This window comes from Mus caroli, unplaced genomic scaffold, assembly GCF_978045245.1.
Source record: "Mus caroli unplaced genomic scaffold, Mus_caroli_1 scaffold_15, whole genome shotgun sequence".
NCBI lineage: Eukaryota > Metazoa > Chordata > Mammalia > Rodentia > Muridae > Mus > Mus caroli.
In genome coordinates, this window is record NW_028227270.1 from 109,973,641 (window position 1) to 110,045,729 (window position 72,089).

The following is a 72,089-nucleotide window of genomic DNA, read 5'->3' on the forward strand; positions in this document are numbered from 1 at the left end:
AGACAGAGACAAAGAGAGACAGACAAACACACACACATCCCACAATGCAAAAATATAATAAAATACTTTAGCAGCTTATATGGGCAGGGATAGCGACCTCTGCTGTTTCGGAATATAAAATTGACAAATCGTTATGACAAGTATGACTAGCCTGGGGCAAGGTGCAATGTTGAAAAAGCACTGAGCTGGGACTTGAATATTCTCTGAAGTTCAAGAAAACTCCAGGTGCCTACAGCCAAGTTATAAACACCACAGACAAATGAAAGATTAAGCAAGACCATTGTTCTGCACCACTAAAGGGAAAGAAACCCAAAGTCTGAGAATGCAAGAAACCGCAAAGTAAATACAACTCATTCCCACCAATCTCATCAAAATATAAAACTAGAACACACAGAGAAACTCTCTGGAAAAAAAGCCATCCTTTCCTTTATAAACAACTTCATTACCTTTCACAAATGATAACTCTATAACTAATCCAATTTGCAAAGAGTGAAATCTAGTTTCCAAAGATAATTGAATTTGTGCTGTTATGGCCACAGCACTAGTCTTCTTTTTCTTAGAGGTGTGATTAGCAGTAGGGAAATGAGGAGACAAAATTGAATTTTGGCTCAGGGAATATATAAAAAGTTGAGTCATAAAATTGTGGTTGTGCTGTCCAGCTTCACCCAGCACAGGAAACTTTACAAAGCTGTGACAAGTTCTCTTAGACTGACACCTATCATGTCTTGGGAAAGTTCCAGGCAGGAGTATAATATTGTTATTGGTGGAAAACTTAGCTTTTGCTTTTTCGTTCTTTCCTGGTGACTGAACCTAGGGCCTTACATTGCTGGGAGAGTTCTACACAACAGACCCAACCGCCTGGCCCTCCTCTCCCTTTAGACACAGGTTCTCATCAAGTTGCCCAGGCTGGCCTTGGACTGTCTACAACCCAGCTAAGTCTTGGCTTTGTGACCATCTGGTTCAGGCACTTGAGGAACTAGAAATATAGTCCTGCATCCCAGATCCACCTTGAAAAGTTCAGTTTTCAAATCAGAAACAAACCTATTAAGTAAATATAATTTATATTGATAAAGAAACACTATTTTATAATATCCTTTAGTTTACTCTAGACATAAAGTGAAGCTGTATCTGAAAATAAAAGTGATCTATTTCAGATTGTTCAAATGTGTTTTAAAAAGAAGATTGTGTTATTATGTAATGGATCTCTTCTCACTGGAGATCACACTACAGGCATTTCAAGATGATACCACTTGAGATTAATTATTTTATTTCTCATACTTAATACATGGGATTTTTAATGGAGTCCACAAAATATATAGTTGAAGCTATAATCATTTGCAATATATTAAATGCATTAGTGACAATTTTGTTATAGAGGATAGAGAAATGTCTCCGTGGTTAAGAGCACTAGGAGCTCCTGCAGAGTACTCAGGTTTAGTTCCCAGAACTCAGCAAAGTAGCTCTCAAAAAACTATAACTCTAGGTCTAAGGGATTCAATGCCATTCAAAACCCAGGCATATAGAGGTGGCAGACATGAATTCATACATATGTAAAATGTGTTATGTGTGTGTATATGTATATATATATATGTGTGTGTGTGTGTGTGTGTGTGTGTGTGTGTGTGTGTGTGTATACATATAGAACCTATGGGAAGCTTTGCAGTATGCTGTCACTTTTGAGTAAACATTATTCATTCAGCCGGTGATACTTAAAGGATAATGCAGAAAAATACAGGCACTGTAGTTTTTTAAAGTGCACTTCAAGGAGGACCTCCTGTCCTCTGGATATCCCACTGTGAGAATACCACAGAGCACAGTGTTTTCTCTGATCCTTTGGGAACATCCTCTATGGAGCAGCTGCCCTCCTTCCCTACTTCCTTTCTCTTTGTCACAGTTTGTGTCGTTAACACAATGCATCACATCTCCCCATCACTCACAACCAGCCTTCCCCTCAGGAACAGAGCCTGGGATTCCCAGGATTCTCTCAAGCTTGAGAAGAACACGGGAGAGCCTGGCACTTCCCAGTAACCCTTTCTCCGTTCTCATCCCCCATATATGTTTACATGAAGAGATTTACAAACAATAATCCTGAGGTCAACTAGAAAGACGTCTGTCTTAGGGTTTCTAATATTGTGAAGAGACATCATAACTAGGACAATTCTTATAAAGAAAAATATTTAATTGGGGCTGACTTACAGTTTCAGAGGCTTAGTTTATTATTGTCATGATGGGAAACATGGCAGCCTGCAAGGCAGACATGATACTGGAAGAGCTAAGAGTTCTTCATCTAGGATTGGCAGGCAACAGGAACCCTATTCTCTAGAGATACACTTCCTCCAACAAAGCCACACCTACTTCAACAGGACCATACCTCCTAATAGTGCCACTCCCTATGGGTGTCATTTTCATTCAAACCACTACATCTTAGTTGGTTAAGATGCCTGTTGTCAAAGGCGACCATCTGAGTTCTACAAGTTGTTCTCTGGCCTATATAGTTATGCCGGGGTATGTATGTACATATGTATGTATGTATATACATGGGAGCCCATGTGTACATGTATACATGCACACAATTAAAAGGTTATAAAAATTATTTAAAAGTAAAAAGAATGCTGTGGTATTTAGGAGACCCCTGTGGTGGGGAAGTGGTGGTCTTGGCATGGGGGCACTATCAATACTCCTAGGGTCTCTTCTTCCCTATCTCCCACCACAAACCTCCCCATCTGTTTAGAGATACCTGTTCTGTAAATGTGACAACTTAGTAGACTGACTTCCTGTAAACTGGCTAGCAACAGTATGTAAACACCTCAGGGGCTTCTGGGAGCTTTCTTTTAAAGAAATGCAATTCAACTCAGGTGTGCTTCTGCTCTGTTAAGCTCATCTGCCCCAACCTCACTAGAAGTGAGTGTGAGGTTCCAAGCAAAGGGACAAAAGTCACCTGAGGATAAACTCTCAGGAAGTCTTCAGGCAACCCAGCAGATCTGGGCAGCAAACCACAGAAAAGACCAATCAACCAACCCATGCTTCTTGTGGAAGGACATACATGTGCATCTGTGCACAGAGGCCGGGGGCCACTTCAGGTGTCTTTCTTACTAGCCCTTCACTTTATCTTTTGAGACATCTCTCCCTGAACCAACTGCTCACTGACTGACTAGGATAATGGTCAGTGAATTGGAGGTCTGCCTGTGTCTGCTCTTCCCACCCTCACCAAAGGGACAGGATTATGGATGCGTGTAATTGGGACAAGCATTTTATAGTGCCTGGGAAAAGCCTCAGGTCCTCAGCCCCACAGCTGATATTTTTCCCTCTGAGCCCTCTTCCCAGAACCAAAATTATTTTTTATAAACAATTTTTATTTAGTTTTTGTTTCCTGTAGCTGAAGTCAGCCTTTGCTATGGAGATTCCAGTCTATCCTATTTTTATACAGTTATGAGTGCCCACTTTAATTGAGCATAGTAATTATGAACATGGTGACTTAGAATGGGATGCAAGTGCTAGATTTTTATCACTATTTTAAGCTTTTATTTTTATAGCTACACTTATAACAGTACATTTATCAGGGCTATAAACAGGAGTGTTAGGGGGAAATTAGGTAAAATTGAAAAACTTACCTTTTACTATCTGCTGCTTATTGCTTTACATTTTAATGGCTAGTAAAATTATATAATGTATAGATTTTTTTACCATACGTTACCCTAAAAGAATAAAGTATGAGACATTTGAACAATAAAAGTAAACACAATTTAAAACACTGAAATCCAGAAACTTGCCAGAGAGCACTTTAATGCAGAAATTAAGGAGGAAACACTGTTAACGAGTAGTATATAGCTTTCTACAAATATAGTGTTTATATAATGTATAAAACAAAAATTTCAATTCTATATTCATTGCGATCAAAATAGAGACTGAGTGGTAGATAAATGAAATAAGTTGATAGATATACAAATAGATGGATGGAGAGGTTATAACAGAAGATAGTAAGAAGATAGATGGATTGATAAATAAATGAGTGATAGATGAGAGATGATAAAAAGTAATGGATAGGTGGTAGATAGATTGATGATAGATATAGATAGATAGATAGATAGATAGATAGATAGATAGATAGGGATAGATATACAGTCAGACATATAGATAATAGATATAGATAGATAGATAGATAGATAGATAGATAGATAGATAGATAGATAGTAGATAGATAACAGATAGATGATACATAGGTAGATAGAAGGTACTACATGATACATAATAAAAAATAAATTGACAAATAGGTGACATATACATTGACACCTGATAGAAAGATGATACTTTTCAGCTAGATGATAGAATGATTGATCTCTAGTAAATATGATAGAACATATTTTGGTAGGTGTTAAATGATAGAAAGATAATAGGTGATAGATAATAGATAGGAAAAAGAAGGTTGATGAATGGATAGGTAGACAGACAGACAGATAATAGGGAATGCTTTCATTTTGGCATACAGTCATCATGTCACTGAGGAAAGTATCCCTGGCAGCACTTTCCAGCTCCCCTGTGACCTTCCAAAGTTCCCCTCATAGATCAATGAGTAATATGCAAGCTGCAGGTATGAGATCCACTCTCAGTCCCCTCAGCCCCCCAAAATGCCAGGAAAGTGTTAGACACACCAGGTCTTCACTGTGTGCACCATCACAAAACATATGTAAAAGGAAAATTATAAATGTAGTGTTTGGGCACATGCAATAACAAAACTACGCTTACCCTTTTGTCTTCGAGAACCCCAACTGCTTCATTTCTTCTACAGGGTATCTGTGCCTATGGTTCAGCCATAGTAGTGCCTGGCTGACGTGTTACTGGCGGATGCTTCCAATGTCACATGGGATCCTCTATTCTTCCTAATACCTAGGGCCAGAGCCCTTCTAATTTTTTCAGGTTATATATTCTGTTCATTTTATTCACTCTGCATATTAACTCTTCAGCAGAAACCTGATAAAAACATGATGTATGAAGTTAGTAATTTGGAACCTTCATCAAAGCAAGTATGCTATGGTGGTGTGCATTTGCAAACCCCAGAGTTTGGGAGAAAGAGATAGATCCCTGTGAGTCACTCGATAATTTCCCTGACTGGAAATCAAGAATTCTAAGCCAATGAGAAAGACTATCAAATAATAATAATTAATAATAATAATAATAATAATGATGATGATGATGTATAAAAAGCAAGATGCAAAGAACAGAAGAAAATCAAGGTGGATATAAAAATGAGGAATACCATACAAAGCTGACCTTTGGTTTCCACATATTCATATATTTGCACACAAATAAAATAATCAGTACAAAAAAATAATGAGTATTGCTTCAATCCAGAAATATTATGAGTTAATATTGAATTCTCATCTCAGATGACAAAGCTATGAAGAATGAATATCACTGAGCATGGTTAAATTGAAGACAAATACACATAAATAAATCATATAGTTCTATAACCAAACCACAAGTTGATTTAGGTTTTGTTCACCATCAATCAAACAGAACAAGTGAAAATATAATGACTTCCATTAAATCTATATGCATGTGCTTGGATCTTCAGTAATATGATATTTAATAAATGTATACGGTTGCTAACTAACAACAGAAAGCCAAGCCCAGTTCACATCAAAGATACTCAACACTGGATTGATACCAGTAGTTTAAAAATAAAATGTGTTTAATGTTATAGGGTATTCATCTTTTGGCTCAGTTGTTGTTGTTGTTGTTGTTGTGAAAATTCATTTGTATTTTTATTTGTGTGTCTGTTTGCGGATATGCCCATGTATGAGTGCAGTACCCCAGGAGGCCAGAGCAGGCACCTGGAACTGCTGTTACAGGTGGTGATGACCCGCCTCACATGGAAGCTCAACCCTCTGCTAGAGCAGCAAACACTCTCAGCTATGGAATCTCTCTAGCCCAAAATTTTTGGATTTTGAATTGTATTATGATTAGAAAATTAATTTTTTTCCTTTTCTGGTTCTTCTTGCTCAATATCGCACTACGTCTTATATTAATCTTTCTCTTACATGGACCCCCACAAATATGTACACACATTCACACAGAAATACACATATAAAAATAATAAAATACTTCTTTCTGCATTCAATGTGAATTTTTTTCTGCTTTCTGTTACATGCAGAATCTTTGGGGCTTAGAATATTAGTGCCACAAAACTCAGCTCCATTGTTCAGAAACATTCCAACACCATACTTAGAACAAGGCCTCTTTGATTCAACAAGTCTCTTCACTAAATTCCTTACCTGTTTAGGGAGGTATATTTATACTGTGCCTTTAAAAGCCATAAATCTCACAAAGACATGTTTCATATTGGAAAAAAATTGTTTGGAAAAGCCACCACTTAAGGGAAGATTATAATAAGTACACTCTCACACTGACCCGGACCTACTCTGAGCTAGAGATAATTCTGCATCTCCTCGTAAATCAATAGCTCAAATACTTTTGGTGCTCTGTGGGCCCTGCAGACCTTGGTCAAACAGATGAACAATTACCATATTTACAGTAGAGAACAAAGAACTCTGCATGAGGGGAGTGCAGTAGCTTTTAGCATGTTTGTTTGCTCTGTAGAGAATACTTATGTCAAATAAGGCTCTGTCCTGGAGGGAATGCACCTGGACATTTTGTTTTGATTTCCTCCTATTTGTAATCTTTAGTTTTGTATGAAGTTAGATTTTTTTGTTTATTTATGCATTATGAATTTTAACGGAATGGGAAAGAATGTTTGTTATACAGGAACATGCTTTCATTCTATCATGAAACAGAAAGACCTGAAAGCCTGTCTTGTTTTAAAACATGAGTTGAGAGCCTTTCTCCACTGAACATGTCTCTCCTTGCCTTCACCTAGGAACATAGGATACAACTGCTGTGTGAAGCCTGGGGTTTAAGTTTACTCTTACTCTCATTGTCTTGACTTAACCTACATATTTTAGGGGTGGTTAACTCAGACACAAAGAGCAAGATTTTCCATGGTGCCCAGAGTACTAAAGAATGTTAAATGATGCATTCTAATGAAATAGCTTAACCCTTCCCTGATTCTAGCGAACTGTTAGGAAATAAATGTTAGGAGATAAAATGTGGCATATTTAAACCATGTATCTCTATCTATATATGTGTGTGTGTGTGTGTGTGTGTGTATGCACACACACACACACAATAATACATTATAACCTCTCTCTCCTGCCCACTGAATGTTAGCTCACCAATCAGTAGTAGCTTCTCAATCTCCAAATCTTGTGGGCAGCACCTCTTCCCCTCCCCAGGCTTTTGCATAGATTTATCCTTTCCTTGATATGCCCACTAACATTCTATAAGACTTCTCTACCCTGTCGATTGATCAATTTTTCTCCTGATGTCACTAGGCAACAGTTCTTTATAACTTACATTTTCTTGGGTCTTCCCTCCCTAAGGGACTTTCCTTCCAGGAAGTGCTAACTGCCTCCTCTTTGCAGATGACTCCTGGATCATCAAGCCCAGTGTGATGCCCCTGTGCTCTGCATGTCCCCTGTGTTTACCATCTGCCCTCAGGACACTGTTCTTGATGTCCTATCAACTACATTTCAAATGTTATCTCCTTTCGGGGGGGGGGGGGGGAGGGGGAGCTCCCCTTCCAAAAAAAAAAAAACCCTATCCCATTCCCCTTCCCCCTGACTGCAAATGCCTTCTAATGTCTGTTCCCCACATTTCTTCCACAATACAGACACATAAAAATAAAATAAAATAAAATAAACCTCTGATAGGCAGATATATTCCTTAACCTAACCCTTTGTCCATTCTTCTCTTGCTAACTAAAACATCTCACAATTTCTTAAACCATAACTTAGTTTTCACAGTTTTCCCTAAGTACTACCTTGTAATTATCTTGTTTTACCTTTAACAATTCCAAGCCTTCCTCCTTTTTTTAAATGATGGGTATATTTTAATGACGTAATTAAAACTTCTTACATTTATGGTGTCTATATGTAAATGTAACCATGCTCATGCGGATGTCAGGAACTCTGTGCCTGTGTCAACTGTCCCCTTATGTTATGTGGCTTCTAGGACAGAACTCAGGTCATCAAGTTTGGCTGCAATTGACAGTGTGTAGTGAACACTCACCAGCCCCTAACCTTAGGTTTTTTGTGAGTGATAAACCCAAGACACCATCATTCCATTTCTGTACTGTGTTTTGTACGTGGTCGTGCAAATTGTATATAGTGCTGTGACACAGGGACAGGGCACACTCTGTGCCTCAGCATAAGTGGGTGCCACCTCTGAGAAGGAAAGCTGAGTGAGATGCAGAACTGCTTCAAAGTGAGAAATCCAACATTCAAGTCCAGGGGCAAATTTGCTTCCAAGCATCTCTGACAACTCACCAAAGAGAGGAGGATAACTTAGTTATTTACTTAAAGCCAAAAGTCTTTTTAGTTTTGGTTTTATAATAGCTAAATTACTGTGCAATTGCATATTTGTGTGTGTAAATTTTTTTATTTTTTTAATTAGATATTTTCTTCATTTACATTTCAAATGCTACCCCAAAAGTCCCCCAGACCCTCTCCCCTCCCCTTCCCACCCACTCCTACTTCTTGGCCCTAGCGTTCTCCTGTACTGAGGTATATAAAGTTGGCAAGACCAAGGGGCCTCTCTTCCCAATGATGGCCGAAAACTGCTTTCATAAAAATCAAGGCAAAAAATTTCTAAAGCTATGCTTCTCTTATGTTATGTTTACTCATAACCAATACAGTGCCATTTAAGACAGCTTGCTGATCATTGTCCAAAGGCCTGAATATGTGGGTTTACTTTTGATATTGAAGACAGAGGGGTGGAGAGTGTTGAAAGGGAGAAAACTTCTGCTGCACAAACCAGAGAACTTGACTCAGATCCCCAGAGCCCACTTAGAAAGCCAGCTACAGTGGTGTACCTATGTAATCCTAGCTCCCCTACAGCAAAATGGGAGACAGAAACAGGAAAGCCAGCATAAACTGGCTCTCAGAGAGCAGTAAAGCAGAAAGCAGAGAGAGCAGGCTGCCAACGAGGTGGAAGGAGGGAACAGCTCTAGAACATTGTCCTCTGACTTCATGTACAGCTTGGCATATAGGTGTCTGCACTTGCATATATGTATACACACACACACACACACACACACACACACACCGTCTCTTTCTCTCTCTTTCTCTCTCTCTCTCTCTCTCTCTCTCTCTCTCATACACACATATACATACACACCCTCTCTCATACACATACACACACATTTACAATACACACGTAGAGAAACACAGATATAATAAAATAATAATAAAGAACTAATTTTAAAAATTAAGAGTTAAAATGCTGAAAGTATTTATAAGGCAATAATTCTCATCACTTTTTATACATTTCTAAAAGTTTGTTTTCCAGACAACTATTGCAGAATATTCAGTTGGACACAGGGTTACATTCCTTCATTGTGTGGCATACAAAATTCAAACACCTCTGAAATAACATAATATCCAAAACATTTGTTTCAAGTTTCAGTAGAGACATAGTATCTAAAAAGTTAAACTAGTGGTCTAGTTCTTCAGAGAACAGTACTAGATGGTTACATTTATCATCAAAAATTTCGTTCCATATAATGTAGTCTATTAATCCCTAGTTCCTACAACCTACTGCATGATGCTGATTGCTAGTCAGAGTTCTGCTTTAAGAGTCATACATTTATTTGATATTTCAAGTAATTTTTTATAACTGAGGTTTTTCCAAAATTTTGTCACAATGTATTTTCAGGTTTTTTGGTTTTTGTTTTCAAAAACAGTGGTCAATTTCTGTCCTTGTTGAAGGAGAATCTAAAAGAACTGGTGACATGTTATTGCTATCTCTTGATTTAAAGAAAAGCAAGACAAACACAAGATTAGAAGTAACAGTGGGAGATAAAAGGGGACTGCATACTTCAACAAAGAGCTATGGGCCACTAACAGGAGGAGAATTAGCCTTATTCAGAAAGGCTACCCTGACTGGTTATCCAATACCAAGTGCGCAGGCAGCACTAATCAGACATAGCAGGTTATATTTATATAGTTATGTGAATATATATGCAAGAAAGAGAGAACATGATGTGGGAAAGTCACAGGGAAAAAAAAAACAGGACTTAAAAAGATGGGCATTAAAAAGCAAGCTCCTAGCTCTAGAGGGAGCTCAAGAGTCTCCACCCACGTTCACATTTCTTCCCTCTCTGAGCAAAACATTCCCTGATTTGAACCAAAACCAAAGGTGTTCTGAGAGAGCTCCTCTGGAGAGAGATTAATATCTGTGGTGTGATTAATATCCAATAGATGGAAATCTCCTCGAGGCACTTCTTATGGTAACTCTTATGGTACCACCGTGTCTGAAGTTTACCTCCTTTATAATTCTTTGTTCTTTTGGATAGCTGCTATTTCTTCTTCAGTGGGTAGAACTCACTCTGCTTGACAGCCACATTTCTTTTGTTTTTTTAGAAGAGAACATGGGGACTGTGATGAGAGCTAAGAAATAATACCCAAACAGGAAACAGGTTTAGCTCCAGTACAGGCAGTGGACTTACATGGGGATAGTCCACCCCCATAAAGTAAATACTATAAAAATTGGAAACCTGAGGTCCAGACTGTTAATTTAATTTTAATCTGCATCATTTTCTCTATCGAATTCCACCAACAACTCCAGGTAAAATCAGCTGGCTGGACAAACACTTGGTCTCCTAGTCTCTCCTAAGATGAAGTAGAGGGTTCTCTAATTCTACCTCATCAGCTCACCTCTCCTACATCTCTTCACTCAGATGCCAGTGGAGGGGTTCTAGTTCCCATGGCTTTAGTTTCCCTGAATTCCATAACTAGTCACCTACTGAAGAGAGGCACCTTGGCAAAGTGCTCACCACCCCTGCCTTGCAGTCCTTCTTAGGATCCTTCACAGGTAGGGTACCATGTAGTGCTGACATCAGAATTTGTGGTGAATTTTACCCCAAGAGTTAACAGAAGACACACTCAAGGTTTTGACTACTGAATAGCCAACCACTTCTTGGCTAAAATCCTGTTTGTGAGTTATTTACTCCTTTCCACTCATCCATTAGAGCCTCTGGTTCTTTTGAGGACAAGGAGGAGAGATTTTTCCCTTAACAGATAGATGCCTCTGTGTTACTGGCCCCAAAGAACAGTCCTCACTGAGTCTAAACATTCACACACACACACACACACACACACACACACACACACACACGTGAAGTGGTGGAGGCCCTGTGCTTATTCCTCTCAAGGGCATGTGAGACCATTGCCCAAGGGAATAGTGTAGCATTCCTATCAGCATCCTGCCATGCTCTGTATTGGTATTGTGTTCTACAGGGTTGCTAGTAAACCACAACAAAGGAGGGGGTGGCATTTCAATTCAACTTGAACCTCACCCTTGCCTTGCCCTTTGGACCTTCAGTTATCTCTCCACTTACATTAGTGTGTGAACAGTAGAGTTATTTTAATTATCACAGCCAAGTATTATGCTGATCACGGCCCAATATGTTTCAGAAAAGACAGAGTTAGAACACATAGGTTTCTCTGATTACATCATGGAGTCTCAGTGGTAAATCCATTATGACTAGAAATCAAATCAATGTTCGCGTGTGTAAGACATGTATCTGAATTAATCACCAACAACACACAGTGAACAATTGTCACTAGTAGAAACTAGGAAGGAGCCATTTGATAGCTTTTGTATACAATCCATGACTACCTGTCAAAGGAACAGTGCTTCCCCAGGTGGGGCTGAACTCCTCTACATTAATAATCAAGAAAACCCTTCACAGACATGCCCACAGGCCAATCTAATCCAGGCAACAATTCTTAAGACTCCTTTTTTAGGCTGTTCTAGTGTATGTCAAGATGACAGTGAAAACTACCCAGAATAACAATTTCAGTCAAACATATCTATTGAATTGTATATGTGGAGGGAGAAATAATATATAATTTTGATCCACACAGGTTTTAAATGTTTATGGCACTTTGTATATTAATAGGGTAGTTGTTTTTTTTTAATTTGTTTGGCTGTTTTGGGGGTTGTTTTGTTTGGGTTTTTGTTTTTTTTTCTGTTGTTTGTTTAGTTTGGTTTTGTTTTGTTGTTTGTTCTTGATTTTGGTGTTTTGTTTGGTGTTTTTTGTTGTTTCTGTTTTTTTGTTGTTGTTGTTGTTTTTTGTTTGGGGGGAATTTGTTTTGTTTTTTGTTTTTGGTGGATATACATCCCTACAAGTGCACCAGATAATAAAGAATATGGAAGGATACTTCCCAGCCTTGAATTGGAGAGTATTTTTGAGCTCCCTAAATCTCATACATCAATTGAGCACAGAACAAATATATGAATTCCTTTATGCTACTAACAATACTCAAGTAGCTAGAATAAAGATCCATAAACTTTGTTTATAAGGGGAAAAGTTCCTTTAAGATTTTATTCAACTTACCTACACAGCAGAACAAGCCTGTCCATAGTCTGGATTTAGGCAGCTTGTGGTGTGGAGCCAATGTTAACATAAGGGTGCCTAGCGGTCCCTCCCGAAATAGAGTTGAGAACAGCATGCAAACAGCAGCCAGCAGTCGTCATTTTAGCGTCAGTTCTTCCTCAGTCAATTTTTGCACAAACATGGCAGTTCATAATCTATAACTGTAGTTCCTGTAATTCCAGGGATCCAAAGCACCCTCTTAGCCTCTGCAGGCTTCAAGTATGCATGTGGTACACATACATGTATGTTGCAAAACACTCACACACATAAATCTTTAAATAACAAAGTACATTAATTCAAAAACTTGCCTACTCAAAACAAAGTCTATAGAAGTAATGCATAGCTCCATATCTGAAAGAGAAACTCCTCCCCAGACATGCACATGTGACTATTAAGCTATGAATAGGTCCAGTATCAGTCTATGCATTTACAGCTTGGTCCCCTAGGTCGTGCTATTGGGAAATAGTGGAAGCTTAAAGAAGTGGCACTTTATGAGTGGTCTTTAGGTCATTGGAAATGGAACTTTGTCTTTTCTTTTAACTATCTGTCCCTGCTTCATGGATCATGGTACAGTCAGTTAGCTCTACTATGTACTCTGACCTTCATGTGTTTCTCTTGGCAGAGACCCAATACATCAGAGCCAGTGGATCATAGCCTGGAACTTCCCTAACCATGAGCCAATATCTTTTTTTCTTTATAGGTAATTTGCTCAGATACTCTGTTATAATGACAGAATGTTAACTAATACAGTAACTAAAACCTTATTTAAAATCCTCTCCAATATTTCATGAAAAGACCAAGAAGGATATTTAATAGAATCAGGTGGCAAGTGATCATGGAGGAAACAAGATCTGTGCCGTCTGTATAGGCCTTGGATTTCAAATGTTAAAAAGATGAGAGAAAGCAAGAAGGAGTGCCACTGAATTTTTTTAATTGGAAATACATCTTTTAAATGGAGTATTTCATAATTGGAGATCTCCTCGGCAGTGCCCTTGGATTTTACTGACACTAAACTTCACATGTACACAGACTGTAAGATCTTTGTCAGGTCACGTGAGCTATAGGGAATGAATGGAAAAGCCTTAAACAGTCCTACTTTTGAGAATCTGTGACCTTGCATTTTTTTTTGTTTTGTTTTGCTTTGTTTTTGTTTTTTGTTTGTTTGTTTTATTTTGTTTTGTGTTGTTTTGTTTAGTTCTAGCACATTCCATACCTGCGCAGAGACTCACATCCAAATTTCTAAATTCTCTTAGCTAAACTTTAAAGGTTTTCTTCGTATTATTTCAGTAAGACCAATTTAGTCTCTGGTAAATCTAGAGATCCAAATTATCTCCAGAATCCCCCACAAACAATTGCTAATGAGCACTTGATATTGGTGAGTCTCTGTCAAGGGTAACATCTGTCTGTCCTGGAAGATCCATAAAGGAATCCCAAAAAGAATGAATTAAAAATGTTCAAAACTTAGGATGAGTTTTGTGTTAAAATAATATCCATCTTTTATGGAGTTCGTGTTCTTACTTTCAAAGAAATGTCTGCTGATTTTATAAATGTATTTTTAGTAAAAAAAAAAAAAAGATCCATATATATCTGTAAAGATAATTCTACCCTTGTATAGTAGACAATGACCAATGTAAAAACAACAACAACAACAACGAGTTCTCATGCTGTTTCCTGAAAGAGATCATCCTTCAGGCATGCGTCTGGAGACAGGAAATGAAGTAGTGATATGTGGTTGCGATGGATTGAGTGTCCCTTCTAAAGCCCAGGTTGAAACTGAATCCTCATAGTAGCAGTGTAGCAGGAGACTTTAAAGGACTATGAGGTCATAAGGGAATATGCTCATGAATAAATTAAGACCATTAACTGGAAGTAATGGGAGTGGGCTTCTGATAGAAGAATAGTGTGACCCAATTTCTCTGTGTCACTAACATTGCCTCTCACTGTAGGACATCCTCCAGTATGCTGTGAATCAGCAGGAAGGCTCTCATGACACACCTGCCCCATGGCTTTGTGCAGCACTGTCTCCAAAGCTGTAAGAAACAGATTATTTGCTTTTTATAAATTGTGCGGTCTTCAAGCATTCTACTCAAAAGAAAAAAAGTAAGATGATTTTTTTTGGCATTGAAGCTAAAATATACTTGACTTTCTTTTCTATTGTATTTTATAGACTTGATAGCAGTCAGTCATTTATTTTCTATGTCCACATCATCTTGGACTGGCAAACTTCCCTTTGTTCTTGTTAGCTGAAAAGGTTGAGATTGTATTTAAAAAAATGATAAAATGTTTTATGTATCCCATTTTGGCATATGAATCTGTTCTGACATCTCCCTTGTTTTTCTAAACCTTGTTTTTACTTCTTGTAGAAAATTCACCCCATAACATCATTTGGGTGTCACTGAAGTCTTCAGGAGACAGCTAGTTGTTCTCTTTAAAACTGAATTCTGGGGATAAGAATAAAGTGTTCTGTACAGGCGTGAGTGGAGTTTCAGTTGTGAACAAGGTCTTAGCAGTCAAGCTCATTTACTTAAATTGCTGCTCTTAGCTTCATAAGAGAAAACATATTCCCTTGACATGCAATTTAAGCATTACATCTTTGCCCATCAAAGGCCATTTGTTTAATGCTTAGAATAAAGCAAGTGGGGAATGACTTTCACTTTAAATAACTGTCCCACATGTTACTGACCTGATAACTCAGTTACTGAAAGCCATGGGCCTGGGCTATTAACAATTAACTAAGGTAAGCTGGGTTTGTGACAAGCGATAAGAATGACCTTGTTTAATAATCCAGTTCACAGATGAGCCATGAAGTCAAGGCAGCTGTCTGCATCCAATTAGTCCCAAACGTGTGCACAGAAAATGAGAGTCTTCACCAACTCCATTCTAATATTTACAGATGGTTTTATTATTCTCTGGAAGAGCTGGTTGTAAGGAAGTTTGTTCTGTGTACTTGGATTCGTAAAATGGCATCATTTGAAGTACTTCCTGCTAAGGGTTGGGAGGAATCTTTGCAATTTCAGAAACACAATCAAAAATCTCAATTCATATCTGCAATATTTGGTCTTCAAATGATTTTATGTCCCCAGAATATTTCTTCTGCATCCCACAGTAAATATTCTGTTGATGATTTCCATTGAAACCTATTTTTACTAACACTGGAGTAGAAAGAATAAATATTACAGTATTTTTGCAAACTGAGTTGTGCACCCTGAAGTTTTCTTTTCTCTTAATTCTTAATTCTTTTCTTATTGGTCTATGTTCAGCAATTATTCACATATGAATCACTTAGATTTTTTTAACCTCTAACACAAAAATATAACTGCCAAGAATAAATATGAATGGAAAACTGTATGTGTGAATTGGGAAGTAGAAATTTTAGTAGTTAGCCTTCCATTGAAACATACACAACTAGAAAAGGGACCCTAACTCACTATGAATTATTTAAGAACAAGGAGATGTATGTATAGTGCTTATGAAGGATTGAAGAGGAGATAGGTACACAAAGACCGTCTGGGTACCCAGTGAGCCCTTGAAACACTGCTAGAAGCAGTTTTCTTAATTGTAAAACTCTCCAAAGTACTTCTGATGTGTAGAGGACATCCTTTATCCTTTCCATGGTTGGATAGAGTAAGGGGACTTCCACCCTTACTAAGTGTCGAGCTGTATTTAGATGAGTTCAATCTCTAGTCCAGAAACAGTTCAGAGAATCATGAGCTGTAGACTTACATTTGAAAACAATCAATATTTTAGCAGTCGTCATGCTTGTAGGACTATATAAGAGACATTGATCTTGAACATAAAGTGGGGAGTGAGCTTACAAAGGAATGTCACATATGACAGGACAAGCGCAGAGTTATATTTAAACTATTGTGCATGTCATAGACTCAGAATCTTTAAATTAGCAGAACAGAGCTCACACAGTTCAACTACCTCCCTTCATAGCAGAGCAATTAAGCACTGAGGAATTCAATGATTTATTTAAAGCTTCACAGCATGTTTCCTGTCGCTCATCAAAATAAAGAGAAAATATGTTAGCCTAAGAAAACTTGCCTTAAACAAAAGTGGCAATTTCTGGTCATGGGATATTAAAGGAAGTTAAAAATAATTTCTTAAGGTAGACAATGAAGGGATTCTCTCAGGCCCCTTCCTTCCTGTGATTTCTCTTAATGAGGAAGGAACTTTCAGAGTTGACAAATAATCCTTGCTGAAAGCAGACACAGGAGCATGCGCCATGAAAAGGAGAAAGGGGGAAGGGGGATCTCAATGGTTCAGAGCTTTGTGAATTCTTTCTATCTTTGCTAGGGAATATTTTATATGGAAAGGATACAATAGTACATTTATTTTCTTTGACTCCTTAACAATCCTGGCCTTCTTAAACAGCAGGGTTGTCCCTGTGCTTAAGTGAAGAAGTGTAATCCTTTTCTATATGAAAGGTAGCAAGGACCAGAGAAATGGATTGGGGTTAAAAGCACTGGCTGTAGTTCCAGAGGACCCAACTTCAATTCCCAGCCGCCATGTCTTATCTCACAACTGTCTGAAGTTCCAGAGGATCTAACCTCACTTTCCTGTCCTCCACAGGCAACAGGCACACATATGGTGCACAGGCATACATGCAAGCAAAACACCCAACGACCACATAACTCTGCTACACCAGAAAACAACCACAATTGGCATATAAAGAGCAGCTAGAATTCCTTCTTGGTCCACAGTTAACAGTGTTTGCTCATATAGAACAGGCCAGTGCCCCTTTGATTACTGCACATATGTACTTTTGGTCTGTTCTCATCTGCTACCTAATTAAATGTAAATACTATTTCAAATTATAAGGCAATGGACTAGGTGTCTCTACATATCTGTTTCTTTGATCAGGTGCCATAATGGCAATTGAATAGAAACTCTTGTAAAAGGGGAAAAATCCAAATATTCCCCTCCTTGGTTTTATCAAGAAGCCAAAGTGAGGTAATTTAGGTGAGCACCTTTTGCACACAGTGGCACTCTGTTAAATAGTATGAACTGTTATTATCATTGTGTTCATATGAATTACCAGCACTGTGATAATTATTAACATGACATTGCACCAAACGTCCTGGTTAATATAAGAAGAATCTAGAGCCAGAGAGGTGGCTTAGGGGGATAAATGCTTGTTGTGCAAGCAAGAGCACCTGAGTTCAGATCCCTCAGGAGTGTGTAAAAAACTAGATATGATGGTACATGCCAGTAATCCCAGTGCAGTGCTGGGAGGTGAACACAGGAGAAACACTGTGCTCCCTTGCCAGCCAGTCTGGCCAATTGGTGAGCTGCTGGTTCAGTAAGAGGTCTGGTCTCAATAGAAAGGTAGAGAGTGACTGAGGCTTAATCTCTGGCTTAGAGAAGTTCTATCTATCATCTATCTATCTATCTATCTATCTATCTATCTATCTATCTATCTATCTAATTTTCTCTCTCTCTGGCATATATATATATATATATATATATATATATATATATATATATATACTGTACACAGACACCACACAGATACCACACACACACACACACAAAGCAAAATTATACAGAATCAAAGCATTGATAAAGCAACATGGCAACAATACTTACCATATGGCCATTGTTCACATATTATCAAATCAAGTACAGAATATTCCTATGAGATCTTAAAGGAAATGCAGTTGGAGAAGAGTACAGAGAAAAGGATGAGTTAGCACCTCTTGAAAATAATGTGAGAAGTAACTGCCAAGTTAATTTTAAACAAATTGATAGAGATGGGATCCTAGTTTGGCAGAGAATACAATATAAAGAAGTTCAGGCAACACCAACATGCCAGCAGTCATGAGCGGGGCGTGATAAGTCTAATATCAGAAAGAATGATATGAACTTTAATCCATGGATGAAGAATTACTTTGATTATATTCTTCATGAAATGTTTCTGCATGCAAGTCATCCACACATCTCTCAACTTCACTACACAGATGCTCTCTGTATTGTTTAGTCACTACTGCAATCAAATACAAGACAGAAGCTGCCCATGTGTGCTCTTAGATCCAGAGTGCACATTATCATTATGCGGGGAAATCACGGAACTGGAACAGTTTGGTACTTACAGCAGAAGCTTATGGCACATCTCACTCACACTGTGGAGGATAGCAGAGGGCAGACTGGAAGCTAGGCTCTTAAAGCCTGCCCTTTGTATCCAATGCCTCTCCATCCTGAGGCCCCATACCCAATCAAAACAGCACTGTCATCTTGGAACCTAATGTCAAGCACACAGAGTACAGAGGGAATTTGGTATTACAAACCTAACACTTTCTCATGGGTTCTCTAGTCTGTTCTCATCCTGCAATGCCAACTTGATACCAAACTACCTTCTTTATATGTGTGCACAATAATTGGTTTATTTAGGTCCATGTAAATATAAATCCTTGCTTCCCCACACATGGCATCTTGGCACTCTAGTTCTCTTTCATCGTAGTAGATGGCACCACTGCACCCCAGTCTGCCATGCTTGAAGTCAGTTTTTGGTTCATGTCCAAAACTCAAATAATCACAAAGTCCAGAATCACTCTCATTGAAATCTCCCCTAGCCTTATAGATTGTTTTCATTTTCCCCAACATTGCCTCAGTTAAGGTCAACTCCATGCACACCATGGTAGTTTCTTAAATAGTCTTCATGCTTCTAATACTATCCATAGTACAGTCAGAAGACTGGGGGACCTTTCTAAAAATGAGACCTCATGTCACTCATTCGCTGGAGTTCCTGAAATCACATGTGGAGAAGGTTTAAATTCTCACTATAGCCTACAAAATCTTGATCCAGACCTTGCCCCCTCTTACCTCACCTCTACGATGAATATTCACTCCTGCCAGGTCCACAGTCTCCCACCACAAAGGCTTCCCTTGGATTCCTGAAGGACACCTGGTGACACTGTCCTATCCCAGGGCCTTTCACTTGCTGGCCCTTCTGTCTGGCTCAGTCTTCTCACAGACAGTCAGTCAAAGGCTTCCCTCAGGTCTTGTCTCATGAAAATAGTAGCCTTCAGTATCTCTATTCATTATCAAGTTTTATTTTTCCCCTCAATTCTCGCTGCTGTAAGACTTAGTCCTTCATAAAGTGCATGCATTGTCTCATATCATATCTCCCCCCCCACTCTAAGTTCATGCTGTTGCATGTTGCCTGTCTCACTCACTGCAATGTTCTAAGCACTAGTGCCTGGAAATGATAGTTACTCTCCAGATATTTGCATATGGCAAATATTATTAAATTTGCAGAGTTAGTTATTACAACCCTACACTTATTCACAATAATTTTTGATATCTATCATTTGTTTTACATAATGATTATTTCAAGAAATGGACACAGCTCTGAGACTTCTGCAACAGAATCAAATTATCCACCTGACTGACAGTACTCTGTATTCTAGAAATGACACCGTGGTTGTCTTCTACAGTGCACCTTTCTAAGAACACCCATTCTCTACACTCACACAAGTGCAGGTACAGAGCAAGTCTCTGTTCCTATCAACACACATCCCTAACTTAGGCTTAGTAGGAACACCCAGAGCAGTGCTCAGCCCACACATCACACAGTGTGATAAGATGAGCTGAACCAATCCTAGGAATCTCTTGTCAGTTTGAAAAGAGAGAACTGTTGGATCAAGGTCATCAGCCAAGGTCCATTAAAATAGATTGCTAGATGGAGTAGTTAGTGTTTGGGAGCTACAGTCAAAGAGAAAGGTAGTGAAAGCATGTGCCCTGAGAAAATGAGAATCCTTGAGCAAACATCCAGTAGTGTGCTGAAGAACAGAAAGAAGACACCTTCATAGATACAACATCTCATTTTAGTTCCCTCTTATTTGGACATTGAAAAGAAAATCCATTGTTGCTTCAAGAAACTGGGATGGACATAGTTTTTCTAAACCTGTGAGTCCAATTTCATTCATGGTCATGGGAATTCAACTGAGAGCAATCATAAAGGTTACCTGCCTGAGTACCAGGGACAGTGTGTAAAGGTCACACAACTCTGTACCTACTCATAGGTTCTCAAGACACTTTACCTACTTCTATTAGAAGCATAGTTTTGTACATAAAGTCTGATATTGTCCCGAGCTATCGTTCTCGCCGGCAAGAACACACTCGGACAACCGGAATCTTCTGCAACAAAAAGCTTTATTGCTTCTTCAGGAGGGAAGACCCAGACCCCGGAAAATGGCGTTGCTTATATAGCCCTCAGCCATGGCATTTCAGCACTTGATGTGGCGTGTCAGCTGCTGATTCGTTACTCGCCCATCACCCCATTACTACGCCTTGAGATGGGCAGTGACTAGGTGTGAGTTCACTCTCGCACCTGCGTACAAGGCTTGTTTACTAGTTAGGCACAGCGGAGGCCAGCGCCATCTTATAATGGCGATTGCTCGCAGCACGGCTCTCCACATGATATCATAATAAAATCTGCTTCTAATTAAAGTTCAAGTTGGAATCTGTATGCCTACTTGTTGCCTGGAACCCTGCTTCCCATTGGTATAGATTTAAGTCAATGATCTTGATATTCCCAGCAAAAACATTGCTTTGTCTAAACTCAATCTACCTAAGTAAGTACAAGCTAGGAAGCTGTCTACCCTTGATTTCACAGCCAGTGAATTGCCCAGGTGACAGAGACAAACATGGGGAACCCTTGAGTTATCTGCATAGCACAAAAAAAACACTGCCCCACTGTGCTCTGGCATAAAGAACTCTAACAAAAATAAAATGTGTGGATAACTGAGGTGAGATGGGCTCTGAAAAAAAAAATCAGACTGCTTCAATAGGAACCATGAGCTGTATAGAATACCAGACCTTGCTGAGGGAAGCACACCCAGTTGGCACTAAGGGCCCTGATCAGTGGGATTGTGGTCTGATGATGCTCCACTGATGAGAAATCTTTATAACTGAGAGAAACTTGGGGAGCTAATTCTCAAAAATGTAGACCAAGATCATGACTACAGAAGAAAATCAAAATAGTTTGAACATTAAGTGTAAAACAGGACTTTCTCATGCCCAAGACATTGTGTCATCTAAAATATACTATTAGGCCTTTGAGTTCGACTCAGTGGTAGAGCACTGGTCAAATATGCATGAGACTCTGCACAGCAAAAGTAAATAAAATTCACTATTAGTGATATTTTAGCCAATAAACAAAAACATTAAAATATACTTTCCATTAATAGTTTGGATTTCTATACTATATTTAAAAATAAAGAATGTTCCTAGGGGCTACTCCAAACTCATGGTCACACATATGACTGGTAAAGCTCAATAGGTCACAAAATAAAACAAAAGACAGGAATGTGGGAAAGGAACTTGTTTTAAGGTGTGGTTATAGTAAAAAAAATGTGTGTATGTGCATGAAATTATTGAAGAATAAATTTAACATATTTTAAATGGATTTGTTTATTTTCTGATGCTAGCTACACCAACAGAAGAAGAGATCTTTTAAATGTAAATAATTAAGACCTAAAGAAATGGCTCAGCTATTAAGAACACTTGCTGCTGTTGTAGAGGACCCTACTTCATCCACACCTACATCAGGAGGTTCTCAACCACCTGTAAATCCGGCTCCCGGAAATTGAATGTCTTCTTTGGTGTCTGTAGGTCCTCATGCTCATGCATACACACACATTCAGATGCATATGAATAATTAAAAAAAGTAAATCTTAAAAAATTAAGTGATCAGTATTTTGCTTACCCAATAGTGTTATTTCTAGAAGAGCTTTGGTGAAATATTGACTCTGAATATGTTTCTATAAATAAGCTGCCAGTGGAATAACTAGTGGTTAAATTCTGTTCTGTTAGATTTTGGACATTTGTGTTGTAGAGGTTATAATTAAATTATAGTTTATGATTTATTCATTCAACTAACTTTTATTATATACCAAAAACTTGAGATGCAATACCCTTTCACACATATGAACTCATGTATTTATATTTATTTGAACTATGAAGCACACTATAGATCTTCACTAAACCTTCCCAGGGACAACTTTTGTTTCTGTTATGTTAAAAAAAAAAAAAAAGAAAAATCAAAGCCAAACAGTAATGTCATAATTAGTATCAAACATCTGTCTACACTTAGCTAAGGATTATATTTTCCCTTCCCTACAATTAACTGTTTGTGTATAATATTAATGTGTCCCTTAAATAAAACATATAATTCCATTTTTTATTACAAATCAATACTACACTTTGTGTTCTGTCAATGGTGGCAATTATCACTTATAAATTTGATCAAAATTATTCTTAACACATAATGAGACAAGTAAATCCATTAAACCATATAGACAATAAGTTTGCTTTTGTAAAAACAAAAGAACAACAACAAAAATCTAATACACACACACACACACACACACACACTATACACACTATATATATATATATATATATATATATATATATATATATATATAGTGAAGAAACTGATTTGAAATTATCTGAGATTTTTTGTTTGGATTTATTAAGTTTTGCTTCTATTTAGATCATGTTGTAGATGGAAATTTGCAAATGACTATATCTGCATAGAATCAAAGCACATTTTTCCTTTTGTATAAATTAGTTCAAGTTACCAGTGTCCTTGAACTTTTATGCTGGTACACTTGGGTTCATCATTGAAGACTGATTTTCCAATTTTGTGTTCCTAGTGAATACGTACCAGGTCAGATATCAGCATTATGTGAACCAACTAACCAAGGTCATATAAACAGCTGCCAAGTCAGTAAAGAAAACCTTATCAAAGAACATCAGGAAGGCGACCAAATACATAAGAGGAGGCAGACACCTAGCCTACATATAGTAGATCTTCCAACTGAGGTTTTAGTCAGATAAAGAAAGCACCCTGATAGGATCATTCCATTCCCTTTACATCCAAGAGCAGCACAACCTTCCACCTGGATGATCCCAGGAGAGCAGAAATGTTGGCTGATTGGAGTAATTTATGCCGGATTACCATAGGAACAAAAGAGATGGCAGAAGCCTGGCAGCTGTTGCTTCCTCTCCTGATACATCCTTCTGTACGTGTCTGTGTCTTGGGGTGCTTAATCTTCACTGGTAACTTGACTGGACTTAGAATCACCTAGGACATTAAGGCACAGCCCTTGGTGATACCTGTGAATTTGTTTCCAGAGGATTAACCAATAAGAAGGGATTCAGTCTTTTTGTAGGTGGCACCGTCCCATGGCAGGATCCTCACAGTAATCAGTGGGGATGAAGAGAAACAGAGTCTTGCCCAGGCTCTCTATTTCTGTTTCCTCCTGGCCACAATGTACATTGCTCTGCTTTGCCATCTTCTCCTTACTCTGCTATACTGGCACCTCTGAAACTCTGATTGAAAGCGTACCTCCATCCTGTCCCTATTGGTGTTTGGTGACAATAATTCAAAAGCATCCTCTAGCCCCTGTCTGTATGCGTGTTTGCATAATACCTTCTAGACTTTTGCTCCACCAAAGACGATGCCAATGCTCTATTGTGAGACCATCCCAAGAGGTATGGTGGGAAGACAACACTCTGCTTGGCTCCAGCAAGACATATATTTGATCTTAGATTATTTTTTTAACTGCTCTGCCTGCTGGAGGGGAAATTGGATGACATTTTATTTACTTTAAGTTGCCTTTTTACTTTCTCGAGAATGACAAAAGAGAATTTTTTGAGAATAATCTTTTTTAGATGCTAGTTTCTACCAGATAAAGTCTTTTCATATTTTTAAAAATAATTCCTTTGGTAAAATGGATAATTCTTGGGAAGACAGTCACTATATATACCTATTGACCATTCATTATAGCATATATCTCTTTCCTATGCTATTCCCGTGATAAAAGTTATCCCATAAAATGCCCAATATTTCACCAAGGCCAAATGATAAGAATTAATTAATTCTTGTTCATGAGAATCATTTCCCCTTATCCAATTCTTTTATAAGTAGCATATGAACATCTGACAGAAGAAAACATGAAGTTGGATTTAATGTCTTATGTCTACAATGGATCTTCTGTTTATGGGCTTTGTTGATGCTACTTTTTAACTGTGACCTTTCTTTTCCATTGTTATCTATATTTGATTATTTTGAAGTGTGTGATGTATATAAGACATTCACTCTGGGATTCTAAGACAGAGAAACATAAGCATAGCCCCAGACATCAAGGTCTTCACATAAGTTATGGAAACTAAATTTTGTGCAAAAACATTGTGTCCTCAGACCTCAAAATTATTACACAATATGAATATAGAGAAACAAGATAGGAGACGATAACTTCAGATTGGTTGATGTGAATAATACCCACCCAGACTATGATTCTTAGGCAAGAAGCATGAATGGAGTAAAGAAAACATAGGACATAAGAACTTACTGAAGGCCTAGAAAGATGGATTAGCAGTTAGGAGAACATAAGAACATTCTACTTTTGTAGATGACTAGAGTTTAGTTCCCAGCACCTACACCAAGCAGCTCACAACTACTCATAACTTCAATTCCAGGGGTTCAACATCTTCTGGCTATGTTGACACTATACTCACACATACAGAGCCACATGGAAATATACAAATATGCATAGAATTAGTAAAAATAGATAAACAATCTGAAATCAAATTATTGGAAAGCCATAATTTTATGACATCATATGGAAATGGTCTGACTGAGGAAGGACATTATGAAGGGGAATCTTGGATTGACATGCCTTTCAGGGTGTTCTATAAGCATCCAGGCAAGAGACAGCAAGAACAGCTATTTGAAAACTCCGTAAGCCACTTTCAAATTCTAGGAAAAGCCACTTCCATATTCTGAGAGCATCTTGAACTAGAGGATAAGGGAGGGAGAGGATGCAGTCAAATTCAGAGAACATTCTGAAGACAGTGCTGAAAGGCTCATAAGCAAGCCCTTCCAAGGGTATAGGAGCAAGGTGTGTTCAGTGTCTAAAAATTCAGATAAACAGAGATGCCATTCTCCAAGATAAAGAGTATGGAAAATATTAATAAATGCGGAAAATGGAAGACAAACATGTGTTTAGTTTTCGATGGATATGTTAAATTTCAAACACCATTAGATATCTTTCTAAATAGAATTGTAACAGAATTAGGGTCTAAAGTTCAAAATTAGAAAGTGGATACAAAATGAGCTGGGAAGAAAGGATATGTCATAGGAAGACAGGAATCTCAAAACTTCTCCTGGTGTCAAGTACCCTTATTTATTCTCATTGGACTCTCTGGAATGAGGTAATCATGGCTCTGACTTGTGAGTAATGAAAAATGACACATATTCCACTTCTGAATTTCTAGTTAGTATCAAACAGAAGAGAGCAGAGCTGCTGGCATAATTCTAGTCTTGCCTAAGCAGTTTTTGCTGCAATTGCAACTTATAGAAGTGTGTCCTACATTCTGTTTCACTCTCAGTTGGAGCAATAAAATGCCCCAAATGAAGACTGATTCATGGACATTAGGTTAGAAAGTTCTGAGGTTCACCATAAGTTTCTGACCCCAAATAATTCATGAACAGCAATCTCCCAAATGATAACTAACTAGATTCTAAATGAAATAGTATAGTGCAGAAAGCAGGGGAAGATTCTAGATGGTCTACATGGTATTTCACAAAACCAAGTGTACCCACACTTCCAAACATGTTGTGAAAAAGTTTTGAATGGGCACTGGCAGAGTGCTGACCAATAGGAAATATATGTTACAATCAGAAGAAATCACTGCAATCTTGTGATGGTGGTATAAAAGAAAACACAGACTACACCACACCCACCCAATCTAAAAAATGTAGAAATCTACATCAGGCTACCACTCAGGCTGGGAAACAAAGGAATATTCCTTTCATGTTAGCAACAAAAGACATGAAAGTTAATCTCCGCCAGCTAGACTCCACAATAGTATGATATGTTGCCTGTTAAGTGCTGAGAAAACTCTGAGACTATTATCAACTCTCAGAAACAAAACATGGGTTCACTTACCTACTGTTCACTAATATTTAGCAATAAATAGTAATAATAATAATAATAATAATAATAATAATAATAATAATAATAATAAGCTATTGTGAGTCTATTACTGGTTAGATGCTGTTCAGGGCACTAAGAATGGAACAGTCTCATGAACTTTCAGGCTTTCAGTTGTGTAACACCTTCCTGTTTTCATTGCCACATATTCATTGAACTTAGTATTGGGATTCACATATAAAATCTTCTTCATGTATATGATGTATTTTGATTCTGCTTACACTTAACCCCTGCCCACTCTTTTCTTTCTTCCCTTGCTAGTATACTTTCTGCATTCATATCATGAAAGTGTGAGTATAATAAAGAATTTCAGGACCCACAAATGATAGAAAAACATACAATGATTTGTCTTCCTGCTTTCAGACTTATTTTACATAAAATAATGTTCTGAAGTTGCATTCCTTTTCTCCAACAAAGTGGCAAAATTTCATTCTTCCTTATGAACAAATAAAACTTCACTGTGTCTATATAACACATTTCCACTCATTTTTTGGTGGGCTCCTGGGATGGTTTTATATACTCACTCCTATGAAAACTATTGTGGAAAGATGGCTGTGCAAGCATCACTGGTATCATTAGCGTATGCTACCTTGGAGATTGTTGGGGGCACACCCAAAAATGCTATGGCTAAATCACATCATATCTTTAGTCTTAGTTTGTCAGTGTTGTTGTTGTTGGAGGAGGAACCTCCATATTGGTTCCCATAGTGGATGGACCCATTTACATCCCTACTAGAAGTGTCTAAGTTAGAACCCTCGCCATAATGATAAGAGACAAGCAGTAAAGAGAACAAGTACAAGCATCATATAATACATGAGGGGGATTCATGCTATGGAGAAATCAGAGCAGAGAAGGATGAAAGGATGAAGCTAAGTTAAAGAAAAATATTTTTTGTAATACAGGAGTTATAGGTCTTGCTGAGAAAATGTTTAATCAAGGACTTGACTCAGAAGATGCAGCATGTAGACTGTTCTAACACTGCTTCTCTTGTTCTGTTATTTTCAGGAAATTTTGCTTAGAAGAATTTTGCAGAATGCATATTGGGGATGAACGTTATCATCCTATCCCTATAAGGTTAAATGGAAGGAGACAGCTCTTTTAAAAAGTGTCATGGCTATCATATAGACACTCTTGGCCCCAGCACAGGCTTTGGATATTTAAATTGAATTAGGTTTATAAACTCTCAGATCATGGGAGGTGCACCCAAGGTTGTTCACAATTCAGTGAGATAATGATGGAGAGGGGCACCATTGAAATGTCCTGGGAGCAGACAAATGAGAAGAGTAAAAATCAAGATACCCTATGGAAATGACAACTGACCTACTTCTCAGGAATGCACCCCAGTGCCTTGAGGCGAAGTTAGAAGAAGCAGTTGAACAGATAGAGACACTCAATCTCCAGCTGGCTCCTCAGAATTTCTCTCAAAGAATTTTGATCTGGTGTATCTCTGCAGGTAGCTAAACTTGGGGGTTTCTTAATAGAATCTGGATCCATTAAATCAATAAAGAGTAGAAAGAAAATATAAGGAGTCCATATGCTTCAAGAACTAAGTCTGTCTCTCTCAGCATTCATTTTTTAGATTTACCTCTTTTCAAAGCCTGAAAATTCACCTACCTTATGCAAGCCTGGGAAACCACTGTTTTTTAATTAGTAATGTTTTGTAGATTATATCACCCCTTTATTTTATTTTCTTAAGGCATTTAACCTTTTTGCTTATGTAATAAATGAAAAGACATATTAAAAAATAGATTCGAGTCAACCATGAGCATATTTTTTTCTTTTTTCTGCATCACAGGTGATCGATAGAAAAAGAAACTAAGAAAAACCAACATAGTTTTCATTGCCTAAGAGAGATAGAGATAGAGATAGAGATAGAGAGAGAGAGAGAGAGAGAGAGAGAGAGAGAGAGAGAGAAATAGATCCAGAACATTCTGTGTCATGAAGAGTTCAGCCTACATTGTCAAATTCATACTATAAGGATTTTACAATATGAAAAAAGCCAAACACAACCTCTGAAAGTTGATATCTGGGTTTTTAATGCTTATATATTAGTTTTTCATTACTCTACCAAGTTAGTTAACTAACTAATAAACAGAAAATTTTTATTTTAGCTCACAGTTTTAGCAATTTCCATCTACATCAAGAAGACCCTTGGCCTTTACCTCTGTTAGCAGGTGAGGCAGCCATATATAGAACTGCATGGGAGAACAAACTGCTTGCCTTGCAACCAGAAGCTGAAAATGAGGAAAGGGGGCCAGGGGCCCACAATCACATTCAAGTGTACACTCTCAACTACCTAAGATGATCACAGTAGGTGTCACTGTGTAAAAGTTCCACAACCTCTGAAAAGAGCCATCTGGCAACCAGGGTCTTCATAATTTGTCTTTGGAGACCATGCAAGTCCAAACTATAGTATTCTTTCCTGGCCTCAGATGTTGGAGTCCAACTCACAATTCAAAATGCAAGTTAATTTACTGTCAATATTTTCCAAAGACAAAACTTTCAACAACACTTGAATCTCAAAACCCAAAGTCTGATCCAGGACTGAAGGCAAATTTAATGGTAAATACTTATAGTTTAAGTGTAAATGAAAATTACATATGTAGATATGATGGCTAGACAGGTAGGGGACAGACATTCACAATGAAAAGGGAGTTCATTTATTGTCTTAAAAATGAGAATGAAAAGGAGGGCTAGGGAGATGCTCACTGACTCACAGCCCTGAGCTATAGCAGAGGATCCGGTTTTGGTTCCTAGAACCCTCGAGGTAGCCACTCATAACTCTGTCACTCCAGTTCCAGGGGATTCAATGCCCCCTTCTAGTCTGCATCTTTTGACTGCTATAGATGCCAGGCAACATGTGATGTACCTGTGTGCATGTAAACAGTCATTCACATAAAAATAAATAAATGTATTTTAAATGAATGCAAGAGGAAAATAAAAAATAATAATCTGCCACAAGCAAGACTAAAACACAGAAAAGCAAATACTAAACCTTAAATATTTATATCCAGAATCCAGGGCTCTTTGTGGCAACATGTGGTCTTGAAAGACCTTGGGCAGCTTGGTTGTTTGGGGTTTGCTGGTTGTGAGAGTTTGCCCATTGTCTGGAGTTTCCTCCAGGTTTTCCATGCTGCTGGTATCACCATCTTCAGAGGCTCTCCACTGAAGCTTCGATCTCACTTCCATAGTTCCATACACTGTCTTGTTAGAGAATACAACCCGCTACTCATCCTTTTGCCATCTCTTTGGAAGTGTCTATTTCTCTATAATTCTTTCATTCTGTGAGCATCATACAGACAATTTCAAGGGCTTCTATCAAAACTGCTTGACTCATAATTACAGCAGCCTTTGAGCCCTTTGACAGCTACATACAGAGAAATAATTCCAAATGTTTAAGCACCTGCTGTGTACATAGGACACTCTGGCACTCATTTCCAAGGAGATTTTCTAAAAAGTCTTAGAAACAAGTTTTTGTTTCTACATATGCGTGTTAGCCACTTTCCTCATTGCTGAGTTCAAAATATCTGACAGGAAGCAATTTAAGGGTCTGGGGAGAGGCACTTTCTATACAGTGCCTTCTGTCCATGCATGAAGCTCTAAATTTGGATCCCTAGTCACTTGAAATGCTATGTCTGTAATCCCAACATTAGGTGAATAAGATAGATTCCTAGGGCTCATTGGCTAGTCAAATGGAGCCAAATCAGTGAGCTCCAGGTTCAGTTAGAGACCCTGTCTCCTAAAAGCAAGGTAGTGAATGATTGAGAAAGACTCCTGACATTAATCCCTGACTTTCAGAAGCAGGCACACAGTGACTCATATGTGTATAAGCACAGGTACATACACCCACACAAACATGTACATATGTACATATGCTACAAAGGAAGGGAGGAAGGAAGGAAGGGAAGGAGGGAGGAGGGAAGGAAGGGAGGGTGATGGAAGGAGGGAGAAAGTTGGAGGAAGGAAGGAAGGAAGGAACTATAGTAGGGAAGGGCTTATTTGGACTTACAGTTCAATGGGGTACAGTCTGTCACAGCAGAGGAGGCATGGTGGCAGGAGTGATTTGTATTGTATCTACAATCAGGAAGCATAAAGAGAACAGGAAGTAGAGCCAGTCTATCCTCCAGGCTCTTACCCCAGTAGTCAACTCCTTCCTGTGAGGTCCACCTAAAGACCCTACAACCTTTCCAAACAGCACTGCCAGCAGCAGGGAAAAAAGTGTTCAAGCACCCAAACCTGTTGGTACATTTCATATTAATACCACAAGAATCTCCAAGATGATGATGCTGTGATTTGGTACCAACATTCAAACTTCGCTCATAGCAGTGCACATTTAAGGAAGGGAACAGTTCTCAAATGTATCTTTAATTGGAGAAATCAAAACTAGGATTTGCTGCCTCTTAAGCTGTTTAAACTCAATGCTATGCTGCATTAGCACCATACAGGCAACATGATTTAAAGTAGCACTCCTATTTCAGAGATTATTTACCATGGGACAGGATGAGAGTGATATTCTCCTAGACTTCACTCCCAAGTGCTTTGATCCAGTAAATCAGAAGGGAGGGCAATGTCTAAGTGTTTAATAAAAACATTCCAAGTGACTCTGATACAGGGAGTCTCTGAATTATGCCTTGAGAGCTATGATACAGAGGGAATTATCTTAGTAGGCAGCATGAGAAAACAGAATAATCATGGATTTGAGTTTCACAAGTCACAGCATTTCCAAATAATTTACTCAGACAGAAACCATGAACGCCATTCACTTTCATCTGGCTATATGGCAGGTGGCAACGGCATAATGATGTATAATGATAATCTTTATGTATGGCTATTTATGTTCCCAGTCACAGGAATAAATACAGTCTGCTCCCATGGAAGTGTATCTTGAATATCAGTGTACTGCTCTGCTGTTTACTGATTGTTAACAATCAGTATTAGATATTAAATGATGAATCATTTCTTTCTTTCAGAAAGAAGAGTCTAAAACCACAACTCTGATTGGGTATGAATGTGGCTTCTTCCTCGGGCTCCTATTCCTTCTTTAGGCCAAGAATTCTCAAAACCCTAACATTTCCAGGCATTATTCTCACTTAGTTTAAAAGTTAGCTTCCTTTGAGTATGTCTCAAAGCAGGGTATTGTTTCCATCCTCATCCAGGGCACTGTGTTTCCTTTCTACATGAATATCTTTACCTCCTGTTCTTAACTTCTTCCCTGGTCACCCTTGAATCCTTTCCACTGTGGGGTAAGTAAAGGAGGGGATCTGAGCATTTATGATGGTCCCATCATAAGGAGTGATGCTATGGATCTTGGTATGGTTGCTTTGTCTTCTGCATCTATCGTCTCTGCAAGCAAGGTCCAGCTGAGTCCCAGAGCTCAGCATCAAAAGCTGAGTCTATGTGCATGGCTGTGCCCAAGTTAAAGGAGCAAGGCTGTATCCATCAAAATTCACTATGGTGGCCTTTCCCAGCAGCCTCCTGCTGCAGAACCCCTTCCCTGAAATGGAAAGTACCCTATGGATTCAAGGAAGAAAGTTCTCTCTTATAGGTCTGTTGTGGGAAATATTAAAAAGAAAAGAACCAGAATGTTCCTGTGCTTGGGCCTCTGCCCTGGGGGTCTGGTCAGGCATGTCCTGGAGGGCAATGGCTGACCTGTTTTTATCTCATGGAGACTTAACTCAGTGCTCCAAAATCTCTCCACCCAGCTCCTTAAGTTCCCACTGGCTGGTTGCTACCATGCCAAACCCTTGCTTCAAATTCCCCATGACCTTTGTGGTACACATCTGGCAAACCCACCCTTTACCGATGTACCTTTCTCTCTTAAACCTGGAAGAACCGCTGCATGAAAGAAAACACAACACAAGTTTAGTTCAGAAACAATGATAACTTAATCGCTGGGTGCAACAACTAAAATCTAAATCTATAAGTCTTATTAAATCTAAATCCTCGGTTGTCAAATCCTAACCGATCTGCCACTGAAACTAGGAGACACTTGTAATTACACCTTGTCCTCACACTATCCCTGTCCAAAAGGACCTAACTCTCCCCTGCTTCCTCTCTTTCTCAGTCCAACCCAGAAGTCCCTCCTACTCACCCAGTGATTGGCTCCTTTATTCATTAAGGGATTGGTTCACAAGAACAGCACCTGACCCATCCACAACACAGGTATTACCTCAATTACTTGTGCTCACTGCAGTCCTTTGAGTCACTTCCAGGCCACCCCAAACTCTGGGAATGTTCCTTCTTGCCTCACCCATGAAATTATACTCTGCTCCAAACGTTGTGCCGTCTACATATTTTTTTTTTCGGTTTTTAAAGACAGGGTTTCTCTGTGTAGCCCTGGCTGTCCTGGAACTCACTCTGTAGACCAGGCTGGCCTCGAACTCAGAAATCTGTCTGCCTCTGCCTCTCAAGTGCTAGGATTAAAGGCATGTGCCACCACACCCACTGTCTACACTTCTATACAACTCCATTTTTCTGTATGTAGGTTTTTCTGGTAAGCAAATATCACTATACTCTAGTATTCTATAGCCAGAATATCACCCTTATTAGTCAATGACATCAATAACTTCAGTGTCTAAAGAGATACATCTAAAGTACATCCTCTATCAAAGAGATCAATAAAATTCCATCCTTCAACTGTTTTTTGTTTGTTTGTTTGTTTGTTTGTTTGTTTGTTTTACTGCTTCCCAGGCTAGTTTGCCTTTTATATTTTTGGCTATAATCAAGTAGAAATGAGTAACTATGCCTTATCCACAATTGTTCAAAGTGAGGATTTCTGGTATCATCATAGAATTGTCTTCTCTGAACTTAGCCATTCCAAAATTCAATATATTTAATATTAACTATGCAAATCCTCCCAGAAGTCCATGTGCTTTGAGCTTGGCCATGAGATACCGTAGGGCCCTGCTTAGAGCAACCACAAACACACAAACATCTCTAGAATATCTAGAATGCCTAGATGTCTATTGCTCCTTTACTGTCAGGCCACCTCCTACTCAGTCCTGCACTCACTGCTTGGGCATTTCATTGACTCTCTGTTGATGCTCGCCTGCCTTTTCCAGCTCAGCACCTAGCAGCCACTCTGGAAGACACTACATGGCAGTTCAATAAATCTTCCCAATACCTTCAGTTGGCTCTATAATGTCCATTATGAACTCTGACCATGTGTATTAATACATGTTTGAAGTTTACCTGTGCAAGTTACCAATTCAAATAAAAACACTTTGATAATCTGAGCAGGGTGGTTGGGGTTGTCTTTTATTGTCATACCAAACAGAGAAATGACACATCAAAGACCTACCATGTACTATATATAAATTATTGAAATAAAGACTTCAAAAAATCCTCACTTCAAAAAGAAAAAAGTGAAAACATAGTCCTTAAAGTCGGTGAGTTGCTCTCCTGTCTAATGTCAAGGGCAGGAATACATCTAAAAGCAAATAGGATTTTGAAAGGCAATGAAAATTACAGCATGTGCTGTCTGGTTGGGAAGGAGATGAGAAGCACAGACTGTCAAAGGATCATGGAAGAATTTTGTGTGACCACAAGTTATTTTATGGTTTTTGTAAGAAGAGGCAGTGTAAAAATGAGCTGTTGATTGACAGGGCAAGTAAGAACTATGATCATTTTTAGTGCCTACTATGTTCAAGAAAGTCACCAAGTATGATATACATAGTTTCTATTTAATCATCAAAGTATTTCAATATTAATAGAACAAAACAAAACATTCATCTAGAAATGACAATATGAAAGAAGCTTGGATGCTGTCTAGGCAAGAAGAGTTGAGCAAAATCAAAGCAAGCAAATGCCTCTTCGTAGATTCATCACAGACATAAGGTTATAGAGCAAAACCACCATGCTGAAAAGCAGAGAAAGGGGAGACTACACTGAGTCTCATCTTCCTGTTAGAACACCTGAGCAGAACTTCTGAGGGATAGGAGATAGCATCAGGAAGATTTGAACGATAGCTGATGGGTGAAGTCCTCAAGAGACACCTTGAGAGTCAGGAGTACACAGGCCTCAGTCATGGCTATACTATTGAGTCAGGGATTATACTATAGAGAATTTTAGGTCCAGCAGCTCAGACTTGTTCTCACAGTTAATAGGGGAGGGGCAAAGGGAGGGGAATACCCTCCTATGCCCAGCAGGTGAAGGATAAAGGATTCATTAGTGACACCAGAATGAAGTGTTCTCAAACCATGCTTGCCCTCAGGAAAAACAAGTAACCAGACCTCCTCAGCTGTAGTTTATAAGTATTTGCCGGAGCCAGAAGAAAGGAATTATCCAACTCCTGGCAGCTACAGTCTTCCTTATGGACCCAAGAAAGACTCAAACTCCCCTCTGTTACTCTGACCCACCCAAGAGTAAAGACAAACCTGCAAGGGACATTCTGAACCTGGGGACAAAGCTCAGTGGAGGCAGAGGCTGCATTAGTCATGGTTCTCAGAGTAACAGGACCAACACCAGGAATCTATGTTAGAAAGCAATTTGTTAGACAGATTTCACCAATACAGTCTAAGTGGTCGAAGAATAGCTGCCTTGCACTGGAGAGGCTGCGAAGCGGATTACTGATCAATCCTGGAGGCTGAGTCCCTGGAGCTTGTTTGCCAGCAAGTCTAGTCTAATTGACCAAGCTCTAGGCCACTGACAGAAACATGAATACAGATGCACACACACAAACACTCTTACATACAAACACACACACAATGGGGAAGATAAACAATATAAATAAAGAACAGGAACAATGCAAACGTACTTCCTAAAGAAATACATTCGAGGTGGTTGGTCTCTGGTCTCCATGTGTGAACATACATATTAGCACACACATACACACAAGCATGCACACTTCACACACATGAACATGAATAGATCTAAAACACACACACAATGGGGAAGATAAGAATCTAAATAAATAACAGAAGTCATAGAAAACAGTAATGAGTATGGTAGCTATTACTACAAATACTTCCATCTATAACTCAGTTGCTCGTTATATACTATAACACTTTCATACATGTATAATATGCTGTACTTTGATTATTATTATCACAGCACAGGGTGGTCTTATTCTTCTCCCCATTCTCATGATTCTCTGCATCTTCTCTAACAACCTCTCTCTTTAATACCCTGTACATACCATCTATGAAAGCATAAAAGTTTATCAAGACATTTATTTAATGATATCAATAAATTTATTTATGTAATGGTATTGTTAAATATACGTATGTACCTGTTTTTACTTTTCAATTCCCTTAGATTTTTCTGTATTTTCCCAAGTGCATTTCCTGAATCTAATATTGATGAAATAGCAAATAAACTCAGAATAAAGGACATTAGATGGTGCCTGCATTCTTTGAAACAGAGGAAGACTAATTTAATTGTTTCTGATTATGTGATCAATATATGTAAACTTAAAGGCAATAATTGGACTTAGAATATATAATCAAAAAGAAAAAATTCTATGAAGGGCAGTAAAGGGACATTTGGTGAGACTTCAGTGAGGTGTTCAGATGCTTTGGTCTACAGTGTGACCTTTGAACCATAATCACAGTACTCTTTCTGACACTGCCCATGGTGGAGGGAATGCCCTGGGACACTTTTCAAGCATTGAACACAAAGCCCACAGTTCAGCTCAGAAGATCAATAAGAGTAAGAAAGCAAACAGAAAATGCTGAGTGCTGCCAAGAGGTATGGAGAGGTCACAGGATTTTTGAACTATTCTTACAGTTCTTCGGCAGATTAAAGACTTTTTAAATCACTTGGACCACTATTAAAACTTAAATAGATCACAGGTATGGACAAATTCTTCATTTTAATGTTGAGTGGAGGAAGTTATACAAAAAAGAACATATACTGTGAGACAGCTTTCATGTTTACTTAGAACAAGTGAAAGTAATTTGTAGTGACAGAAACAAGAACAGTGTTTGTGGTGGCAGCAGGAAGGGGACACCATGGAAACCATGAGGAAATGAAGTATGTAGTCATTGAACATGGCAGACAGGAAGACAGTATCAAGGCCTGTTGCTTGCTGGCTGTACCTTAACCAGGTCAACTTCAATACAGTCACTGACTGAGTAGAGCAGCCCTTTCCCACATGTCTGAGCACATGGAAGACTTTTCAGGTGCTTCTTTGCTTATTGATGTCTTTTCATTAATTTTTTAGCTATTATAAAAATTTATTTGGGGAACTATTTTAATATTTTAAATTTATGCTTTAAAAATTCCATTTTTGAGATAATGCATTTGATTATATCTTACCCCTGCCATCCTTTCTTCTTCTTCTTCTCTATCCCGGTCTCAGAGTCAGTGAGTCCTCTTTCTTTCATTCTCTCTCTCTCTCTCTCTCCCCATCCCCCTCTTCCTCCCCTTGCTCATCAACCCACCCACTCCTGGTTCCTGGTCCTGGCATTCCCCAATACTGGGGCATAGAATCTTCACAGGACCAAGGGCCTCTCCTCCCATTGATGATCGACTAGGTTAATCTCTGCTACATATGCAGCTAGAACCATGAGTCAAACCATGTGTTTTCTGTGGTTGGTGGTTTAGTCCCAGGGAGCTCTGGAGGTACTGATTGGTTCATATTGTTGTCCCTCCTATGGGGCTTCAAACACCTTCAGTTCCTTGGGTCCTTTCTCTGGCTCCTTTATTGGGGACCCTGTAGTGAGTTAATTCTCAGTAATCAACACTACAGAGGCTAAAGGTTGGTATGAGGCCAAGTGTTCAGTGGGTATTTTACACACTGTGACTTACATGAGAAAGCCCCTCCACTGGGATACCTGGTCCCCACTTGGTAATGCTGTTTAGGAGGTTGTGGGGCTTCGGATAGGGGGCTTACTGGAGAAAGTACATCATTGGGTGTGGGGACCCTTACTGAGTTATAACTCTACCACACTTCTAGTTCACTTCCTATGCTTCCTGCTTATGAATAGAGCCATGATCTTTGCATCTTATTTGGTTGCTTCTATGCCTTCCCTGCCATTGCAGACTCCCCCTCTGAAGTAATCCAAACTAAACTCCATCTTCCAAAAGTCACTTTGGGCCATGGCATTTTATCACAGCAATGAAAAGTGACTAATTATATATATATATATATTCCCTTGACATCAGTTCCTAAAATGTAACCGAATCCGACCATCTCATGCTTGATTATTTGGGAAGTAAGTAAACCAGGAACCTTGCTGCCTACATGTCCACATTCATAAAATAGGATTCTCTTAAACAGCATTGAAACTGCTATGGTGGCACATGCTTATTATCAGTTAGAAAAACTGAGGAGGAATATAGGAGAATGGAGAGAAGAGGAAAAGAAATATAGACCAGAAAGAGGCAGAAGTGAGGGAAGGGGGGATAAGAGTTAATGTGACAGCAGCAATTCACCTTCATCAAGCAAAGTTCTCTGAATACTACACTGTGTAGAGCTCATTTAGACTTAGTCCAGTCAGTACGTGTGCATGTGTGTGCATGCTTGTGTGTGTGTGTGTGTGTGTGTGTGTGTGTGCATGCTTGTGGGGGGGTGTACGCACGCAGGTATATACAAGAACATGTATACTCATCAAAAGTCAATCTTGCATGTTATTCCAAAACTTCTTCATCTTGATTTTGTTTTGTTTGATAGGGTCTACCACTGACCTGAGCTCACCATGTAGGCTAGGCAGGCTAGTAAGCAAGCCTACGAGATCTGCCTGTCTTTCCCCATCAGCTCCAAGGCTACAAGTGCATACCATCATGCCTCTCTTCCAGCCAGTGCCCATCCCCACACTCATTCTCAAAGTTGTGCTCCTTTTATTATTTATATATATGGTACCTGTATTATATTAATTATATTATATTATACTATATTATATATACATATATATGAGGGCATGGTATATATATGTGTGTGTGTGACATAGATAGATAGATAGATAGATAGATAGATAGATAGATAGATAGATAGATAGAGATACATATATAGATGTATAGGTATATAGATATATTCTACAATGAGATACTGTACTGGCTATTTTTGTGTCAACTTGACACAGCTGGAGTTATCACAGAGAAAGGAGCTTCAGTTGAGAAAATGCCTCCATGAGATCCAGCTGTATGGCATTTTCTCAATTAGTGATCAAGGGGGAAAGGCCCCTTGTGGGTGGGACCATCTCTGGGCTGGTAGTCTTGGGTTCTATAAGAGAGTAGGCTGAGCAAGCCAGGGGAGGCAAGCCAGTAAAGAACATCCCTCCATGGCTTCTGCATCAGCTCCTGCTTTCTGACCTGTTTGAGTTCCAGTCCTGACTTCCTTTGGTGATGAACAGCAGCATGGAAGTGTAAGCCGAATAAACCCTTTCCTCCCCAACTTGCTTCCTGGTCATGATGTTTATACAGGAATAGAAACCCTGACTAAGACAGATACCTATCCTCATTATTGTATGGTATGATGGATAATATGGCTAATATTATTATTAACTTGCCAAGATTTAGAATCACCTGAGAGACAAGCTTCCAGGCATCTCTGTAAGGTATGTCCTAGATCAGGTTAACTTTCAATCCTGTCTATAAGGCATTATTTACATAGGGTTAACTGAGGTGAGAAGACCCACCTTACCTGTGATCCCATGGGCTGTAGTCTTAAACTGAATGTGCAGAAAGCAGACTGAGAACCAGCATTTATCTCTCCCTGATTCCTCATGATGGACTGCCTCAAACCCATACCATCATGATTTCCTGACTATGATATACCATACCTTCAAATGTTGAACCAAAATAAATCGTTCCTCCCTTCATTTGCTGCTGTCATGTGTTTTAACACAGGAATGGAAAAGTAAGACACACTAAACTACAAGCATCATCAGGTAAATATCGTCACCCCACTCTCTAACTTCTAGTTGGCGCTTGTAGGAAAGGGTATAAAATAGTAAAAAGAACAGTCTTTGCAGAGAGACAGACAGATTAAGCTTGAATTTTATTTCTGTCACTTATTCATAAACTTTTCCCTGAGCCTCAGTTTCTGCTTCTGCAAAATGAGATCTTGGCTACGGACCCTTTATCGTTGCTTTAAAATTAAAGTAAGAACATATGGAAATATTCTACTTGGTACTGAGTGAGCAATTTTAATTTCTCCTTATTTGAAACTGGAGATTGGTTGTCAGTCTTTATCAGTTCTTTATTCTGCTGGAATTAGGTCATTTCCTCCAGTCCTCAAACTGGCCATTTTCAGTCCTTGATTCCAACCTACTAGTCTTTCTACCATGCAGGTCAGAGCCATGTTAATTTCCCAGGGTGTGATGCAATAAATTATTACAATCCACACCACTTAGGGCAACAGAAACTCATCCTTTCACAGTTAATGAAGATTAGAAGTCCAATATCAAGGTATTGAGTGGGACATGCTCTCTCCAGAGACTCAAGGGAGAATCAGCCCTTTGTTGATAGCTGCCAGCTTGTAAGTTTATTCTCCTCTCTCTCTGTCTCTCTCTTTCTCTGTTAATGGCTGGTTGGTTTTCATTTACCAGGATAAAATGACTTCCTGTTGTCTAGGCTAGCCTCACACTCACGTTCTTCCTGTCTCCAGTTCCTAGTGCTGTGGTGACAGGCATGTGACACCATATTTAGATGCCACAATCCTTTCCTCTGTCATATATTCTCTGTGCCTCCTCGTAACACAGATATCATTGGATATAGGACCTATCCTGAGAATCATGGACATATTTTTCTTCCCGAATACTCAATTTAATGATCATTTTCTAAATAAGCTATTTTTCGCAGGGATTGTGACAGGGAATGAGGACATATCTGTTCAAGGGCTCTTTCTTTAGCCTATTTTATGCAATAATGGACTCAGGGACAGAGTAGTATACTGTGGAATGTGGCTCACAGTCTGCACATTTTTGTTAACCTCTTGTCATAGTTTATGTTTCTTTCTGTTGTTGATGTGTGTGTACTACATGAAGAGTAGACAATTTATAAATGGGTGTGTGTTAGTTAATAGTCTGCTGCTGTGATAAAATACCCTGACAAGAGCAACTAAAGTCAGGAAAGGGTTATTTCAGCTCACATTTCCAGGTCATGGTCTGTCATGGTGGGCCTGGGATAGCTGCTCACCTTGCATGTCTAATTAGGAACAGAGAATAGTAAGTAGGTTCATCCTAGTGCTTAACATATTCTCCCATCTGTACAGTCCAGGAGCTCAGGGAATTAGCTTCCCTCACAATCACAGTAGGTCTTCCCATGTCAGGAGGATCCTCCCAGGTAGCTCAGAGTCCTCTCTGCCATCTAAGTTCTGTATACCTCCTGGGTGAATCTGTTTGTGCTATACTTTCTTACATGCTAGTAGGTTCACAGAACTATGTCTTTCTCTTTTCCCAGGGGATCCAGCAATATAACTCTTCCTTCCTCTAAGAGTCAACCTGTCTTCTGGTCAAAATAAACAGTTGCCAGGTCGTTCAGATTACATGTCCATCTATTTATCCTCTGATGGCCCTAGGAATTAAATTGTGAACCACTAATGGTGCACTAATCTCTAGTTCCTTCTGGAATTTGCTGCTGCTTCTGAGTGACTATGTTGAGGTGTAACCGGATCACTTCCTCATTCTTACAAAACCTTCCCTTGCTTCACCAGTCATGATAGTACGAGATATCCCAGACTGTCAATGATTCTGTATGCCACAACTACACTGTCAGTACCGGGGAAGGGGGTTCTATTCCTGGACCTTTTGAACTGTAAGTTATAATTACACATATTCTCCTATGATTACACACTTTAGAATTTAGTTCAGATCTAAATTCTTGATGAAAATAATGTTCTACTATGACAGAAGTGGATATTTGACTTCAGAGTCACCATGAACTTTTTCTGGGCACAGGAATCAGTGCCGAGACCTGTAGAGACCAGTGAACTGGTGGTCCACAGAGTGACTCTAGCAAGCCTTCAACTCTGTGTTGTTCAGAAATGTGATATAGAATTTTCCTGCCTCCCATTCTCCAGCCATGTGAGTACCCTAGTTTGGTCATTCTTCCTCTCAATATTCCTCTCCTGAACTATTTCACTGCTCTTTTGTTAGGATAACCATTCCATTATGGCATGAAGCAGGAATGCCTTGAATCTTATGTCCTAAATTTGGTGTCCCAGTTCTTTATAACTAAAAAGCAAAGATGGCCAGGGGTGAGTGGTGGGATAACTTGGAACAACATGAAGTGATCTCTGTGCACTGCTGCTCTCTTCTGCTCCCATTACTGCCCGATGGAAGCAAAGTCACTGAATGCTATGAGAGAAAAAAATAAAGAGATGGAGCCAAGACTTGGATGTGACCAAGGCACTGATCTAGTGTTAGAACAGCTTGCTATATACTTCTTGTGACTGGAAGAATCCAAATGGCCTAAGACTCTGAGTCAGTCATTGTGTTGATTTCGACCCAATGATTTTCTATCTAAAATAGCACCTCTCGTAGTCTCTTTAATGCTCATCTACTGACATCACTTTCTAAAAGCAATCTCCCATTTCCAAAGGATTAAAACTCAAAAGGACCTCATTTTGTATAGGTGGCATTATTTAATACAAACACACCAAGAAATCAATAAACATTTTATAGAAGCATTCCTTCTTAGCTTCGTTTCCAGTTCAGTGCTTACACCAGAGGTTTAGGGGGGCAGCAGCTGCCATTGGCCCTCTTGGGTCTCTTACTTCTATACCATCTCAGGAGTCCCCAGAATTCCAAGAGTAAACTATCTGCAGCCGGCAAAAATCACACCCCTCCTAGAGTATGAGACAAGCTAAAATGGCTGTGGACAGTCTGATGTTGCCCTACCTGGGATTAAAACAAAAACATAATCACATAGCATAACTGGGTTTATAAAGAAACTTAAATTCCTACTATAGTCGATAATTAAATTATGGCTTGATTTAAACTTAACTTGTGCTTCATTAGGTCCCTCCCAGCTAGGATTTAACATGCCCATTTCCAGGACTCTCCACATTTAGCTAATGTGAACCCCCCCCCCACTAACTGATCTCCTGTCTCCCCATGGCTGAACTATTCTGCAAAGGATAAAATAATGAATGTCTTTCTGGTTTTCAAATAATTTTTAAAATATTGACTTTATTTTCTCATTCTCTTACAATCTCTTTCAACTAGATATCAGATCCTAGATTTCATGTTTGGCTTTCCAATTGATTAGTATCTGTCATTATCCAATCCAAGGGTAGCTCTTGCTTGCCACCCTTCTCCTGAGCTCTGTCTAGTGAGCATCATAAATGTCCTGTTGCCTCTGTGGCCATGAGCTGTAACTCAGAGCTTCCATTTGCAACTCCCTGGACAGCTTTTTGATTTTTCTGCTTCTGACTTACTGTTCTCTCTCAAAGTATATGCATTCCACATAGTCAAGCCTCCTGCCTTCTTCCTTCCATGATGTTCACTTTGGGGAATCTTTCATTCATCCTGACTGTCAGGATGTCAGTTTGATAAAAATACATCCAGACAGGGAGTCAGGACTAAATTCTGAACCCAATTCCCAGGGCTGCCTTCCTAGTTTCTCAGAATACTTATTTATTTGGCCATACAGAATCTTGGTTTATTTTTGTTTTTGCCTTACTTTGGTGCTTGCTGTTCTTGCTGCTATGCTCAGGATTGAATTCAAAGCCTACTACTACATAGAGGGCATGCATTCTGCTTTAGCCCTACATCTCCAACCTTAGGAAGTTATATTTAAGGTACTATTTAACTCTGCAATATTAGGTTAAAAGCTATGTGGATGGCTTAGAGGTGAAGTACTTGCCTTGCAAGTGTGAAGATCTGAATTTGGATTCCCAGAGCCTCTGTAGAAAAGTTAGATTTCCTGGGACATGCTTGTTACTTCAGTACAAGCAAACCCTAGGACTTGCTGGCCAGTCAACTGAGCCCACTTGGTAAAGTCCCAAGCCAAAGAGACCTTATCTCAAACAAAATGAGGGTAGGTACCTGAAGACTGGCACCTGAGTTCTACACACTTTGATGCGAAGCAAAGAAGACCCTAGGTTCAGTTGGGGTATGTATTGATTACTTCTCTTGTTGCGGTAATCAAAATAACTGGCAAGAAGCAACCAAAGGCATAAAGGGGTTATAGTGGCTTATGGTTTGATGGCCTACATTACATCATGGCAGGCTGGAACTGTGGCAGAAGAATCCGGAGGCTGCGGATCACATTATATCCATGATCAGGAATCAGGGACAGCAATGAGGCCATAAAACCTCAAGATTCACCTGTAGTGATGTCCTTTCTCCATCAAGGCTCCAACTCCTAAAGATTCCACAGCTTTCTCCAATAGCACCAACAGTTGGAGATCAAGTATTCAAACATGAGAACCTGTTGTGGACACTTTAAGTTCCAACCATAACAAGGTATTTGAAAGTATTTTTTCTTATAGATCAAGCTTAAATCAAGTTCACAATAATGCCTATTCTTCAGTAGTACAAGATGACCATTCAACTTTGTATCTGTCCAAGATCTATTAGAAAAATTGGTAGTTATTTAGTATTATCATATACACTGAGTAAAAGTAACCTTTTTACTAAACTAAGTCTTTTATATTGTGAAAAAGAAGAGAAATTGGGTCTTATTTTTTAGTATTTGTGTGTGTGTGTGTGTGTGTGTGTGTGTGTGTGTGTGTGTGTGTGTATGTGTGTGTGCAACAATCTGAATGTACATATAAATATATGTGCAGGTCCCTATACAGGCCAGGAGAGGGCATGGGCTGAAATTATAGGTATTTGTGTTACCTGACATCAGTGCTTGGATTGAAATTTTGATCCTCATGATAGAAAATCAAGTATTCTTACCCACTGAACCATCTTTCCAGTCCAGGGCTTAGAAATCTTAGATATATAAATCTGATAAACTTTAACTTGTGAGAAAAATTCTATCCTCCCCTTGCCCCAGCCTGGTCAAACTGGAGTTGAAACTCTTGGGACACAATTTAATTGTGCAATTAAAAATCATTTGTATTTGTGTTTGTGTTTGTGTTTGTGGTGTGGGTGTGGGTGTGTGTGTGTGTGTGTTCCTGTCTCTGTGTGTAATATGCAGTGGTAAATCAATAGCTTGGGGCATTATATTTAAGTCAGATGTTCATTTTAGGTTTAGACATTCATTTTTGGTTCATCCTGGGTGTGGTGATTTGAATAAGAATGGCTCCACAGGCTCATATATTTAAATGCTTTGTCACTAAGGAGTGGGTCTATTTGAGAAGGTTAGGAGAAATGGCCTTCTTGGATTAGGTCTAACATTAAAGGAAGTGTGTCACTGGGGGTGGACATTGAGACTTCAAGATTTCAAAGCCCACGCCAGGCCCAGTAGCTTTCTCTTACCTATGTCTGCAGGTCTGAATGTAGAACTCTCAGCTACTTCTCCAGCACCATGACTGCCTGTGTGCCACCATGCTCCCCACAATAGTGAAAATGGGCTAAGCCTCTGAGCACTCCAATCAAATGCTTTGTTTTACAAGAGTTGCTGCACCTATAGGATTGCAGATCCCTTCAGCTCCTTGGGTTCTTTCTCTAGCTCCTCCTAGTAAAAAGTTGGAAAAAGTTTGAAGAAGATGAAGAAGAAGAAGAAGAAGAAGAAGAGGAGGAGGAGGAGGAGGAGGAGGAGTTGCTGCAGTCACAGTATCTCTCAGAGCAAAATAACACTGGCTATGACACTGAGGTTGGTATAACATCATTGTGTACCCATTGTTTTTCTTATATGTTAGAGTCCAAGATAACTACTTAATAAATTATTTTATTTTGAGCAAAAGGATTAATTTTGATAACACAAAAAGATTTTTTATGTGCTTGACTATATTAATGAAGTGGGTAGTGAAGCCATGGAGTTTGGAAATTACTCATTATATACTGTTCTCTATAAGAATAATGACAGGAAGGGACACACTACTGTCTAGCTAAGTCTAAGCTCAATACACAATGCTACAAGCCAGTTTTCTGTGCATCCTTACTCAAAGTGATCACATACATCATTGTTTATATTTTAAATCAGACAACACAATTTACATAATGACTCTGTAGAAATAAAGGAAATTAAAGTGAATTTCAGCTCAAGAATGATCTGTTTAGTCATTCCCATAAACAATCCTTACAAAAACATTCCATGGCAAACACTGGGTTTCATGCTATGGATAGGCAGTAGCCTGACTGGACCTTACCCTCAAGGATTTCACAAGTGAGATGAGTAATTAATACCTAAGTCACAGTGGTATGCGCTCTATATGAAGACAACACAACAACAACAAAAAACATACAAGGTCCTCAAGAGTCAGAAGGTTCCAGAAAAGCTAGAATTTGAATTGAGCATGCCTCAGAATGAATGATGCTAACAAAAACTTGCTGACATCTTCATAGTTGTATGTGTACTACAGGATGCCTTCAGATATACTTTCCATCAGCACAGGGCCAAGCTCAGTATGTGAGGCCCCAAGTGTTTAAAGCTCATCTTCTAAGAACTGACACAGTGAGGCACCTAATGCCTTAGACACTGAGACTTACACTGTAAACACTTGTACAGCAGTAAAGCTGAGCACATTTGATAACATATTAGTGGTGTTTATTAGTTATAACTTTGAAATGAATTTAATGTATTTTCTCTGGAAAAATTAAAGTGTTTGAGTAATTATCAAAAGAACCAAAATATTGTTGAGAGTATTGGGAAGAAGGCTCAGCCATTAAAGTACTTACTGGAGTTCAGAGCCTAAGAGACCACTTAAAAGACAGGGGGCTGTGGTAGCTACCTAGAATCCAGCCGATGGGAAAAATACAGGATTCCCCTGGGCAAATTGGCCAGCTATACTAGTAGAAAAGATGAATACCATATTTATTGAGAGATCCTGCCTCAATGCATAGAGTGAAGAGTAACTAGGGAAGAGATAACCAGTGTCAACTTCACTCCTGCACACATATATGAATATATATATATATATATATATATATATATATATATATATATATATACTGTATACATATTCACATGCATCAACACAATACACATATACACCAAAATAGTGTTGCGGTTCTTAGCAATTAAGACGAAGTGTAGAATTTGAATTGACTATTAGAAGACTGATGTGAAGTACTAGGTCTGTCAGTAATAAGAGTCAAGACTATGACAATATTCCTTCACTTTATATGACAGTTTCCTTCTAGTTAAATAATGTAATACCGCATGGCAGAGTTATGCAGAAAGGGGCTATGAGAGAGAAAGAGGATTTATATTCTACACTACATCTTTTCATACCTTAGAGTAATAAAAAAATACTAATTTTGTTACACTAAAACTGCATGATAATTTTAGAACAAATTACTCTTCCAGATGAAGAGCTCACACGTCTTCTTCATTAAGTAAAGTTTCATACTCCATTAAGTATTTTTGCCAAGCATTTAAAATATGATTTGCTTACAAATGAACATATAAGGAGTTGAGTATCTTTACTTATAAACAGAGGAAACTGAAAAAAAACTTCTTGGGTATTCGCATACAATTGGGACTGCCCACCTCCAGGTTGAATAGAGCATAAGGTGACATTTCACATCAGCTAAGGATGCAAACTGTAGGGAAATGGACACACAGAAGAAAAATTCAAGCTGAGAACAAATATTTATTCCACAAACTAATTTTATGACAGGGCAGTAGATGTCTTGATATTGATGACTCTTTAATTATGATGTCCAAAAACAAAAACTGCTCAATCTGAATGCCAGATGAAAAACAGGAACACTAAACTCACAGGTCCCTGCCATGATTTCACATGCTTTAGATGCTGGCTTGTGGCCCTTTGCATTTAAGGCACAAATATAAACAGTGCATTCATAATGCTCAAGTTCCCTGGTGAGTGGGAGCGGCACTGCAGGGCTCAAGTACACTTAATGTAGTTGACGTGTCACCGGTGCAGCGTTATCAGAAGCCTTAAGGCCTGTTGCCAACAACATAGTTGATATCAGAACTACATGCAATGAAAATTCAGTCATCAGAACTCGGAGAATTCTCAGTGGCTATAATTTATCTCAAAATAGAAATGATATGCTTAAGACTTTTCCTGAATAAATATACTCACAAAATATTTTCCTTATCTGGGCAACCGTGCTATGCTTAGGAAAACTTAGTCATAGTAAAATTCACAGTGAAAACGGAAGAAAGAAAAACAACTAGAAGTTAATCTATTTATATCCTTAATAGTAACTCTAAGACTTTTATCCAATCACCCAGTGTTGAGAGAAAAGAATTATACAAATCTTATGACAACTAATGCCAAGGATATCCATAAGGTTAGCAACAAAATAAAGCCCTAGTGTAAAGGGATGGCTTACATTTCACTTTTCCTGTGGGATAGGCAGTCTTAAGTGTTTTTAAAAAATATTTTCTTAAAGTTGTGTGCCTCTGTGTGTGTGTGTGTGTGTGTTTGCTGCACTTAAGTAAGTGTAGGGTTGTGTGTGTAGGTGTTTAGTGCACATAAGTGCAGATGTGGGGGCGTGGGGGTGGATATTTAATGCACATAAGTGCAGATGCCTATGAAGTACGAAACAAAGTATGGCAGCCCTTGGATTGATACGTAGTGTGAGCTTCCTAAAATGGGTGATGGAACTGGGCTTGGATCCTTAGCAAAAGCAGTATGCACTCCTAACCACTGAACCATCTCTTCATACCCCACGTATTTCTCTTAAGGTTAATTTCAGTGGGTTTTTTTGAGGAAATTTATTCCTCCCAGTTCTATATACTGTTCCTTAAAACACATAATTGACGGCATAGGGAAAATATCTAATGAATTATTCACTAAAATGCATAATCTATTATAGCTGTCTCTTGTGAGGCTATGCCAGTGCCTGGCAAACACAGAAGTGGATGCTCACAGGCAGCTATTGAATGGAACACAGGCCCCCAATGGAGGAGCTAGAGAAAGTACCCAAAGAGCTAAAGGGGTCTGCAACCCTATAGGTGGAACAACAATATGAACTAACCAGTACCACCGGAGCTTGTGTCTCTAGCTGCATATGTAGCAGAAGATGGCCTAGTCGGCCATCATTGGGAAGAAAGGCCCCTTGGTCTTGCAAAGTTTATATACCTCAGTACAGGGGAATGCCAGGGCCAAGAAGTGGGAGTGGGGGGGTAGGGGAGTGGGGGGTGGGTATGGGGGACTTTTGGGATAGCATTTGAAATGTAAATGAAGAAAATACCTAATTAAAAAAACAATTTACAATTGATGAAATTATAAGAGTCAAAAATTTCTTCCCAAAGTGTAAATCTATCACTCTATCTACATATAACTCAATGGAAAAATGAAAAATTACAAAAAGTAATTTTGCTGTTTGAAAATAGAACTGACATCTCACGGACATGGGTAGAATATTTTCTGTTGATAATTCTGTGGTTAGTTCAAAGGTGGCCTTTGGGCTTATTTTAAGACAATTTTAAGGAAAGTTGATACAGAAAGTGTTCAATGAAAAAAAATCTTATAAAATAACCATAGCCAAAATCTATCGTTCAAATGCAGCAATGAAATCGAGAACTGAGCTAGTGAGAAAATTTAGTGCTGTGTTCTTGATCATGGTGAAGACACTGCAGATTCACAGATTCACTAAAGACCAGGTCATCTGAGTCTCCACACGATCTGTTAGCTGGTTCTCTTAGCCACTCCCCATGTCTCCAGCTGGTTAAGAGGAAGACAGCAACAGGACATCCTGGCTGACTCCTAGTCCCTCAGCTGAAATGCCAACCTGAACTTCACTCAGTCAAATATGGTTTCTTCCACACTCAGATATGATGGATGCTGTTTCTATGCTCAGTGTTGACAATGTGGCATAGGTGTCTAAATGCCAGCCAGATCTACATGCCTCTCTCCCATACAGAGCAAATGTGCTGTGTGTGGGGGGGAATGAAAGGCCCAAGAGTAAGGCAGAAAGTGAGTAGATTTTCCAGCATTCTTACATTGGAAATATTCTGCTTTCTGGTGAGACCTTTGCCTTGGCTCCTCTTGTTACAAACTGTCATATTATCACTTTAATTACATGTGAGAATTGAATTAGAAGAGTGATCTCCTTGGCCTCCAATTAATGGAAATCTTGCCTCTTTCCATAACCACTGAACTAGCCAGTGGCTTTTTATGTAACAGAGCAAGATACATAGTTGACACCACTCTCTGCTCTCACACCAATGACAAAGGGGAAAAGCAGGCAGCATGTCCTTTGTAGTGCAAAGTTTGGTTTATAGGAGTTGGCTTCCTGTCTGTATTTTGTGAAACTGTTGCTGAAGCTTTCAGCCTTCCTGTGATCCCACAAGGAAATGCCATTTTTCAATTTAATAGAGGTGTAATTCTATTTTAGATCCCTGTGGGCTGATGGAAACCAACAGAGGTCCCATCAGCCACGCAGCTCTCCACTTCTGTTTTTTTTTCCCTCAAGAAACAAGATTTTTAAAGCCAAACTGTTGATAGGCTGCTGTTTCTAATGTGCCACTTAGAAGAACAGTTAATCTCGAACCACTAGGAAGTTAGTCAGGTTCACAGGATAGGGTGTGAAGGAGCTCCTGCACTGCAGGCACTTGACCATACACCTTCATGTTGACTCATTTAGCCTCACAACCCCTCTCATAGTTAGGAAACCCAAAAAGTAAGCAGTGTCATACCACTGCATGGTATAGCTGAGTGTCAGCCCCTGCACCTATATCTAAATTCTAGAATGACCACTGTTCAGACTGAAGCATGAAACTCTAGGCAAGTGTCAGCAGCTTGGGACCTCAAAGTGCATTCCATCTTCCCAGCATTATAACAAACTTTCATGCTAGGATTCTCAGCATGAAACAAACAGGTAATAAACATTTTTAGGGGATGAGTATGCTTGCTTTTATTGTTTTATGAGGGGGAAGGAGAGACCAGAATGGACTAAAGGGATAACTTATTTCATGTACATGAGCATATACATACTACACATACATAAGCATATGTACACACTGACCTAAAGGTTGTAGTAAATATTAATTGGGGTTTTCTATCCCACCTTTGATCATTTAATTCCCAAATAAAAAACACAAAACAGTTATAATGAGCCTTAAAACATTAGAGTTGGGCAGAATCAACCCTCTATGCTATTATGTCTACTTCCCTGTCAGTAATCCTGAGATATCACTTACCCAGTTCTTCCTGGGCCACTCTTATTTCACCAGGATGGCCCTCATGGCCACACTCTCAAGATCCATGGTGCCATCCTCCTCTTCCTCCTCCTCTTCCTCCTCCTCCTCCTCCTCTTCCTCTTCCTCTTCCTCTCCCTCCTCCTCCTCTTCTTCTTCTTCTTGTTCTTCTTGTTCTTCTTGTTCTTGTTCTTCTTCTTCTTTTTCTTCTTCTTCTTCTTCTTCTTCTTCTTCTTCTTCTTCTTCTTCTTCTTCTTCTTCTTCTTCTTCTTCTTCTTCTTCTTCTTCTTCTTCTTCTCCTCCTCCTCCTCCTCCTCCTCCTCCTCCTCCTCCTCCTCCTCCTTCTTCTTCTTCTTCTTCTTCTTCTTCTTCTTCTTCTTCTTCTTCTTCTTTCCTCCTCCTCCTCCTTTTTCTTTCTCTCTATCGTCTCTGTCTCTCTGTGTCTCTCTCTGTGTCTCTCTATCTGTCTCTCTCTGTCTCTGTCTCTGTCTCTGTCTCTGTCTCTGTCTCTGTCTCTGTCTCTCTCTTCCTTGAACTCTCTGCTTCAGACCTCTCTTCTGCAACAGAAGCTTTGCCTACCTCTCTTCTGCCCAGCTACAGGATGTCAACATCTTTATTTAACCAGTAGTTTTAAATTAAGAAGCAAGGTCACATAGGATGACTTGGTATATGTGAGGATTTCCTTGTCCCCGTGGCAACCAGATTTTGGGGACCAGTATTTAGCGTTAAAGTACATGGCAGCCGACCAAGCCTCAACAAAAGAGCTCAGTTTGTAAAATGTATGCCATGAAAGAATAAAGACCTGAATTCAGATTCCTAGAGCCCATGTAAAGGCCAGTGGCATTCATCTGTGACAAGAGCATGGTAGACACAGAGGCAAGAACAAGTAGAGAGATGGTTCAGCCATTTACAGTCCTTGTGCTCTCCCCAATGACCTAGATTTGATTCCCAGCACCCACATGGAAGCTAATAACAGACTGTTACTCCAGTTCTAGAGAACTAGATTCACTCATGCCTTCTGGAAGCACCTGCATGCATATGGCACACAGACATGCCTTCAGGCAAAATATCCATAGACATAAAAGAATAATAATAAAACAATGTGGAAAAAGGCATCTTAATTTACTTCTAGCTTCCATATGCACACATAAACACCTGGACATGTGCACACACAGGAACAAATATACACCTAAGTTCATATACACACCTGCACACACAAAAAGGTGACCAGCAATGTTAGGAATCTGATACACTTGGACTTTCCATGTGTACTTTAAAATCAGAACATTAATTTTAAAGTAATTCCAAAACAAATGCACATGAGACCTTTTGTCCATAATTATGAAGATTCTGTTTCTGTGGTTTTCCAATATCAGTATCATGGCATCTTTAGCTTGAGAGATGAAACAGTTTTAACTACTTCAGCCCTCTTTGCTTTTATCAGAATGCTGGCTGTCATGTCTAACATAACTTTACTCATAACCAATAGAGGAATTTTTCTCATGTGTCTTCTACAATTCAGAAGTTTCACATTAAACTTCTACCATAGTTTATATAGTTTATTCAGTTTTTATCTTTTAATTCAGCTGTGACAAAAATAAAGAGAGAAAAAAATATAAAATAAACTAATTTAAGCTTTGTTTCCAGTGTCAAATTACAACTCATTCTCAGTTGAAACTGAATTAAGTAAATAAGCAGATAAAGTAAAAAGATCTAAAAAAAAAGAATTTTGTAGAAATTAAATTATTTATTAAAGGTCCTATAGTGAAGAAAATAACAATCATGACAACTAAGGAGATTTCTTATTGAAGAGGCTGGAATCATATATTTGGTACTTGTCATGTCTGATGGGGTAAACCTGCTTGGATGAGCAGTCCAAATCTTGTCCTTGGTGAGTTTCAATTGTTTGAAGATTACTTTTGTTAGTAGGAAACCAAATTATAGCAAAAGCCTTCAAAAGTTAAATCCTAGACTAGTGGTGAAGAGGTGTAGGCCCCACCTACCATGCTGGCTCAATGAGATGCTTGACACTAGATCACATTTGCATTATTCCTGACTTACTGTGAGCATTCTCAAGCTAGCTAGCTCTCTTTCAACAAGCTCATATTCAGGTCATTTAAAATTACCTTAAACTCCTCCCTGACCCTCATGATACACAAAAAAGCATGAAAAATTGAATATATTTCCCATTTGATGACTTTTAACATTTGAATTTATTATTTATGTAACACTAGCTAAAATATGCTCTGTTGCCATTCATATGGGTAGAGATTAGAGAGAGAGAAAAACATGTCCTTATGTCCTGTAACTTAGCAAATACTTCTTCTGCCATGCTTATTGGAGGAATGACTCAAGGACATTGTTTGATGAACTAAGGATACTCAAGATTGGAGTATACCATGGTGTATTTTATAAGATATACTTATAAAAAACCACAGAATATTTCATGTTAATAAGCACAAGAGTGGAGCTCTTGCATCCTAAAGTAACTACAAAATAACATCAGGAATAAATACTAATTGGTATTTATAAAGGCCCTTATTTGCATTACTAAAGATATGCAAGTAGAGTTTGTTTAGACAGTGTTCAAAGGGCTCATGTAAGAGACTTGGTCATCAGGGTGGCATGCTCAGAAAAGTGCTATGAACTTTCTGAAAATGAGACCTTATGGGAGGCCCTAAGGTCACTGAGGGTCTGCCCTTGAAGGAGGTTGGAAAATCCAAGGTCCTTCTAGGACAATTGCTTCCCACATTCTGTTTCTTCTCTTTCACATACTCTCTCTAAGAATATGCTGACCTTGCTAGAAATCCCAAACAGTGGGTTTCCTGATCCCCTGGAGCCTCCAGAACCATGAGATAAAACAAACCTTTGGGGCTGGGAAGATGATTCAGTCAGTAAAAGCTCTTGCCATACAAACAAGAATAGTGGGCTTCAGATCCCAGAACCCACATAAACCCAGACCGGGTGTTACATTTCCATAACCCCAGTGTTCCTGCAGTGACATGGGAGGTGAAGGGAAAAAAAGTTGCACAGAGGCTGTTGAGTGAGCTGGGCTGTTCCATGGAGATGAAAGCTCATCTCAAATATGTGGGAAGTGCAGATCAATACCCAGATGTCTGGCACATGTGCACCTGCATACACACACACACTCACACACACACACATGCACACACATACCATATACATATATATCCCAAACACAGACACACACACACACACACATACAGATTATACATGCATAGATTTAAAAAATCTATATGTTTTTACAAGTATTTTGTTATAACAAAGGGAAGCTCACTAACATATCAGTTGATTCTGCACCCTGACTTCAACAAAGCCAGAAAAGTATCCCAACACTCTCAGTAGACTGAAACAGTTCATTTAATTAAATATCCCTCAGGTCATGTATATGTTGGCCCAAAAATCATAATTCAATGTACAAATCTCTGATCTTTACTGTTGCACATAAATAATCATAAAGAAAATTGTATAATAAATGCAATGTGCTACATAGTGACTCACCAGAGCTTTATAAATAACCTTTGATTATATTACATTTCCCACTTTACTAGCATCCGATGATGCAAATCAGAAGCGAGATATCAGAATCCAAAATCCAGTCTTGCTGGATGCACTAACTCTCAGTAATTTACACAGACAACACATTGAAACCAGTGGGATTTCTTGCACATGAACATGGGAAAGTCTAAAGTTCACACAGGGATGATGTTAAGTAAGGACAAGTATTTCTCACCACAGGCTCAGTATTCAAAGTGCCATCATTTCTCAATATCCCAAGGACACTGATCCTTTAGAGTTCTCCACTGAGGTGGCAGAAGTGGGAAAGAAAGGGAATGACTCCTCTTATTTTATTCCAGCATCTTGACCATTAAAATCAGTAATGTATCAATAAAGTTAGTGTATCCTGCTTCATTTTGGGGTGGACTAAATTTAAATCAAGCTTTATTAAATAATAAATACTGACCAAGACATGAACTTTGGTCAGGACCATTCTTTGGGATTTCTCAGGTAAATGTCCCATTATTTTTTTAAATTAAAAAATAAATATGTGTGTGGGTGTTTTATCTGAATGTATGTCTGTGTACCATATGCATATCTGTTACCCAGAGTCCAGAAGTGAGCATTCGATGGCATGGAATTACACCCAGGGTGGGCTCCCAGATGGGTAGGTACTGGAAAGTAAATCTCCTCTAAAAGATCAGCCAGTGCTACCTGTCTGTCTGTCTGTCTGTCTGTCTATTGAAACAAGGCTTCACTTTGTAGTCTTGGGTAGCCTAGAGCTTGCTATGTAGAGATGGCTGGCCTTGAACTCATACTGATCTGCCTGTCTCAACCTCCTAAGTGTTGACATTAAATCTATGTGCAACTACACCAGAAGTCAGTGCTCTAAAACCACTGAGCCATCCCTCTAGCTCCCCCATTTTAAATTTTATTTATTTATTTAATGTGTGTAAATGTGAGAGTATGAATGCATACAAGCCATGCTATTCCTATGAAGGTCAGCACACAATTTTTTGAAACCAGTTCTCTCCTTCTACCAACCATGTGAGTCCTGGGAATGGAACTGGGGTTGTCAAGATCAGATGTAGGGGCTTTTACTTACTGAGCAATCTCACCAACTCAACAGCCTTGTTTGTTGCCATAGTAACCTAAAATAACAGTAAAACATCAGGGGAAAGAGAGACCCCAAATGGAACAAACCAAGCACACATGGTGATGAAGAACAGATTCTAAGGAAATTATGTTTCCAGGATACTGATGTGATCTCAAGTGAGAGAGAAAAAACTGTCCCTAAACTTAATGACCTAAAGTAACAGCCACTTATTTGGTCATGAGTCTCTGTGAGTAGGCCCTTGTCAGTAGGATGTACTGAGAAGGAATGCTGGTACCCAGTCATGCCCTCTGTGGGGACAGCGTGTCTCCAGCTCTCCCCCTTTGCTCACTGAGACTCTGAATGCTCAAGGAGCTATTGTTTCTTTGCATTTTAGTTTAGTTTTGTGTTTATGCTTCATGTTACAAAGTGCAGTAGAGAGCAATCTTGCCTTAGTAAACCCTTTCAAATATATCCTGTGTATGCGTGGTTGACTTTGCATTGTTCCAGATGTAGAGAAGGCCTAGGAGTTCCCAGGGATGCCAGATGGAAGGGACGCATGAGCCATCAGTGCCATTTTGCTCATGATCTGCTCCCCAGTGATAGAGACCACTTTGTCATGTGCTAGAGAAGAAGCTTTTAAAAGATGAAGCCTAGGAAATAGACGTAAGAATTTGTTCTTGGAGACAAAATTATGGGGTGGTAGTTGGGACTGGATTCTCTGAGTTAAGAATATATTCTCTTTGGGTAGTTTTCAGGGGGAAGAAAGAAGAGAGGCAGAGCAAAGCCAGATGAAGCAGCAAGAGTATGGGGAGATTTGTCCATGTGTTTGATTGTATTGTTCATTTCAATTGGAAATGGTTGAAGCATTATTATTGTCTGAGAACCAACTGTCTGTGAAGAAGAAGATAAAAATACCACAGACCACAGAGAGCATCTATTGCTCCAGAAAAACTTGGTAGGTAGAAGAGGAAGCCAACACTCCAAAGAATGAGAGTAAGGTGTGAAGACCAGCAGGTTTATGTCTGCGTGTTAATGATTACACCAGGTAATAACACAGGAAGGTGTTTATTTACACACAGTAACCTGCACTCAAACTTCCTTGGAAATCTCCTTCCTCATATCTCTCTGTAGGTAGAGCCCTCAGAAGTTCTGGGAGAATTGCCCAACTTAGCACCTGCCATAATTTATTATCAAGAGCCATGCTGCTATTGGGCCCCTGATCCTCAGAGCAAGATCCCTTAGAAACTCTTAACATACTGTCTTTCTAGACTGAGAGAAAAGAGAACATTGTCCATACTGTCTAAACCCTTGAGACATTAAAACAGTTCTCTATTATTTTGTAAAACATATGTTTATGTGATTTAGATAAAGGGTCTGAAAAGTCAAGTAAAATATCATTAACAATAAAAATGTGTTTGATGTTTATTACAGATTAATATCCGGGCTCCCCCAGTGTGACAAGCATCCCATCAGATACTGTTGATACTATTGCTCATAAAATACAGCATGTAGGGTTTAGAGATAATACAAATAACATCCTGGCCTTTCCTTTGATGAATTCAAGTGTTAAAAATAGGGGTTGTTTGATTTATCTCCTAACATGGAATTTATATCAATGTTTTCCCATACTTCCCACTCAGTTGGTAAGACAGCAGCTTTTAGAATAATCCAAACCATAGCCAAAGCATTGTTTTCAAAATCAATAATAATTAACATGCAAATATAACATAATCACTTACTTTGTTTTCCCATGGCTGTGAGAAACCTGTCCACTAAGATCTTCTTGAGTCTATAACCATCAATGTTCAGGAAAAATCTACCCTACTCCTGAGGTGACAGAGAGTCCCATAAAGCAAAAGAGAAGGAACAATCACAGGGACCATGCATCTAAGACCATCCAAGGGAGGGAAGTCACTTCTCACAAATGGGTAGGGCAAATTGAAATATTCATTACATTTAAAAAGAAATGCCAAGCAATACATTCTACAGCTAGCAACGCCTTCCAGAATTTTATAGGTACCATCAGTATCTATGGGCTGCATTTCAACAACTGTACATAACTCATAGGTTAGCTTACAAGAGTGTCTAGTGAAATCTAAACAAATATTTGTGTGTCAGTTAGCAATGCTAGAGGAAGTCCAATTTAATGGCCTTGCCAAGTTAGCTATGATTATTAAGATGTTCATATTAGAAAGACTAGATAAGTACATGGTAACATTCTATATTAATTTTGTTTAAACTCAAAATGTTTTAAAAGTATGAAAGGAAATTTATCTCATATATATAATTTCCAAAACTTTCTAAAGCTCAGACACAATCAACTACATGTTCAGCAAATGTCAAGGGTTAGTCTTTTGAAAAACATGGGACTAGGGGAAGGTAGGTTAGCTCAGTGGTAGAGTGCTTACCTAATAAGTACAAAGGGTAGTAGATCTCTGTGAGTTCAAGGCCAGCATGGTCCACAGTCCAGGACAACAAGGAATATACAATAGAGAGACCCTATCTTAAAGCAAAAATAAGGATTTATTTTTTAAAGGAAAAAATGAAAAACATGGAACTAAATGAGAAAAACAGAAGTCACCTGTCAGACATGAAGTTATGGTGGGATGAGACCTGCAGAGCCATGAGAAGGCTATGGAAGCTAATGATATGTAGATGGGAAAGAGCTCAATGTGTGCAGAAGCAAGAAGTGCAAGAAGTGAATAGAAAATTCACTGCTTGGGATATGTCTTAGAATGGGGCTGTGTTTGACTATACAGACACTAAGTTGAGGGCCTTGAAACACATAAACAGTTGACACATCACTAAGAATCAAGCAGGGTTGATTGTGCAGAGCTCAAAGCTGAGCACATTAGAGAGCCACGAGTGTGATCAGGACAGCTCACTATGCCTGAAGTTAACAAAACATCGCCACAGGCCAGTGACTGGTGCAGTCAAGGGTTTACAGAGCAAGTGTGAGGACCAGAGTTAGCATTACCAAAAACTCAAGTAAAAGCAGGGTCAGCATGGTTACCCACCTGTAATTTCAGTCTTTGAAAGCAGAGACCATAGATACCCACAGCAGGGTGACTTGATAGACTAGTGATATCAGCAAGCTCTGGGTTTGATTGACAAGTCCTACCTCAATAACGTGAAAAAGCATTCAGAATGATTCCCAGCACTGCCTTTCAGTCTCCACATGAATGTGCATATATGTGCACACATGCACATACAAGCAAATGTCTTACCATCACATTGACATTGGCTAGATCCTATTTCCACAGCTCAGGGCATTCTTTAAGACTCCTCCTGTCTCAGCCTCCTAAATGCTAGGGTTACAGGTATGGGCCATCATGCCTGGCTTTGTCACTCCGGTTTTAATTCTACCATGACAAATGCTATTTCTTATTAAACATGTGTTCTAATTTTGTTTTTGTAGGTGTAATAAAACATGACAGCTAAAATTCACACACAGGAGAAAGTGTTCATTTCAACTCACAGCTCAAGGTTATGGTCCATCATTGCAGGGAAGTCAAGGCAGCAGGAAACTAAAATATCAGGTCACATCACATTCACAGTCAAGAGCAGAGAGAAATAAATGTATATATACATATTCTCAGCTCCTCTTCTCCTCTTTTATACATTTCAGAACCCAAACCCAAGGGATGAATGGTTGGCTGGGTCTCCTACATGAGTTAAGGTAACTGAGACAACCCTCCATGGACACGCCCATAGACCAATCTCATCTTGACAATCTACCGTCAAGACTCTCTTCCAAGGTGATTCTAGACTGTGTCAAATTGACAATTAAAACACAACATAAAATAAATTGCAGCAATTCAGATAAAATTATTTTGGAAGTACTTAAAAATGTAAACTCATGAAAGGAAAACATGATATTTTATATTTTGTTCAATGACAGAACTTTTAAAATATTTTGCTTTTTAAAATATAAATGATATAAATTCATCTTTGTGAGCTTCTAATTTTGTATGTTGCCCACAGCTAAGAAGTGTTCCAACTCTTCACTATAATTCCACACAGATTTTTTAGGACTATAACTAAGTGGGAAAAAAATACACATTTTCCCACATTAAACAGCTTTTAAAATGTATTTTCTAAACTAGGCTATAAAGATATTTTCTGAATATAAAATACCATAAAAAGATTTGTTTCCCCATTAAGTTAATTCAGTATTGCATTTTGATGTGTGCGTGTGTGTGTGTGTGTGTGTGTGTGTGTGTGTAAATTTTGGTAAATTTAATGTGAATTCTTGAAGGAGTAATTTATAGGCAACAAACATTCAGGTATGAGATGCCAAATGCTAATATCTTTGACTCTCTTGGATATCGCGAGATGTTTTATTCCAGGATAAACACTGACAATACTACTTGCCTTTGCTTGGTTTGCTCACATCTTTTTCTCTACACAAACAAACCTATTCTTCCTCCTAGTAATTTTCTTTCTCCAGTACTAGGTTTGTTTGTTTGTTTGTTTGTTTGTTTATTGGCTCCTTAGTGAGGTGCTTTTGTTAGTCATAAGCACATTTTTGCACTGAGATGCAAATGAAAAAATAATGTATACTGCAGAGATACTTCCACTTTCTGCAATGCCTTGCTTAGGTGTCTGTCAAAAGATAAGTGGATAAATAAGATCCAGTGTGTGTACACAGTGGGGTTTTATTCATCCCTAAGAAAAATACCATGTTATTTGTGGAAAAAATGGGTAGGACTAAGATCATGGTGTTATAAAAGCCAAACTCAAACAGGCAAATATCTTGTTTTCTTTCATTTGTGTTTCCTCAAATTTATAAAGCTACAAAAAATCATATATGTGTTGCTCATTAACATAGATGGGAGTCTATTGGGGGCAGGGTTTTTCTGGGAACATGAAGAGGAAAAGAGACAAAAAGGAGAGAGGATGGATGTGGTCCAAATATACAATGGAGGCTAGAGAGCTGGCTCAGAATGCCTGCCTATGCAAGCCTGAGAACTAGAGTTCAGATTCCAGTACTCACATAAAAAGCCAAGCACAGCAGTGTGTACCTGCAGTCTCAACACTGGGGAGTTAGACACAGGCATAGCCCTGGAGTTCACTGACTGAGCCATGAAACCAAATCAGCAAAGTCTAGGTTAATTAGGAGTCCTTGTCTCTCACAAACAACATGGGGTATGCTCAAGAAAGGCACTTGCTATCAACCTCTGATAACTCTAAGTACATGTGCACCTAGAGACATATTTGAACACACTCGCACACAAGCACACATGCACACACACATACACACACATTACAAATGACTGTATGAAAGCCATCATTGCATATAAATGGTTCTATACCAATAAAACCTGGAGTAATTTACAGAAGAGAACTATAAGGATGTCTGAGCTAGCCTGGCACACAGCAAGGCCTCAACATGGAAGAAAGCCACATCCCCATGAAAATTTATCTTAAGTTTCCTTTCTTGGGCTCCAGGGCGTGAACATTTCACTCTTTTGTTTTGTGTCCCAGTGAAAATTTAAGGTCTGACTGAGGATGTGGTCTGGCAATGGTAATCTCCATCCCACACACAACACAGCACAAAACTCCCCCATCATTAGCTGTGTATGATTTAGCAGGGTCATTAAAAAGATGATTCATCTTCAGAAGGTATAAACCAACTCACTAAATCTAATGCCAAGAGGGAAGGGACCATCTTGATCCTACGTTAGGCTAGTAGCCAGGTGATTCAGGGTCCTTAAGAGTCCTGATGCAGTCCTCATTTCTCATCACTGACAGGCTTCTGGAGATTCATGCCAAAAAGTTAATTCATCTTTTTGCTCCTCACATAAGTAAATCTCTCAAATGACCTGCAAATCGGGGCTAAAGGCACTGCTACTTCTAATCCTGCACTTCAGAAACAGAATGCTTTCTTTCCTTCATTTTAAAAAACTCTGACTGTGTCTGATTGTGTTTAACCCTTCACATGCCCCACACTCATCCGCCCAGTTGCACACATCTGACAAATCATGCAGTGAAGACTTCTCTTTGGTGCCTTTCCATCTTCTTGTTGATTGCTCACCCCTGCCTTTTTGTCCTCCTCCAAAACTGGAAGCTTAGAGAATTCACAAGGATAGGTTTTCTCCAGGCAGCTCACAGAGCCTCTTTAGTCCCTTTCGACTTTCAGCAAGCCACTGATAAGACTGAAAACAAAACAAAACAAAACAACAACATCAACAAAACAAAAACAACAGCAACAAAACCCCACCTCACCCTCTAAACTATTAGCAGCTCACAAGGGTTCTTCTGACTTCCCCAGGACTCTTTTCAGAGTTAGTGTGATCCTTGGATCCGTGACTTCAGTCCATGTCCCACATCCAAGGCAGAAGAAAGATTTGGAATGGCTTTCCTTTGGAACTACATGGGCCAGTGAGATTCCTCAGCTGCTAAAGGACATGCACACACACACACACACACACACACACACACACGTAAATCCAAACCTGACTTGAATTTGACCTTTGGGACCTGCAATGTGGAAGGAGAGAATCATCCTGTGGCTTGTCATCCCATGACTTGCACATGTGCCGTGGCATAATGGACCCCACATACAAATAAGTAAAAATAAACAAGCAAACAAACAGACAATAAAAAGTAGAAATCCAGGACTCTGGCACCACACTGGAACCCGGGGTTCAATGAGCAGGCCAGTCTGTCTGTACTGTAAGCATGAGGAATCCCCTCCCCCATCTTGAGCTCCCCAAGCCAGGACTAAGATTATAGGAGTGCACACATCACAGTGCTTGGATTTTTTTCACCTGGGTCTAACTTTTGTCCTCATGTGTACACCGCAAACACTTCACCAAGCACAAGAGTACATGCTTTTAACAGGCACATAAGATTGAAATGTAGAATTAACAACTCTTTTGTCTAAGGAAGTCAAACATTTTTGATGTCATAGTGCTCCCCTGCTTTGTTAATGTTAAAGAATGATTTATAGGCCTCAAATACTTGATGGTAGGGTTCCTACAGGAATCCATATGCAAATGAAAACAAATTCAAATATCAGTATGTGTCTATTGTGAATTCTTTCTATGCATTTTAATTTTATTTATTGGGGTGTGTGTGTGTGTGTGTGTGTGTGTGTGTATCTGTCTGTGTCTTGGCTGTATGTGCACTACATATATGTAGCACCTATGGAGACCAGAAGATGTGATAAAGTTTCTGCAGGTCAAGATGCAGACAGTTGTAAGCAGCCCAGAGCAGGTACTCATACCTGAGAGACATCAAATGCTCTTTACTGCAGAGCCATTTCCCTAGTTCCCTACTGAGATGAGCTTATTTCAGATTCAAATAGCAGACTGTATATAGTAAAGCAACCAAATCTTGTCTCTGGGGGAAATTATATTCACTCCCTTCACCTAAAATTTATGGATGCTCTTTTTATGTTCCAGTGACTTTCCATATCACCCAGTATCCAGCGGATTCACAAGACTTTTTCTGAGTTTTATAATAAAATTGTTTAATTAAACTGTTTTTAATGCCAAAGGTAACATGATTATGATAGCATTTGTAGACAACACAATGAAAACGATTCTACTACTTTGTGTTACTATGGCTCAAATTTCCTGAGTTATCATTCCATCCATTTGCTTAGTAACTCATCTGTCTATCCAGCAAATAGCTAAGGGAATACACTAAGCTATGTGAACAAATCCTACAAGCTCTTGATTCCAGAAACCATCACAACAGCGTAGCAGAGTAGATACCAATGAAATATAAAATGGTACTTTCCATTGATAGTAGAAGAAATCACTTCAGGAAGATAGATTTTCCAGCAGTGATAACAAGGGGGTCTCTCCTGAGATGCTTCCAGAATCAACCTGTAGTCAGAGCAGCTGGTCATGAGGAAATATCTCTAGTGAGACTAAACTTGGAATGCTTCAAGGATAGAAGGAAAGTCAGTTTGTCTAGGTATTGTGTTTCTTTATCTTGAGAGTCATTTGTATTCACCCCAGATAGGGAAGCCAAGGTCAAATCAAAGAAATAATTCCACCCCCGGTGCTGCTTGGCAAAACAGTTCCTTTTGTGAGTTTGCTTACAGGAGCATGGGTGGGTTTACATACAAAAAAATGGATGGGCTTCCTTTAAGGAGCATGGGTAAATGTTATGTAGAGGAGAGTGGATGAAAGTTAGTTACAGGAACATTAATAAGGAGTTGCTTTCAGGAACATGAGTGAGGGATTACATACTTAAATATGGATGAGTAACAAGTACTTTAGCAAAAGTCCCACCTCAAGCAACTTCTTCCCTACTGCTGAGTTTTCTCTCTCCTAGCGGTTGTTCCTTACCTTTGTAGCCTCAAGGAGGGTTCTGTGAGCCTGGAAATTTCTATTAAGCTTCCTGAGCCTTACGAATTTCTTGGGAATTTCATGGGCCTCCTAAGACTCTCTCTTCGTTTGGATGGGAGCTATTGCAACATAAAAGAAGAATCTGTGTCATGCAGGGCTATGATGAAAGATCTGGAAATGAGAAATAAAGCAAATAAGAAGAGCTAAATTGTGTCAGACTGCACTGTCCATTATGGGAGAAGCATGCCAAATGTAGCCCAAGAGGAAACTAAGCTAGCCTAAACTGGTCTATGCTCCGGATGTAAACAAATACCACCAGATCTTTACTCTCCTAAAGAAAAAGCATTGTCTTGTAAATAATTGTTGAACTTAACATACATTCAAATGACAATCTTTAACAAGCTACATTGAAAATACTTTATTATCAAGCCATTTGTTTGTTTATTTTCTAGCCTGCTTTTTTTTTTTTTAAGGAAATTACACATATGGGCCATATGTTTTATGGGCAACATTAATAAAGATGTTTGCATGTTCCAGGCAAAAATCTCTGTTTGTAGAAGGGACATATGCAAATTAACCTAAGAGTATATAATGATTGAATTTCCCTAATGATATAGTGCTAATGTATACAGAAAACAGAAGAATAAGAGAAAACCAGATGGTCATGACTGAAGACAGCCTAGACCAGGGTGGCAATTATAAAGATAGAAAAAGTAGTTCCAGATTTTTTATTTTTAAGTATGAGCCACAACTGAGGTGTTCTAGTTAGTTCCTCTAGTAAATGAGCTATTATGGGGCTTTTCAGTGGCATGGGGAAGCCTATCATGGCAACAGTTAAGATGATGGAAACACAAATTCTGTCCTGGAAACATTACTTTGAATTGGCTGTTAGACAGCCTAGTAGATTCCTATAGAAAATTCATGTCAGTAAGGCTGACTGGAGTAGGGAAGAAGAGTAGGAAATTGTAGAGAACCAAGTGCATGGTAATGTTGTGGAAGTCAAGCAAGTGAGATGCTTCACAAAGAACAGGGTGGACTAGATCCACTTGTCCAGTCCTGCTCAGAGAGCAAGGCAGATGTGGGCAGAAAACTGAATGCTTCAACCTGCAATGACCCTCGTGAAGGCAGATGCTGTGGTGTTAGGGTTGTTGATTCAGGCCCAAGATGAGTGTGAATGACAGAGAGAAAAGGAGGGGGCAGAAGTAAAAAAAAAAAAAAAAAAAAAAAGGAAGAGTGAAAGACAGTCTAGTTATCTCATTTGCCTAGAATGTGTGGACCCCCAAGATCTATCCATTCTCATAACTGTGTATGCTGCACAAACCCACATCTGTAGTCCCAGCATTCAAGAAGATCACAAGACCCAGGTCAGGCTTAGCTACATACCAAGTTCTAGGTCAGCCTGTGGTACATGAGACCCTGCTTTTGAAAGAAACAGTACAGGTGAGGGAACAACAATGGAACTTAGTAAACCTTCTAGAAGACATATTGTGAAGAAAAGCAAATTGACTAAATAATAGAATTTAAGGGAGAGAGAGAGAGAGAGAGAGAGAGAGAGAGAGAGAGAGAGAGAGCTCAATTCATGTGATATTACATGTATGCATGTTTTCAGGGCTAGCAGTTTGGCACTGGATAACCAATTGGAGTCCAGTTCCTGGGGACCACCTCTTCCACTCTCAGCTTCCCTCAGTTGCCTACACCTCCCTGTGTAAAACTGAGGCCCAGTAGGATTTTTTTCCTGTCCACTTTGACACGTCTATTGTTGTCATTCATGTCTGCCTCCTGTTTGGGTATGAGTGTAGCTTCTCACATTCGTAGAAGACACAATCTCACAGCAAAATTCCTAACTTCTGGCTCTTACAGTTTTTATTAAGTTAAGTCATAGCCAGATTTGATTAGAAGGAGAATTATGTAGTAAACTGAGAGAAAAAAATGATGAAGTATAAGGAATAACCACAGACAAGAGGCTCTGAAGAATGCTCACTGAACAGAAAAGCCAGGTAAGGTGCAGATGTGTGCACACACACACACACATACATACATACACACACACACATACATACACACACACACATACATACACACACACATACATACACACACACACACACACACACACACACACACACACACACACATATAAATGAAACACAGGACACAGTAGATGAGGACCTGTATAGTGAAGCTTGGCATTCTCTTTTCCCTCTCCATTCTCCCTCTCTTTCCCTCCCTCCCTTCCCTTTTTGTTATCTCCCCACAAATTAACATGCCAATTTGTGAAATTTAGATACACAATTTCAAATACATCAAACTCTTATGCTTTATCTTCAAATGTCCTTTCAGAGAATCCAGATATTCAGGTGTCCCTTTCCAGAAGGAACACCATGTAAAAGACATTTGATTTCTTCTGGGAGCTGATATTTAAGATTTTCCCCCAAAGTATGACTGGTTTAATTCTTCTAATTCATAACTCCAAATACTCACTGATTGACTTTGTACAGGAGATTCAAATCATCTATTTTGAAGTATGTTCTATATTACTCCTCTCTGTCTCTAGTATCTATTGTCACTCAGTCTCAAAAGCTTAGTATTTAGACATTATCTGCTTGCTTCTCAAATAATTGCACATTCTCTCACTACCAGGTTTTGGGTTTGTTGTTGTTTTTGTTGTTTTTATTTAATTTTAATTTTAGCTATTGTTCCATTTACAAAGACTATGGCATTCAAAACATGTTTTAAAGCTAGGAGCTATGGTATTTCAAATTCCCTGGAGCTCTAACATGCCTCTCTATTCTTTCTTTCTACAATTTATTCTTCTTCTACAGGTCTAACATCTTCTCTTAAATCTCTGAGCACATTATTTTCAATGCCCTTTCATTCAATACCAACTCCACCCCCTGAGTCCTTTGTGTCTCTTTGTTGGATTTGTTCTTTTGTGTTAGGGACTTTTCTCAAAATTTTTGAGTATTTAACCATCTTTTCATATTGCAAAGCTACTTGAGACATCTATGTAAATGATAGCATAAACCTAGTGGTGGCCAAAACCAGCCTCTCTCTCTTTCTCTAATGGTTTGGCCTTAATAAGGAAATATTTGCAATTTTTGACCCCATTAAGCCTGGCTTCTGTGAGGTGGAATCGGTGCAGAGGATCCAGCTACTATCATATACATTCCAGCTTATGGGTCTCAGAAGAGGGGTAAGTCTATAAAATGCTATGGGCATGGGAACAAAAAACCTATCTGAACACCTAGGTAAAAATGCAGGTGATACCAACTGTAGCCTAGTACATGTAAGGTAGACACAAGATCATCACTGGGACTCATTGTAGCCTACACAGTGAGCCCAGATCACTCTTAATAAGGTGAATGGCTCCTGAGAAACCATACCCAGGGTTGAACTAGGCCTCCCCATGCACGTGCATATATGTTTAATATTCAGCCCAACACACACACACATACACACACACACACACACACACACACACAAATAAATGAAATAAAATGAAAATTCCATATCCCATATGCACATCCCAGTTACAAGTATACATGCCCCTTCCCATAGCCAGGATATCCTGGCTTCATAAGTCTGGTATCCTAGGACAAGCCAGTTCCTTTCTCATTGATGGCTATCTGTGAGCATACTTGGTTATAACTTACCTGGTAAAACCACCAATTAGCTTAGTTCTTGGTACCTCCATCCTCAGTGGCTAAGAATTGGAAATATCTCCTAATTTTATGCAGGCAATATTATTTAAGAGGTGCTTCATTTAGTATATAGAAATATCTCCTAATTTCTTCCTAGTGGTGCAAGAACTGCTACTTTTTCGCCTTGCATCAGAAACTATATTCAATTCTGACTTTCTTTCTTTCCCACAAATAGGTCAGGTTTATTCCCATCTTGGGAGTTTTGTGGCTGATTACTCTGTCTACATTTTGATAATCCATGGCATCTTATGATAGGCTCCTGTGTATCATTCGGATGAACAGATTCTTACAAACATGGCCTCTAATCACTGAGATTCTTCCAAGTGTTCTGTATCATCATTCCGTGCTGGATATTTGCTTTAATTCTCAGTGTTGATCAAAGTGGTACAGATTAAATAGTGTCTTGTTTGAATCTGAACACTACAACTAAGACTACATTTGTCTCTTGAAACACAAATAAGCAAACAAAGAAAACATCTATTTTCCTGGAGGAATAGTGGAGACTTCATAAGGAATAAGTATTTTACCTGTAATATATAGGACTTATTGGTCTTTAAGAGGCATTTGAAGACAGAACTACAAATTGCAAGAGAAAGGAACCAAAGAGTTGAGCAGTGTGTTCAGACAAGAGGGAAAGGTATGAAAGGACACAAAAAGATGACGCTTGAGAAACAAGTAAAAAATGCCACATACATTTGAAGCCATTTTATTTTATTGGTATTGATTGCAGCTTCTTTCTGGAGCTTTGCATATTGCCAATGAATAATGTATATGCTTAATGGTATAGTTTGTGAGGAATGTACAAACTACTTCAGAAGGGTCTGGAAGACACTCAGTTCCAATTTCGCAAGAATTACTACTCAACAGAGAGCTCATAAAAGTTATGTTCTGAATGTTTTCCATAGTTGAGAACCTGGCTGTTACCAATGGTTGCAAGCTAGTGTGTGTATTCTCCTGAGCCCAGCTGCTATCACCTCAGGGGTCTTGGGAAACTCTATATTCACAGTTAGAGCCCAAAGACATGAATCTCTCTGCTCGCGTTGAGACTTTACAACTGTCTACCTAGACCAGTAGTTCTCAACCTTCATAACGCTGAGACCCTTTAATACAGTTCCTCCTGGCATGGCGACCTCCATCCGTAAAGTTATTTTCATTGCTACTTCATAGCTGTAATTTTGCTACAGTTGTGAATAGTAATGTAAATGTCTGTGTTTTCTAGTGGTCTTAATCAACCCCTGTGAAAGGATTGTTCAGCCCCGCAAGGCATCGGGACCCCCAAATTGAGAACCCCTACCCTAGCCCCAGGAGGCCATAGAGCTTCCAGCTGGCTCAGTTTGCACAGACCAGGGGATGAATACTCTGGGAACAACCCCGCCCACTTGTGAGGTGGGAGTCCTGGTAAATGACCCAGTAGGCCTGTCCTCTAAGAACACAATGCTCCAGAATGTTCTGTTCTCGTCTCCTCTGAGCATCTAAGAGAGCAAGTGCCCCACTAGACACACGAGCTGGCTCCTTTCGCTCTCTTCATTGTGCCTCCTCTCTCTCACTTCTGCTTCCTGAAGCGCTTCTGGATGAAACCACCCATGTCTGCTTTCGCTCCGGCTCAGGTTAAAAGTATCCAAGCAGATGCCGCTGCTGGACACGGAAGTGCCCTGTTACAAACCCAGCGCTCTGAAGGTTGAGGTGGGAAGATTGCTGGAAGTTTGAGGCCAGCCTATGCTGCTGAGGTGAGTTTCAGGGCATCCAGACTTTATATAAAAGACTTTGTCCCTCTCCTTGCCCCCCCCCCCCGGGGTGTGTGTGGAATCAAAGCAAACCAAACAAGAGACAAATGATGTTCATGTATTTACCAGTTCCCACCAGTTCATAATGTATAGGATTAGAGCCTTTCCATATGTTCCCTCCTTTCTTTTTCAGGTTTTTTTTTTTTTTAATGTTGTATTATCTCTGGTAGCTGTGGTGGTTTGAATGAGAGTGGCTCCCATAGGCTTATATGTTTGAATGTATGTCCTACAGTTGGTAGAACAGTTTGGGAAGGTCAGGCCCTGTTGGAGAATGTTTCAAAAGCCCTCTTAGCCTCTCTCTCTCTACGTCATAGTTATTGTCTCAACATGTAAGCTCTCAGATACTGTGCCAGCACCAATTCTGCCTGTTGCCATGCTCCCTGCCATGACTCTCACGAACACTACACATCCTCCAAAACTATAAGCAAACCTCCAATTAATCCAGCAGTAATCAAAATCCCTGGGATGCAACCCTTTGGATGTCAAATGACTCACAGGGTGGCCTAAGACCATCAGAAAACACAAATGTTTACATTACAATTCATAACTGTAGCAAAATTTACAGTTATGAAGTAGCAACAAAAATAACTTTAAGGTTGGGGAAGGGGTCACCACAACATGAGGAACTGTATTGATGGGTCAAAAGCTTAAGAACCACTGAATTAAATTCTTCATTTTAATAAGTTGCCTTGGTCATGGTGTTTTATCACAGCAATAAAAAAGTAACTAAGACAGTAGCGATTTGTTTCATTTTATTCTGTTTTGATACAACTGGAGCTCATTCTGGCCTGGGACTCATGGTAACTTACCTGATACAGACTGGAGTGTGCTGGGGTTATAGGTGGTAGCTTTCCACTCTTTACTTCTATATGTTCCTCGTTTTCTCTTTGCTTCTGGTTTGGATTTGTTACAACCAGGTTTTGTTGTTGTTTGTTTGTTTGTTTTTACTCCATCATTTATATTTACTGGAATAAATATTTATCAGTGATTCAGAACAGAATACTGGCGCAAGAGCCTAAAAATGAGCACTTTAGTCTCGGGAAGGTGATGGTAGTGGTGGTGATGGTGATGATGATGATCATCATCATCATTAGTAGTAGTATTAGTATTATTCGTTTGTTTTGTTGTTGTTCCTAGAGACAGAAAATTCATCCCACCCTAAAAATTCTGTTTCCTGATTGATTTAAATGAAGGTATTGGATGCCAACGTTTTTATCAGGGTGAGTCAGAGGTGTTGGTTTTAGTACTTCATGAAAGGGTAGTCAGAATGCTTTTGGACAAAGCTATAGATTTAGACTTGTTTCCATGAGGCAAACTGTATGGTTTGAAGTCTTTTCCTGCCTAGAATAACTTACCACCAGCACCCAGTTGGCATCTGTCCTTTGCTTGGGTCTTCCTTCCTTCCTTCCTTCCTTCCTTCCTTCCTTCCTTCCTTCCTTCCTTCCTTCCTTCCTTCCTCCCTCCCTCCCTCCCTCCCTTCCTTCCCTCCTTTCTTTCTTTTTTTTTTTTTTGGGGGGGGGTATTTATTTCATTTACATTTCCAATGCTATCCCAAAAGTCCCCCACCCGCCCTCCTTCTTTCTTTTCTATCTGTCTGTGCCTGTCTCTCTCTCTCCTTAGGTTATTATTTCTTCTTGTCTGTCTGTCTGTCTCTTTGCCTTTATATTGTTCTTTCTTTCTCTTCCCCTTCCTCCCTCCTTCCCTCCCTCTCTCTTTCCCTCTCCTTCTTTCCTTCCTTCCTTTATATCTGCCTGTGTCTGGCTGTCTCTCTCATTAGGTTGTTCTTCCTTCTTTTTCATCTATCTGTCTGTCTTTCTATCTCTTTATCTTTATATTGTTCTTTCTCTTCCTCTCTCTCCCTCCCTCCCTTCAATCCTTTTGTGTGTAGGCCTAGGTGAATGAATGCCCTGGTACACAGTGGGAGTTAGTAGCAACCTGGAGAGTCTGTCTCCACTTCCCACTGTTTTTTGAGTTAGGGTGTCTTGTTTAGGCTGTAATGGCCAGCTACCCTTAGAGACCCTCTATTGTCTCCAAGTAAGAGTGCTCGATTGCTGATGTGTGTGATACTGTGTTTGCCCTTTGCTCGGTGGTTCTTAAGGCTTGAGTAATCTCACAGCTTTAAGTCTCCATTTGATTTAATTTAGGTCAACAACAGCTTCTTTCTCCTTCAACAGAGGGTAACTAAGTAAACCATGCTACCAGGAAATGGACTATGGAAGCCAAGCCGGAAAAGCCCCAACTAGCCCCACACTTTCCCCTTTTCTTCCACTCCCCTTTAGAAAGCACGCACAAATATACATGATCTTCACACTCCAACCTCCAGACTCTGGATTTTTCTCTAGGATGAAGTTTAGAAAGAAACAGGAGGCAGCTCTGACCACTCAGCAGTGACCTGGGCCAAGAGCCTAGGGCCAAGTTCCAAGGGAGGGGTGGCTTTTCTCCCCTTTCCAAATCACCTAAGTCACTGGCTGCCAATTCTACAAGATGGGAGGACAGGCTGACAGAAGGTATTAAAAGGAGAAAGTAAAATAGTTCCTTTGTTCTGAGTAGAAATTGCCCAAAGGAAATTCCTGTTCTCAGAGGTGATTAAACAGGTTTTATTAGAGGCCATTATGGGATGCAGTTACTAATGCTGTTTATTTGTGATAAAATGGTTCGTTCTCTCATTTTTCTTATAATTTGCCTTTCACGTAATAAGAGCTAGATTTATTAACAATTTGATAACTCTACTTTAAGTGTCATAACCTTTTTATGGATAATTTATAACCTGTTCTCTCCTAAGACAAAGCTTGAAGGTATCCACCAAACGCCTTTTAAAATACAGGAGCACAAATTGAGTGTGTGGATGAACCACTATGGATGGCTGTGTCTTGATGGTTATAAACACAATCCAAAACATTTCCCTTGGATTTCCTTTTCGACTTACAAGTTGTTTGAGGTTAAGGGTACAGGCTGCTCTTACCAAAAAGCCAAGTTTGGTTCTCAGCAGCCATGTCAGATAGGTTGCAACTGTCTATAAATCCAACTCCAGGAGATCTGGTGCCCTCTTCTGGCCTCTATAGGCACA